The sequence below is a fragment of the Engystomops pustulosus genome, chromosome 2, assembly GCF_040894005.1.
Source record: "Engystomops pustulosus chromosome 2, aEngPut4.maternal, whole genome shotgun sequence".
Lineage (NCBI taxonomy): Eukaryota > Metazoa > Chordata > Amphibia > Anura > Leptodactylidae > Engystomops > Engystomops pustulosus.
The window spans coordinates 153339353-153411441 of NC_092412.1; the positions used below are offsets into that span (position 1 = coordinate 153339353).

The following is a 72089-nucleotide window of genomic DNA, read 5'->3' on the forward strand; positions in this document are numbered from 1 at the left end:
CTGGGGTGGTATTTATTACTGTACTGTTGCATGTATAATTGCTGGGTTAGCATTTTGTGCTGTACTGTGGTTGTTGGTGCATCTGGTGTACTGGTTACTAATGCATCTCCTTGAGCGGTATGACAATATGGTCCTTGGACCAATAAATGTTGGTCTATTAATCCAATGTGAAGTCTTTCATTAAATATATAAAAGCATACAAGAATATCAAAACCCTTTAGAAAGTAGCTTTATTATTGACAAATTACAGTGCAACCAAAATGGAATACAGATGGCAGTTCTACTAGGCTTGACAGGTATATACACAATCCACTTGATAACTTCCCAATTTAAACTAGCATCTTGTAGAAGTCTGAAGAGGCAAGGCTGTAACCTTAATCTCAGAAGATGATGATGCCGACATAAATTGTAAATAAAATTCATGTCAGCATAATGCTGTATAGCACATGACCAGTCTAATGCTCCAGGTTTCAGTGGTAAAGGTGGCCATGGTTGTCGTTAAAAAAAAGAAAATTCATTATTGCTTCAATGTGCTGCCAGAAAAAGTTTTTTTTCCTTTTAGGAACTGGATGCTGCATTATTGGACACACTGTAGCATCATGACAAGGTAAAGGACTATGAGCAATACTGGAAAACACAGAGGCTGTGAGCACACAAGGATCCTGTGCAGAAAACAAAAACAAATGATCCAATATGATGATGTATACGAAGTCGAAAAAAGATTTGACCACTTTTCCTCGACACCAAATGGACAAGCAATATCACCTGCTGAGAAGAGAAGAAGAATTAGCGTTCCCAGCATAAACACAAAAATGTGAATAGTCTCTAGGACAAACACAAGGTCCATATTTAGCCATCAACTCATTATATGTGTCCCTTAGGTTTCCAACCAAGACCCTTGAGAAAGAATGTTACTACCAAAAGGGTTATTTGTAAGATAGGTGGGTGTTTGCTGCATATTGCACCGCCATCTTGGGTCTGATTTGCATAATTTTTAAAGCCTTTTTCCTTAAAAACAAGGTCACAGGAAGCTTAAAGAAAAGCGAATCCTGCCAGAGGGAGCACACACCAGCATATGCTGCTTGGCTTTTAATCCTTCATCCTGGTGGCAGATGTCCTTTAAGAACAGTTTCAGTGCCGATGCTGCTTTCAGGCCAACAGACGGAGTCCTTGCATCAGATTTCTGTATCCTCGACTCCAGGAAATGGAAGGTAATAAGCATGCTGCCATTGGGAGGCTGGTATGTACTCTGTCTTCCCTACTTTATTATGTCAGCATTGGGCAGAATGGATACTGGGTGGTCATGTATTAGAAAGGTCCAAACAAGTTTGCCTAAACTGCAATACTTATTCAACACTCTCACCCCTCCCCCCCAATCCCGGATCCTAAACTTTTTTTTTTTTTTTTCCACCTCCATGCAATCAGCCCTCACTAAATATGTTTGGACTAACAACCCATTTGAACAAATCTACCCTGTACAAACATAAAATGACAGGTCAAATAGAACTCCCTAACATTTTCCATTACCATCTGGCGACTAGCATTACTCAGTTGGCTCACTGGTTCCAGGATTCTGTGTATAATCCATTGAGAAATATAGAAACTTACAGGACCTTTCCACTGACACCTATATCCCTAGCGAAACCCTATCCAGGTGACATCTCCCCACTGACCAAAGTGGGCGCCCAGCCCACACATTAGCTGGCACGGCATACTTTTCAGATACAGAAACACTACATTTGGATATAGTGGAAAGGTGATCTGGGAGAAAAAGGGCCTTTACAATTTTAACCCCTTGGTGTCGAAGCCATTTTATAGCTTAAGGAACCAAGCACAATCTTTACATTTGTTACGTCTCACTATTTGCAGTTATAAATTTATGGTTTAACATTCCCAGGTGATTTTGAGATTTTTTTTTTTTTGTCACATGTTGTACCTCACGTTAGTGGTATATTTCGGTTGACATGTTTTGCATTTATTTATTAAAAAGTGAAAAAAATAGCAATTTCTTGATTTCTAAATGTTATTTATGTTGGCATTGTTTCTTTCAATGTTATAATATTTTATTTGGACATTGGGTGACTTTCTAATTGAACAGCAATTTTTCTAATTTTCAAGAACATGTAAGATTCAATTATTTTAGAGGCCATTTCATATTGAAAAGGGTTGTACAATTTATATATTGTGGAACTCCCCAAAAATCATCCCATTTTTAAAACTGCACCCCTCAAACTGTTCAGAAAAGCCTTTGATAAGTTTGTTAACCCTTTAAGTGTCTCATATAAGTTAAAACAAGATGGAGGTTCCATTTGGTATTTTCATATTTTGACAAAGTTATTATTTAGCCCTCAAATACATATGTTCATGCAGGATAAAAGGTAAAAACCTCTCGGATTTTGTTTGTTGCAGTTTCTTCTTACTATGGCAATAATCCCCATGTGGATGTCAACCACTTTATAAGCCCACAACAGGGTAAAGAATAAAAGGAGCGCCATTGAGCTTTTGGAGAGCAGATTAGGTGAAATTATTTTTCAGGTCCCAGCACACATTTCAAAAGTTCCTGAGGTTTCCGGAAGGGTGAAAACTTCCAGAAGTTACACCATTTTTAAAAACTTCACCCCTGAAAGAATTTATTTATGGTTATGATCAGCCTTTAAAGGCTTTGGTTCTTTTAACCATTTTTTTTGTTGAAATGTAGTGTGAAAAATAAAATTGGGAAATTTTTCACAAATTCATCATTTATGGGACAGATTTCTCAGATGCAAAGCATGAAAGTGAAGCAAATGGGCTTAATTTTTATAGTGTTGTTTCTCCTGAGTTCAGAAATACCCCCAAAGTGGCATAAATATGTCCATTGGAAGTGAAGCAGCAACCTTAAGGCGTTCAAAGACCAATATTTGAATGATTGAACATTACTTGGGGGTGGTGAATCAAAAAGCCCAGTGGAGCCCAAATCCCCCAGAAATGACACCATCTTTGAAACTACAACCCGGAAAGTATTTATACATGGTTATGGCTTTTTTTTTTTTTTTTTTTAACTTTTTTTATGTAGCATGGAAAATTTTTTGGACATTTTTCAAAAAATTTTCATTTATAGGACATATTTCTCAGTTCAGAAATACCCCCAAAATGACATGAATAGGTTTACTGGACATATGGCAAGGCCTGAAAGTAATAGGACAAGCTTTTAAGACTTTCCATATGTTTTGCAGATCCCAGTTTGATTTACATTGGCCCTTATAGCCAGAAGTACCTCCGTTTTATAAAAGACCACACTAAATTCATCTAGGGGTATCATGGGAGTTATTGAGGTGGAGGAGATGAGGAGTTTTTTAATAAAAAAAAAAAATTATAAATATATATATAAATCCAGGGGATGTGTGGTAAATACGGAAAAAGTTTTTTATACAAAGACAATGGTGGGAGGGACATGTGTTACACGGATATGTTTTATCTTTGTGTTAGTCATTTTTGAAGCATTTTGTAAATCATTTTGCCATATCTGGCAACTTTACTCTCCCATTGAAATGCACCAGGAACTCATCCACCACAATCTCTCTTTTTGGGGTGAATAAGGAAGAGAAGAATTTTTGGCTTAAAAATTTAATCAGGAGCCAAATCTTATAAAGTCTGTCAAAACTGGGGTCATTTTGGGAGGGGGGGGGGGGGGGGGGTTGGGGGCACTGGGAATTGTCAGCAAAATGGAGACATTTTTCGGATGGCCTCAAAGCGAGCCCTGGTCATTGTTGAGCCATACAAGGGGTATGATGTGACAGGTCCCTTACAGGAGTTTTTGTTTGATAAAAAAAAAAAAAAAAATTGAAATGGCTAATTTCAGATAACACTTGGGCTCCTGTAGCAGCGTTAAAGTCAAGTACTTGGGGACGTTGGAGGCTGTAGGAAACAAGTTACTTTCAGGTGAAGGTAAAACTGGATTTGTGGACCTCCTAACCCTGCAAGGAGGTTCTTCACCATCAGATGAGGAAGAGGACAGAACAAATTCTGAGCCTCCCTCGCTCGCCGATTCTGTGTCAGGCTAACATAGCATACGCTTCTTCAGCACTATAAGTGTCATTTTGTCTAATGCACTTTATTTGCAGCTGTAATAAATACATTTTGTGCAAGAGGAGTCAAGTTTCAAGGCCGCAGGCGGTGTCATTTCGAACACCTCCCATCTTTGGTTCTATAGTACCTAGATGGATGCCATATTAAAATAATAAGGCGTATGAAAGATAACAGTGCTCATCTTACAGACTGCAAAATGGTTGTGGTGGGGTGTGCTACAGAACTGGAGATACAGGTATCTTAAAACAAAATTGGAAATATAAGCTGTGGATAGAAATGCAATTTCTGCATACTTATTCAGCCGTCTATAGATCTGGTACTGGAGCTCACAGAAACCTAGGCTTGATGTGATGTGAAAGAGGAGGAGATTCTTATCTTTGCTACCTATGACATTAAAAGTATGTTTCTAATAACTAGAGATAAAAATCTATTGGCAAATGATATATGTGAACCGATCCTTTAATGTGTCATGATGTTAAATGTTAAACCTGGCTCGGTGTCTACACTTCTACATGCCAGAACTATGCACAGGCACATTGTTTTGGAATGGCCACAATTATAAGGCGGTATGTTTTTAAAGTACCTGGGAACTGTATAGAATGCATTCTTAGGTCACAAGCCTAAGAACCACACTCCCTTTTTTGCAGCCCACATGTCAAGTGAGGTCCGCTCATGCACAGCTGATGGAAAAGACTTTGAAGGTAAAATGTGGCCCCCTGCGACTATGAGCAGTTTTTAAGATTCAACGGATACTACAATGAAAAGGGAGTTGTGCAGCTATTTGTGTCTGATTACTAAAACTAGACATTTTGTTAAAATTGAAAAAAAAAATTGATTGGACTAAAGGTTGGCGGTCCCATCACTATGGATAGAGGTTAACTTAAAGGTCACTAAAGAACCCATTTAAAAAGGGTTTTTGTATATGTAAATGTGGGGGCCAGGATATTAGGCAATTTACCAATATACATATATTAATAGTTCTGCTCTGCTTTCTTGATATGTAAAGTAAAACCTCATCAGCCAGATATTCCTAATCATAAAATGGCGCAGAATTAGGGTCATGAGATCTTTTCTGTCCATGAGGAATCTCCCTGCCAGGACCCTCCATCTGTGGCCACTTTATGGACAGTAATCTCTGGCTGAGGTGGTAAAGTGGCCAACCCCATAAATCTGTGTTGTGGCTTTGCTTCATAATAACAGATGTGAACACAGCCTGATGGACCAAATGAAAACAAAACAACAATAATCTAGAAGAAGGTTCTTGAGACTGCTCCTTCTTTCCTTTGTGTCTGCTTAATGGTTTTACCTAAGCAGCAGACAGTCAAATATATAATCTAAGTTGTCATTACCTTGCATCAGTCATGATTTATCATTGATAATTTGAGTTCTGCAATTTCTGTGTCCGGGGAACTGCTCCCACTTCTGTCACTGTATGTATCTCTGAAAGGCAAATATTAATCAGATTAATACAGAGTTCCCAGTATATATGTTCTGATGCTGACATTACGAGAGATATTACTTAATAAAGCTTATTGCTACATCATAAGGAAATATCTGAAGGGTTTGTTGAAGATAACTTTTGAATTTTTTTTTTAACCACCAGGAGATGGATTGTAAACCAGCACACCGCCATAATGGTGTGTGCACCACACTAATAATCTGCTCTTTTAGCTTCTTATGCCAAGGTTTTTTTTTTTAACAAAAAAAGGGTTTTTACAATTATCCAAATGAAGCTGAGGAATAATTTGCATGATTTTAAAAATCTTTTTTTTTTCTCAAAAACCAGGGCACAAGAAGCTCAACGAAGAGCAGATCACACCAGAGGGGCAGTGTGCCCTGTTTACAATCCTCCTTTCTGGTGGTAGATGTTCTTTAATAACCAGGTCATTTTCAGTTTTTGTGTTACCATTTTTCACTTTGATTGCATTAATGTACTTGGAATTTGTTTTGTGATCTTTGGCCACTTGCCTTTCTACTTTGGCTGCTTTTAGTTCCTCACAGATTTTGGTAAGTGTTTTGTAATTATTGAAAGCCTCAGGTGACCCGTCAGATTTATATTTTTTGAATGCCCCTTTTTATCATTTATTGCCCTTTTGTACAATTTCCGCATTGTTAGAAATCACCAGATCCAACAATGCATCACCTTTTGTGGGATCTTCTACAAGCTGCACCATAAAATTATCCTGCAGAAAGTTGATAAAATGTCTCCTCTTCACAGATGAAGACGAGCCCTGACCCCAATTTATATTTGGAAAGTTAAATTCTCCCATTATCACTACTGTCCCCTCCTGTGCAGCCCGCTCCATCTGTTTATATACTGTAGGTGACACAGTATATAGGTGTCTATATATTACATCAACAATAATTTTCTCAAAGCTCTCCATTATTTGCATATATTCACAGCTCAGGAGGGAGAATCTGCCCACAGTAAATCTATTAGCCTGCATAAAAAGCGGTTTGGGAGTTATTTCTTGGAAAGTAGCAACACATTTTCCCAGTAAACAAGGCGAAACATGTGTTGCTACTTACCAAATAGATGTGTTTTGGTTTAAATGTATACGTGATCAGGACAGAGTAGCTTCCGATTGCAATTTAAGTGCATTGTGTAAACATGGCCTTAGCTGTGTACTCCTCAATCTGTCAAGCCATAAAGCAAGCCATAAATATTCATCTTTGCAGTTTATAGGGCTGAAGCAAGCATAAACTGCGGAGGAAACATGCAGCAAGTAATTTTGCAGTGGGTTATAGGAAACCATTAACAATGATACAAAATGTAAAAATGCATCACAGCAGATACCAGTATGTGCCTCCTGTGAAAATATTTGTGAATCTCACCTAGGGGATAGCCGGCATCCTCTATCAATATACTGAGGTAATCTTCCTGCAGAAGCCAGCAGAAGACCAAAGTATGGAGGAGAAGGTTTTATAGGTCGTGATGTGAACTCTGGGTGATACTGAACTCCAACAAAATATGGATGATCTACAATACAAAAGATAAATACAATACATTTAAAAACTATATTAAATAAATCAGAATTATATTAAACACCTACACTACACAATGGTAAAGTCAAGATTTTATTATACAAACATACATAAAATGTAACTGGTAAGTAGTATAGAGTGCTTTTCTAGCAGCCTAAACTGCAAGATTCCCAAAAGGCCTTCAGTAACATCCAGAAGATCCTGTGCAATAACATTTATATTTCTTTGGATTACTTTTAGTTGTCTTTTTTTCTAAACTGAATAACCCCAAGTTTAAAAAATGTATCTTTGTATTCTAGTCCCCCCCCCCCATTCCCCAAATAATCTTTGTTGCTTTCCTCTGCACATATACCAGTTCTACTATGTCCTCTTTATACTCTGGTGCCCAAAACTGTACACAATACTCCATGTGTGTCCTAACCAAAACTATGTCCTTATCATGAGAATCTATTCCTCTCTCGTTACATCCCATAATTTTATTGGCTTTAGAAGCCTTTTTCTCCTTCAGTTTTACCAAGATATTTAACATTTAAAACATAATTATATTTCTTCATTTCCATGAAGTGCATTAATGAAGATTTACCATATCTACAATAAACCCATTAGCCATTTGTCAGCCCTCCCGTTTCCACAAACCTTCCGTTATATTATACTATCCTCCTCTGTATTAATTACTTTACCGAGCTTAATATCTGCAAACCATTTGTAAATATTGAAACGCTACTGTGTAAACCCTATATGAGGTCATTAATAAAAATATTAAAAAGAAAAGTCAACAATATTGGAAAAAAAATTGAAGGAGTTCAGGCACTGGACTAAAGAAAATCTTCAATGTTTTGTTGGGTTACATTAAAAAGAGTGACTACATATACATGCCTGTAAGCTGACGCGTTTTAGGCGGAATAAAACCCTTACTCATAGCATGCTAGAGTGACTACATACATACTAGCATGCAATGACTAAGGTTTTTTTTTCCTGCCCAAAACAGCTTGTATGCCTGTCACTTTTAATGTAACCCAATAAAACATTAAAGATTTTTTTTAGTCCAGTGCCTGAACTCCTTCAATTTCTCTCCCGTGTTTGTTCTGTTGGTGTCAGGACAAATTGTGAAATGTGATCCATAGACCCACAGCTACAAGCATCTCTAGGGGTGAGCTGTATTGGACTTTCTTTTCAATACATTTGCCGGCCCCAATACTGACCCCTGTGGCAACACACTTTTTATGTATGTTATATAAATTATGTATTATGTGAAGGCATCTTTTCTCCCCAGAATCAAACACACAGGTTAAAAGGCTTGGTTGAGAGGAGAAAAAAAAGAAGTCTATGTAATGACCTGGTGCACAGTGTAGCACCAGGTCATATATTAAAAATAGTAATAAATCATAAACATGACAAAATGACAAGCACTTAGATAGCCAAAAATATAGTATGTATTCACCTTCTAACTCCACAACCTCCATTCTTTCCCCTTCTGTATCCTGACCAACAAAGGTCAGTCCTCGAGCCTCTAGCTGATGTCTGAGCTCTGGATTGACCTATTAAAAGAAATATAAAACTAAAGATTTGCTTTGATGTGACAGTCACAAAGCAAATACAAAAATGACTAATTTCACATAATTTTAATACATTGAGAAGTGTATCTGATAAATTGAAGAAAATAAAAACATGGGAAAATAACAACTACAAGTAAAACCCCAGCCCTTGAGTTTAAAAAGTGTAAGGTGCTTGTGAGGAGTCTCTTTGCTTGTATTTAAAAGGGTTGGCCACTTTACCTCATGTTTTTGTAATGTATTTGTAATATAAATCTATTTATAGTTCTGCACTGCTTTCTTGTATGTAAAGAAAAGTCTCCAGTCTTTTACCTCATTGGCCAGACATTCTTGTCCGTAAAATGACTGCAAAAGGAGGGTCATGTGATCTCTAACTGGCGATTCTTCATGCACAGTTAGAGATCACATGACCTTCCATCTGCAGCCAATTTATGGACAGGAATGTCTGGCTACTGAGGTAAGACAGGAAGCTTCACTTTACATATAAAGAAAGCAGTGTGGAACCATTAATAGATGTATATTGGTATATTACCTAGTATTCCGCCTCCCACACATTACAAAAACCGTGAGGTAAAGTGGCAGACCCCTCAAAATACTGCTTTAATAGCTGACAGTAATGAATTATTAGAGTAATATAATGATGGTGCAACAAGAGGTCCTTATACTGTTCCTAGATAGAGGCCATATGCTGTATGTTAGGTGAATGAATGCTAAATCTAGTACCTCATATCTGTGCCGATGTCTTTCTTCTACAAACTCCTGATTACCATACAGTTTCCCTGCAATGAAGAAAAGATACAGTTAAACATTACTGAAATAGACCATTATACATTAATGACAGATATCTTTAGCTTATCATTAGTAATATTTAATTCCTAATATGCTTTTCATGGTTCAATGGAAATACAAGCGCTACTCAAAAAATTAGAATATCAGCAGAACAATTTTTTTCTTCGGTACTTCAAAAAGAGGAACTCATATATTGTGTAAAACCATTACAAACCAAGTAAACTTCTTCAAGTATTTATGTTGAAGTTGATTATGGCTTACAGCCAAAGAAAAACACAAAAGTCATTATTTCAGAAGATAAGATTACAAACTGTATAAACTATTTTGAACACAGAAATGTTAATGCTAATGAAACAGTAAATGCACTCAATACTTGGTCGCATGTATGACTTCATCTATGCAGTGTGGCATAGAGGTGATCAGCTGATGGTACTGGTGTTATAGAAGCCCAGGTTGTGTGATAACAGCCTTCAGCTTGCCTGCATTGTTGTGTCTGGTGCCTCTCAGCTTCCTCTTGACAATTCCCTAAAGATGGAGATATGGTCATGAAGGTTTGCTGGCCAATCAAGCACAATGATACTGTGGTTATAAAACCAGGTATTGGTACTTTAAGCAGTGTAGACAGGTGCCAAGTCCTGCTGGAAAACAAAAATGTCATCTATGAAAAGCTTGTCGGCTGAGGGAAGCATGAAGTGCTCTAAAATTTCTTGGTAGACGGCTGTGCTGACTTTGATCTTGATAAAACACAGTGTAAACACTGATTCACATTAGACCACAAGCAACTTGGATTGTGCCTCTTCACTCTTCCTTCAGACTCTGGTACCTTGATTTCCAAATGAAATCAACATTTACTTTCATCTGAAAACAACTTGGACCACTGAGCAGCAGTTCAGCTTTTTTTCTGACGTTATGATCTTTTGTGGCTTACCCTCCCTGTGGAGTAAATAAACAACTGCCTCCTGGACATCTGTCAAAACAGCAGCCTTCTCCATCATTGTGTCGCCTACTGAACCAGACTTGGGGTGATGCCACACGTGGTGTTTTTGGCCAGTTTTAAACCATGCGTTTTTAAAATGCATACTATTTTTGACCGTTTACCATGTGTTTGGCTGCTAAGAAGGGACCTTTTAAAATGCTTAGGAAGCCTTTGCATGTGTTTTGGGTTAATTATTCTAATTATAGCTTACAACCAAGGAAAATGAATTAACATAAATAAACACTTAAAATGTTCACTCAGTTTGTAATGACTATATAATAATATATGAGGTTTCACCTATTGGATTGAACTACTGAAAAAAAAAATTTTTTGGTTATATTTACTATAGCTGCTGCCAGAATCCTGGTGCAAGTTATAGCATAAATTTACATCAGGAAGGACCTGGCATAGCAATCTAGGTTGTGGAGCCTATTGCGAGTCCTGCAGCGGCGGGTGGAATGCAAGACTGGTGCTCAATGCACCCAATCTGAATAAATTCCCCTCAGAGTATGAATCAGGTATGAACCAAATGAGCACCAATACACATACGCAGGATAGAATTCTGAGAGTGGAAGATCGTTCTCCTCTTTCCCAGTCTCATGGTTCCTCCCATCTGTCCTGGGTTGTGTTCGGGCATGTCAATCACCTGCAAAGGTGGATTCCAAGTTCATTACAACAGATAAAAACGGATTGAGAACAAAAGCATATTTTGCATCAGAAATTTACACAGAACATAGGTTTTATGTTGATTCGGTGTCAAAATCAAATAAACAGAAGCAGCTTGCCTATGATCATATTGCAAACTTCTGAACCTAATGGCTTAACCTGCAGGCCGTAAGAATGTTATATTTCCTTACAAGATTAAGCAGTAGATTTGGAGCTCTGTATAAGTAAATGATCTGTACAAATATATTAACATAATGCAGCACAGAATCTATGATCTACAATAGATAAAAACAAATAATATATAAATAATTGAAGGGCCTTGTACTTACTACTGGATGGCTTGTTTGGGAATTAAACTCTGTAGAATTGGCATCTGTTTAAGAAAATGCATGCAATATTACTGGATGAAATGGACTATAAGGTCTTATAACGCACCTTCACTCCACAAGATAAAGAATTAAACATACCTTTCCAGCCAAGTACTTCTCTGGCAAATTCAACAACCGCTAACTGCATCCCCAGACACACTCCTGTAAGATATGATTGTACCATAACACCAACGATAATTACTGTGTCTACGTGAAGGTATTTATAGAATATCGCTCACCCAAAAATGGTTTCTTCTGCTTGCGTGCCCAGGATATAGCCTGGATTTTCCCTTCTGTCCCTCGTACACCAAATCCTCCAGGAACCAAAACACCACTAAAAAGAAGAAGAGAGTCAAGGTATGTACAAACAAGGAGAATATGGAGCAGAACTGTCCACTGCTAGAACACTGGTTGCATGACTAGTTTTAAGGCCGAAATTCTCTGCTGCTTCCACCTGCATTGCAATGGTTGAAATCCAAAGCAATAATGGACAAACTGCTCTCTACTAGAATTTGTCCTTCAAGTATTTTTTGTATAAGATTTTTTTTTTTAAATTCTATATCAACTTTAAAGTAACTGCAAATAACTGCATGTTTGTCACCGTAGATTCCATACTCTCACTGCATGTACAAAAAGATTTGTGATTTTTGCATATATATTTTTGCTTTTATAAGTCTCTTTTTTAGTTGATCGCGGCATGTCAAGATTAGCGGGAGATCAGCTGACATACATAAAGTACAGCTGACACCAGATCGGCTTGTGAGTCAGTGCCAGAAGCTGGAAGTAATACTAATGCACAGGTTGAAAGTTACCTCGGCCTGTGCAGTACTATTACTTTGTCGGGAAGGAGTTAAGGTCTGAACAGTTCCTTCTACATTCAAGGAGACTCTGTTACACAGAGGAGCAACAAAAATGGAGAAGAGAGTTAGGCTAGAGAAAGCGCCGGACGGCACGAAACGGCTGTCGCCTTGCTTGACCCTCTGCTCCCACCTCTGCCCCACTTTGGCTGAACCATGTCGGACTGATTTTACTTTGAAATCGAAATAAAGAAACTTCCAACGGGTGAGTGCCGCGATTGTCTTTTTCTGCATTGTTCCATGAAAAATGGAGAAGAGTCACACTGGTTTGAACACTTCTAAATTGATGTTCTATAGGACAAGTACATCATCATAAGCTACATCTCACAGTTCCCAGACGGATATAGAAATAAAAGCTCAAGCAAAGCGAGGACAGTTAAAACCGTAATTGTCAATTTCTTGCAATAGCCAGAACCAATGTCTACATTTTCCTTACTCTGAGCTGCAGAGTTTCTGCCAGGCCTCATGATACCGCACAGGATCCTGCTGCAGCGTACTAGGCTCCAAATCAGCTGAGTCTATATACTGCAAAAAACATTACAGCAGGAATAAGCGCAAAGACTAGACAGTAAAAGTCTATGTACACTAGCAAGCTTTACACCACAATCATGCAAAATGATATCAAAAGAACGTTCTAGGTACTATAGCACCAAAGATAACGGTGCCTGAAGCGATGCATCCACTTCAGGCAAAAAAGGTCATTTGCAAATGTTTCTGCTCATTTGCAGAGGACTTTAGAGGTTAATTAACGTAGCTAGAGGGAATTCTAGAATGTATATTTCATACCCTACCAGAGGGTGCTGGTTGTTTAGTGGCGTAAAACATGGTGACAGGTTACATAATGTTCTGTACACTTGCCCAATGTTCTACAACTGCCTATTCAGATCACAAAGACATTTGCCAAAATCACATATTATGTTATGCTTTGTGCTAAACAAGTCAAATACAGAATTGTACTCTACAAAGATAAGCGTTTACCTTGATCTCCAGGCGGTGGTTTATAGCTAGGGCAGAATGTTCAAGGGCTTTGATCACAGATGCGTAAGAATCTGAAAATTTTGTGTACTTTCCCACCAAAGCAATGCTGCAGGACTCCAGCAGACGGTCATACCTGCATCAATATAAATAAGATAGAGGGATGTGGGTTATTTACAAAAAAAAAAAATATATATATATATGAAAAACAAAAAACACAAATAAGATGGTGGAGGTTAGACTGGGGACAGGAGGTGGATGAGTGATGATTCGCCTGTCATGAAGTAAATTAGCTCATTTGACAAAATTGAGGAAAAGGTGTAAAGTAAAAAGTCTCAACAATAAGAAATGTGATTTACACCAAAGAAGCAGCTGATCAAATTCCTAGGCACAACATCACAATGGGGAAATAGGACACCTTTCCGTATTAACAGCCCAGTGCTCCTACCTATCTGCCATTTCTTTCCACTTCATGAGTAATTTGCGAGGCTGGCGCCCAATGGGAAGATCCAATCTTTTACGAAAATATTCCACCACCCCTTGTTCTTCCAGCAAAAGTGGAACTCTGTATATAGAAGACACATCATGCACGCAAATCACCTAGAAGATTAATAGATTTATTACACAATGTAAGATTAGTTTGTATGAGAACCATTAACCATAAATAGGTCCAATTTATAATATATATCTATATATCTATATATATATCTCTATCTATATATATATCTCTATCTATATATATCTCTATCTATATATCTATATCTATATATACACACACACACACACACACACACACACACACACACACACACACACACAAAGACACACACGTTTACCCAAGTTTACCACAAAAAACTGGAAAACCTATTGTATCAAATATAAGCCTAGGGTTGGAAATGGATTGCTGCCAGCCAATGTCCCCCAGTATATAGCTAGCATGCTTCCTGCCCCCCCCCCCCCCCCCAGTATATAGCCGGCCAGCTTGTGCCTAAAGTATATAGTCTGCCTCCTGCTCCCTAGTATATTGCCAGCCAATGCCACCAGTATAAAGCAAGCAGCCTCATAGTATATAGCCAGCCAGTGCCCTCTAGTATATAGCCAGGTCATTGCCTCAACCTTGTCCCGCAATAAATAACCATCCAGCGAGCCCCCAGTATACAGCCTTCCTTCTGCAGCACATTTTTTATATTGAAAAACTGTTTATATGGTATATTATATATAAATTAAAAAATATCTATCTCTATTCACACACATACACATATATACATACATACATATATACACACACCACACCACTATTGTATTTATAGTACATAGACTTATTTGCCACTAGGAATCATCAGCTTTTCTGGCGCTCGCAGCTGTGAAAGGAATGGTAAGTGATGACTCCGGCCATAAACTGCGCTATTGCACTTCTCAGCAATTGGAATGAAGAAACTCCCTTCATGTTGTGAATGTTTTACAGGGGACTCTACATAATATGGGTGGTGGACAGTATTTAGGCAGCATGCAGGCAGCATGTTATAGAGCAGGAGGAGCTGAGCAGGTAGCACATAGTGTCCTATCTGCAGGCAGCATGTTATAGAGCAGGAGGAGGTGAGCAGGTTGTATAGTGTCCTATTTGCAGGAAGCATGTTATAGAGCAGGAGGAGGCTATGAGTTATGTATACGTATTACCGAAATTTTCATACTCCTCCTCGGCTAAAAATACTCAAAAATAGTACGAGGAGTATTATTACCCTTCAGGAAAAATGTTAGTGCGACCTCTGGTTGGGATAAAATAGACCGACTCCATAAATATATAATAAATTGTTACAATTAGTTCACTGCAGTATGTGCTGAATATTTTGCGGAAAATGATGGAATAGTTGAGATGAATGTAAAAAATTTTTTGCTCATGCTCAGTAGTGAAGCTCCTCACATACGGAGTAGAGATGAATGAATATCTGCACTTATTTTAGAACTGCTAGATTGATCAGGAAAACTGGATTAAGGCAGGGTTGTTTCAGTGTATGTTCTTTGTATACGATTTTAAGTTTGCATTTCCCCTTAGTTCATGTTTGTGGAAGTTACATATTCTATTTATATTGTATAGATAAATTCTATGAGGAAAAAAAAAAATCATTTTTCTAGCATCTCAAATTCAGAAACACGCACACATAGCCTTATCTAGTACTGCTAGACTGTGCAACGTTATGATGTGAAACACTTAGTGAGCTGTTCCCGGGGAAAAGCCTGACATTAAAAGTTCAACTGTTCACCTAAACTGACAGTTCATGAGGCAATTCCTCTATATCCAGAAATTTAAAGATGAGACCCATGTGGTTACTGCATAGCCACCAACCCAAGTCAGTGTAGAGGCTAGATTTAAACCCTTTACCGATGAGTGACGCAATAGTACGTCACATGTGAGCTACAGGGGTATGGAGAGGGCTCATGGGCTGAGCCCTCTCCATACAAGGTGGGCGTTTGCTGCATATTGGAGCAAACACCCACCGGTAACACCATCGGTCACAGGGGTTAACCCGTCACATTAAAAAGCCGATCTCACATGGGCACCGCCATATTGGCTTAAATAGTCGCTCCCTGTGATGTCATCGGGGAGCAGTGACCTGTTGCTTTGACATCCTCGGGTCATACAAAAACCAGAGGCTGCCTCGTTTTAAAAAACATTCAATACGATGTGTGATTTGCCCATTGTAATAAATGATGTGGTAAATCCCCATGTAAAAGGGAACCTGTCATCCAGAGTAACTCTTAGCTGGTGACAGGTTCCAAAAGCTTGTGCTATACTGATTTTAAAAATGCCTTTGTCAGAACTAAAATCATTTTAGTAGTTTAAATAAGTATAATTCATATTACCTGGCTTTCTGTCAGCGGCGTGTGGCAAGTCCCAGTGGAGGGGTAGCTGCAGCCTGTCTCTTCATGCATTCTTCCTCTCCTCCATACCAAGTGTGGATAAGTGTGGAGGAAACAAACCCAGGGCTACAGTTGCCCCCCAGGACTCACCACATGCTGCTAGCAGGGGGCCAGTTAATGAGAATTAAACTTATATAAAGTACGGAAAACATTCAGGAAAGTGACTAAAGAATTTTTATAATCAGCATAGCCTAAGCCGGTGTTGGCAAACCATTTAGAGCCTGAGTGCCCAAACTTCAACCAAAAGCCACTTAATTATTGTGGGGAGTCAGACGATTGGCTTACTGACTACAAAGCCCTTGCAGACACTACATTCAAAACATGTGCCCCACCCCGGTCTTAGAGATGGTATAAGCTCACGTGGCAGGGATCTCAGTGATAACCTATAATACTGATAAACATGGCAGATTCTCACGGGAACAAAGAAACAAAACTAACAAAAACAAAACAAACACACACATATTGCTACTGGCAAATTGGAGCATATACTGCCGTACACAATAAAATGAAAAGCAAATATTCATTAGGGATCTTAAAGTGTAACCGTCATTCTGAGCAAAAAAAAAGAAAAAAACCCCCTAAAAAACAAATAATTCCAAGTATTTTGCCTCTCGTCCTCATTTAGTATATTTTTTGGTCCATAGCAACCAGCAAGATGGAGATGCCTCCTGTCACCACATCGCAAGTATACACTGCTGACAAATGAAACCATATCTCTCTCTCTCATATCCATCTAATATCCTATCTATGTATTTCCTATTTATCGCTCTCTATGTTTGTACCTACCTATACCTTCAGCACAGCACAGGAGGGAATGGCTTGAAGACTTGGAGAGTCTCTCCTGCCATTTACTAGTGTGTAGTGTGAGGTGAAGGGGGGATTGTGATGCATTTGCATCTTGTGTCTGTGTGGATTATTTGTTTATATACAGATGTAGGGAAAGATGAGGGATAGACAAGTCTAGTTGTTTTGTTATTACATTAGTTAGGGCTCCTGTCAGCACATGAGTGCTGGAGCACTGAGCTGTTCAGAAGAATCAGCTGAAAGCAGGGAGAGAGGGGGGGGGTGTCATTCTCCCTACATAGTCAGCTCTTCAATGAATTCAATGAAGAGGGAATGTGCCTAACAACAGCGATCTAAGGAGTCACAAACAACAGGGGGAAGGCTGCAGAATACAAGAGGAAGGAGCAAGATTCGGGTAACTAATCCAAATGCAAAAGGGCTTAAAATGACCTGCCCTACAACATATCAAAAGTTTTTTTTAAATGACAGTTACACTCTAATAGCGAAACTGGATTGATCTTTTTTCCACAGATCAATCTTACCTGCTCAGGTTCAACATGACAAAACATAGAAATCTTCTCCTTTACTGAAGTGTCCAAAGGCGTTGTGCACCTACAGACAATCTGTTATTAGAAAAAAAAAAAAAGATTCAGACATGAATTGGTGTCGCCCACATGGAATTCACAAATGATACATTTGCTATTATAAGCATGTTTTAAATCAGAGGAACTTACAAGATCTGGAGAGAGGCCCAGTCCTCGTAACTCCCGTACACTGTTCTGCGTGGGCTTCGTTTTCTGTTCACCAGTAGCACTTGGCTGCAAGAATTAGATAACTACATTAAAAATGTATTAAATATATTTAATAAAATGTAAAAAATAAAGGGGTTACAAACCATTTTAGATAAGTTGCCCGTGTACATTTACTGCCTTTATAATAATCCCTAAATGATCATCATGTGATTCAGCATTCCTGCTATTTACTTCAGTGCTATCTGCAAATTCTATGGATCTTTGTTTACATGTCTGAGTACTGATGAAAAGTAGGGGCCTACAGCAGCATGAATATGACTCATCCTGCTCTCCCCCTTCCTGTGCCTGTCAGTTAAACAGACTGTTAGAGAAAGAGGCACAGTGGGAGATATCATACGAACAGAGTGAAGGAGAAATAGGAAATATAGGGGGCAGAATGGTAAGAACAGGGAAAGACAGAAGGCAAAAACGCAAGAACATACACATGGAGAGACAACAGATTTATTGCAAAGTGGTCATTCACTTTAAATGACATCTATCATCAAGAGAAAGGATTGTAAACCAAGCACACTTACAAGCTGGTGTGTGCCCCCGTTGACAGGAACCACTCTTCTTTTAGCTTCTTAGGTTTTGTTTTTTTTTTTTTTACAAAATATGGCTTTTAAAATTATACAACTGAACCTCTAGGCTCCATAGGTGTTAATGGACCCTGGAGTCCCTCAGGAGCATTTGCATAATTTGTACAGTAAATACTTTTTTCTTAAAAACAAGGGCAAAGGAAGTGGCACACACCTGTATGACAGTGTGGTTGGTTTACAATCCTTGATCCTTTGGTAGATTTCCTTTAAAAATCAAACTAAGAGGAACACCTCCATAAGAATAGATACAGTTTAGTGATCCCAAATCTAGGTCATTGGCATTTCAGTGCTAATATGAAAATCAGAGCAACACATTGGAGATGAGTTCATTATAGGATGGAAATATACACCAGCTGATTTTCTACCAGTTATCGTATAGTATGGTACTACATCTATTTACTAGCCACTCAACAGGAATTTCCTTAGTTAACCAGTATCCTAGACTTGCTTTAGTTACATTAGTGCCATGCTAGGTTAAGCTTTCGGGATAGATGTTCCAGCCAGCACAGGATGCATTTTTCAGTTTTCTACATCACACTTGCTAGTGTATAAGGGGTTCTTAACACAAAGAAAATATCAACAGAAAAACTAAACACAACCTGCTGTTCCATCTTACCTGAGGTACAAGACTGACATGAATATTACAAAAGTTCTCTCTTCGCACTTTGAATTGGAACTGTCGAAAAGCTTCAATAAAAGGCATACTTTCAATGTCACCCACAGTTCCTCCTAACTGGATGGGAAACCAATATAAACAGGTCAAATTCACAGGTTGTAAGTATCATCATATATTAAGTACATTATAGTAAATGGCTGAAAATGCATGTATAAGCCTGGAAAGACTCCGTCTGAGTGGGGTGGGGGGGTGTTTTTGCAATAATAAAAAAAAAACAAATGTAACAAGTAAGATCCACTAATTATAAAGGTTTTGTAAAGGGAAGACACAGCAGAGGTCACAGATAAGCAAGTGTTCATGGCTTTCAGATCAACTGTTTAACAATTCATTGTTACTCAATAGCTGATCTAAGAGTCTTGTTCAGCCCTGAATGTTACTATCTATTGGGCTGTTACCTCAGAGATGGGGAGCCAAAACTGATGAAATTGTGTGTACCTCAATTACACAGACTTCTGGTTCCACTCCATCCTCATCTACAGGAATCAATGCCTGTCGCATCACCCACTCCTGGATAGCATCTGTGATGTGGGGGACCACTACAAGTAAAACACAAAATGTCACAAATAATGTCATTTACAAAGGGAGGCCCATAGTCTCTGGATGGAATATGTCAGCAGTGAAGTCCTGGAAGCAATAGGAAATCATTTATATTGACTGCACAAGACTACAAAGCAATAAACAATGTACAGATCTGCCCAATTACTTTACCTTGCACTGTTTTCCCTAGATAATCCCCTTTTCTTTCCTTGTTAATGACAGACTGATAAATCTTTCCAGTTGTTAAATTGTTATCTTTTGTTAGTCGGATGTCCAGGAAACGCTCATAATTTCCAAGGTCCAAGTCAACTTCACCTCCGTCATCAAGTACAAACACCTCCCCTATATCAAAGTAAAAGACAAGAAAATACATTTCTGTTGCTAGCATTACAACGTCAGACAAATACTGATGTACTTGTGGTGCAGTGAAAAGGCATCAGGGTAATGCTTATTTTCTTACAGGAGCTTCTAAATAGTATCAATGTCATCCTGCACAGTTAGTTTACAACATATTTATTTTCGGTAGATTGATTCAACTGCCCTCGAACTAGGGAGAGAGGCTGCAGCAAAAAGATAGTAAAACAAACAAAAGAGTAAATAAAAATTTTAAATGAAAAGAAAAAACACACCTGGTCACCTGGACCGGATCCCAGGTGAAGATAGGGCCGGGTGGACAGGGGAGGGCGAGGACTCCTCACTTTTCCTCCTCTCTACTGAAAGTCGAGCGGACCTCAATGGGGGCCATGATCTGGCACCAAATTGTGTGGCCAGATCACAGGCCCGCCATTAGGATTAGCTGAAGGAGGCCTAAGAGCTTATGCGGATGGCTATTCTTTGACTGCATTTTCTGCTTTGACCAAAGCTTGGCTTAACTGAAATGACTGCATCATTGTAATAAATAAAGTTAACCCCTTTCTGACATTAGACAAATGGACGGTGCAAGAAGCGGTGGGTGTATATTACAACCCACACCCGGCTCTAACAACCGCTATCGGAGTGCAAAAAAAAAAAAAACACAAAATCACATCCGCCCCCCGACACACATATTTTTCCATGATCTGTACAATAAATCAGTAACATTATTGGACCTGCTGGGTCAACAACGTAAAAACAAAGCCCAAAGAACTTGCAAAAAATTTTACATTTTTCATAAAATCCCTTTACAAAAAATGTTCCAAAAATGAGCAAAAAAAGTTGTGCGCCAAAATGGTACCACTGAAAAAGAAAACTCAACACTAAAAAATAAGCACTAAACCAGCTCTGTCAACCAAGACATATTAAAGTTAAGTCTTCGAAAAGATACAAAAATAAAAGACATTTTCTCTATATCAGTTTTTCATCAGTAAAATTGTAAAAATATATTTTAAAAAAACTATATAAATGAGGTATAAACGTAATCGTAGTGATCCATAGAATAAAGAAAATATAATATTTTTATGGTACGGTGTACAGCCCCAAAATAACACAAAAAGAAAGGAAACCAAAATTGACGATTTTTTTTTTCATCCATACATTTAAGAGTTAACAAAATCTCATCAGCTAATGACCTACTAAAATGAAGTATTTGTAAAGTGCATCTAATGTCACAGTAAATAAGCCCTTATATGTCCAAATTGCCAAAAAAATAAAAAATAAAGATTGCATAGCCATTAAAAAGTCACAATGGCGCAGATTCCCTTGCGCATGATTTTGTTTTATCCCCTGTAAAACAATTAAAGGTTTAACAAACTCATAAAACCCCATTAAATGAGAGGATATATGAAAAAAACCATGTCCATATAAAGTAGACATTCGGTAAATATTAGTTATCAAGTATTTTTGCTGTTATGACACGAAAAATCACGTGTCGAAAAAATAGTTCATTTGGAATTTCAAAAATCGAGAATTTGTCCCCAAATACCTTGTTTTTTCATAAATAAATGCAAAACAATCCACCAAATTTTTTCAAGTAACATGAAGTACAAAGCGTCCCATGGAAATATTTTCAAAATCACTTGGATGTGATAAAGCATTCCAAAGTTATAACCACTTATAGCGACACATGTCAGATTTAAAAAAGTAGGCTGTGTCAGGAAGGTGAAAAGTGGCTCCGGCATTTTTGGTCTGTTTTCAAACCACATCCATTTTTGACTGTTTTTCCCAATTATCTTAACCCCTAAGGGACTCAGCCTCTTTTGGCCTTAAGGACGCGGCCCCATTCTTCAAATCTGACCTGTGTCACTATAAGTGGTTATAGTTTTGGAACGCTATGAGATATCCAGGGGATTTTGAGATTGTTTTCTCGTGACGCATTGTACTTCAAATTAGTTTAAAAATTTGGATGAAATCTTTTGTGTTTAGTTATGAAAAAAAACAAAATTTGGCAAAAATTTGGAAAAATTCTTTATTTTCAACGTTCTAAATTCTCTACTTTTGATGCAGATAGTCATAGCTCCCAAATAAATTCATAACTTACATTTCCCAAATGTCTGCTTTATGTTGGCATGGTTTTTTAAGATTCCACATATTTTACTAGAATGTTATGAGGCTCAGAATTTAGGTATCATTTTTCACATTTTTTGTAAAATCACCAAAACCCGTATTTAGAGGGACCTGCTCAACTTCTAATTGACACTGAGAGGCCTAAATAATAGTGAGACTCGTAAATTACCCCATTGTGGAAACTACACACCTCAACGTATGAAAAACCACTTTTAAGAAGTTTGTTAACGCTTTACGTGTTTTATAGGGGTTAAAACAAAATGGAGGTGCAGTCTGCAAATTGTAATATTTTTTCACAATACACTCATTTTGGGTGGAAAATTTAACATTTACAATGGATTAAATGAATAAAGGCTCCACAAAGTTTGTTACCCAATTTCTCCCGAGTACACGGATACTCTATATGTGGTGGTAACCTGCTGTATGGGCGCACGGCCGGGCATAGAAGGGAAGGAGGCGCCATCCAGATCAGATTTGCTATGTCACATTGTATAGGCTATAATTTTTTTCTTTTTTTTAATGTGGACCTATAGGGGCTTATTTCTTTTGTACACATGAGATGCACTTTTCTGGTACGTAATTTGGGGGAATCTATAGGCTAATTGGTGAGATTTTATTAACTCTTTGTTGGTGGAGGAAATGAAAATCATCACTTTTCAGGAAGATTTTTATGGGTTTTTTTTTTTGGCTGTTTACCATACCATAAAAATAGTATATTATTTTTATTCTATGGGTCGCCACGATTACAAAAAGACCTCATTTATATAGATTTTTTATTTTTTTCCCATTTTTACTGCATAAAAAGAAATTTGGCAAAAATGTTGTTAATTTTAGCATCACCGTCTTTCATATGCATAACTTTTTTATTTTTCGCCTCACAAATCTGTTTAAGGGCTTATTTTTTGCGAGAAGGATTGTTCTTTCTAGTGGTCTTATTTTAGAGTGCATAACATTTTTTAAATCTCTTTTTAGAGCATTTTTATAGGGTATTAATTGAAAATGATCTTTTTTCTGGAGCTTTTTTTTTGTTTTGTTTTTTACGGGGTTCACTTTGCGGATCTAATAATGATTCTGTTTTATTATGCAGATTGTTACGGGCGCAGGGATACCAAATATGTGGAGGTTTTGTGTATTTTATTCAATTGTACTGAATAAAAACCAATTTGGAGAAAATCTTGTTCATTTTAGCATCACCAGCTTTTCATATGCAGAACTTTTTTATTTTTCGGCTGACAAATCTGGTTAGGGGCTTATTTTTTGCGAGAAGAGTTGTTCTTTTTAGTGGGCTTATTTTGGAGTGCATAACATTTTTTAAATTACTTTTTAGAGCATTTTTTTTTGTTTTTGCGTTTTTTTTCCTACGGCGTGTACCGTGCGGGTCCAGTAACGATTCCTTTTTATTATACAGTAATACCAAATATGCGGGGTTTTTTGTGTTTTTTATACTTTATTAAGTGTTTTTATGGGAAAGTGACATTTTAGGGGCTTATATTTTTAAGTATTTATTTTTTATTTATTATAATGTGTAGTGTTAAGTGTTTTTGCATATTTTTACTTATACATACTTGAACTTGAACCAGTGATGCTCTGATCACTGGTTTAAGTTCAATACACTGCTCTACAATACTATTTTATTGTAGAGCAGTGTAAATTGTCTGAGCAAGCTTGCGCATGCTCAGACAGTTTACAGTCAGACCCGAAAGGGGTCTGACTGCCATGGAGACCGGGCAGCTCCGGGGCACATGCCAGTCCTCGGAGCTGCCCAGAAGTGGATCGGATCCCCCGGTAAGCGGCACAGGGTATCCGATCCACAGCGCAAACACCCTTACACGCCGCGGTCATGTTTGACCGCGGCGTGTAAGGGGTTAACACCCGCGATCGGAGCCGGCTCCGATCGCGGGTGTTAGTGCAGGCTGTACTAGACAGCTGACAGCCGCTGCTTCTGGTACCGGCTCCGTTCGTGAGCCGGTGCCAGAAGCAGGACGTTATAGAATCTAGCATCTAGCCCCGGGGACGTACTATAACGTCCTGGTGCGCCTAGGGGTTAATAGATAAACAAGTTGTAATCAGCCAATCTTTCAAAAACAGTAAATAACGGATGCATTTTTAAACAGACTGAAAACGCATGAGTGTGGATCAAAAACGCCACGTGTGGCATCACCCTAAGGGGTTGTCAACTTTCAGCAAATATTCGATATTGTTTGTGTAATGAAAAGCTATACAATTGCTTACTGTTTTCTAGATCTCTGCTTGCTGTCCTATAGGAAGCTGTTTACTCCAGTGGATAGAAATATGTCCATGGTGATGTGATGGACATGCAGATGCACAAGCCATTATTATCCCGCAGCTCCTATTTCTCTCTGCTATAATAACAGCTCCTGCACCTGTATGTCCATCACATCACCATGGGCAGATTTCTATTCAATGAAGTAAATAGAAGCTTCCTATAGCAGAACATCAAGCAGAGATCTAGAAAACTGCAAGGAATTACACAAACAATATCAAATATTTCCTGAATGTGGATAAACCCTTTAAAGGTTGCTGCCGGTTTTTGGCTTTACTACAGTGTAAGGTTCTGACAAGACCCTATCTGAATGCAGTTGGATTAAAAATATGGTTCACGTGGGTTCACAGTTCCAAGTACCATGTTCATAAGGAGAAAACGTTCCAGCATCAATGTTAATGTATGGATCAATCTTGATAGAAGTGACATGTAGGGAGCTGGATTTCAGGATCGTCCCTACGCTGCTTGCAATGATGCCCTTTCCAATACCAGATATCACACCACCCGTCACAAGTATATACTTCATGGTGTCAAATGAGGATGCCCAACTATCTAGAGAGAAAAAAAAAGTAACATTATTGCAGAGGAAAGACTACTTGCATTACCAGTTATGGGCGATGCCACACGTCCCGTTTTTAAGCATGCGTTTTCATTCCGCTTAAAAACGTTTTTTTTTTTTTTTACTGTTTACCATGCGTTTGGCTCCTTTGAACAGGGTTATCTATAAAGATAAATAGGTTCTAATCAGCAAAACGCATGGAAACCGGTCAAAAACGCATGTTTTTTTTAAACAGACTGAAAACGCATGCATTAAAACAGACTGAAAACGGGTTGTGCAGCATCACCGTCAACCTTACAAACCAAGTAGTAAGAAGTCTCACTACATTAAAATATATATATGCAAGTGTAGCATAGAACATTACAGGAAGGGACATTAACTATTTGGGGTCCCATTCTGCATTTTTATTGTTTTATACATTCATCGTATGTGCTAGGAAATAGGGGCCCCCATATTAAGAGAGAATTTAAGTACTTTAAAAAATGCTTATAGGCAAGTGTTAGTACAGTTATTACCAGGAGGCGTGACCAATGAAGAGGATCTGCAGGTGAACTCATTTGATCAAATGATGTTTGAGGAAGCTGAGAGTTGGGCCAACTGATCTGTTACTGATGCCTCATCCATATGGAGCTGACTGATGGCTAAAGACTGGCATGCCTGCCATACGTATGGAGCTGACTGATGGCTAAAGACTGGCATGCCTGCCATACGTAAGGAGCTGACTGATGGCTAAAGACTGGCATGCCTGCCATACGTACGGAGCAGACTGATGGCTAGAGACTGGCATGCCTGTCATACGTATGGAGCAGACTGATGGCTAGAGACTGGCATGCCTGCCATACGTATGGAGCAGACTGATGGCTAGAGACTGGCATGCCTGCCATACGTATGGAGCAGACTGATGGCTAGAGACTGGCATGCCTGTCATACGTATGGAGCAGACTGATGGCTAGAGACTGGCATGCCTGCCATACGTATGGAGCAGACTGATGGCTAGAGACTGGCATGCCTGTCATACGTATGGAGCAGACTGATGGCTAGAGACTGGCATGCCTGCCATACGTATGGAGCAGACTGATGGCTAGAGACTGGCATGCCTGCCATACGTATGGAGCTGACTGATGGCTAAAGACTGGCATGCCTGTCATATGTATGGAGCAGACTGATGGCTAGAGACTGGCATGCCTGCTATACGTATGGAGCAGACTGATGGCTAGAGACTGGCATGCCTGTCATACGTATGGAGCAGACTGATGGCTAGAGACTTGTATGTATGTAGTCACAGATACTGAACACTATAAGGAAACTGCTGAAAATACATAACAAAAAAGTTGGAAATTCCAATACTGGTTGCTGTGGTTGTTATGGGACAAAAGAGGTGATAGAAATTCGAGCAGGGTGACCTGGTGACCCACATGTGGAGCTCCTATTTACCCAGCAAAAACAAGATCTCCACCATACACTGCACTAAGTGCATGAATACAAGGGTAGATAATCAGAACAATCAGCAAGATGTATTCTCATAAGACAGGGCGTAAACACTCTGTACACAGCACATGTATGCTCTAAACACCGACATATTTATCACAGCTCTCAGGCTAGTCATTGCCGTGCAATGTAATAATATAAACTATGAGACCCCCCCGATCAGTTATTGCTCGGAGCGATGTACGTCAGGTAATACGCAGGTGCCCCCTCACGCCATGCCCCTGACTACGGCCCCAGCTACTGGTGTCACACAAAGATGGCATCTCACCAGGCAGACACGATGCTCAGGAAGCGGCGGATGATTGTGCCGGTCCCACGTGCTGGGGGTGACTAGATACCAAGGAGGAGCAGAGCGCCACCTCTCTCACATCCGGGGTAGTGCAGGTCCCTAATGTTACTGTATTGTACGGGGTTACATATTATAACACAGCGGATAATTCACACACGTTACATAGCACTTGAGGACGGGGTCTATGAGCGCAGCGGTCCCCCAGCTACCTGGGACAGATGCCGCCATCATGTTTTTACACTTCTCTGAAAAAAATATTCTGATCACGTGTCACGTTGTGGGCGATGCCTTCGCCGGCTTCGCGCTTCCTCCCGAGTCGCCCTGAGTTTTACGTCAGAGGGGCGCGCTGCACGTGTCTAACAGCTGCTTAAAGGAGTCAGGCGCGGCAAAGCGGTATAAGGGAAAGCAGCCGGTGGCCGGAGAGTGCGGGCTGACAGGTGAGCGGGCCCAGGCCGAGGAGGGGCAGCGGGAGAGCGGCTCTACCAGGCTAGAAGGTTACCTGTGCCTCTCGGGTGTGGGGTGAAGGACATGACTCATTCTTTCCAGGCCGTGATAACCCGTGCACTCCACTACAGCCAGTGGTGTGGCCAGGTCTATGCGCAGCTTCCTGCCCAAGGGGGGAGAGTTATCAGAATTGTTCTAGTTGGTCATCGCAACCAATCAGAGCTGAGTTGTCATTTTAGAATCAGCTGTAAAAAAACTGACAGGTCAACTCTGATTTGGTTGCTGTGAGCAATGACAACAATTCTGCTCTCAGACACCATTGATACATTTTCCATATAAAATCCCTGGGGTCATGGCACAGCTCATGGTCCTGGCATTAGGTCCTAGTTTCTCTTCCTCCTGGCAGTTGACTCAAGCCCTGGTCCCTTTTGTAGTTTGAGTTTCCTGGTAGTGATGAGCCACTTGGTATGCTGGTTACCTTTGCCACAATGGGGCAGGCATGTACTGTGCCATCACCGAGCCCTGAGGAGCTCTAGGGCATGTGCATCGCTGGCTTGCATATTGCACCCGCCGGCTATGCAAGAAGACTGCCGAAGTCTCGCTGCTGGATTGCAGGGTGGATGCATGTACTATTAACGGAAGTCTAGTGCTCAATAAAATATGCAACATTTAGGCTTGTGTCAAAAGTAGCATTTTTAGTGTAGGTTTTCCCAGTTTTTTAATCTGTCTTGCTTGGTTTTGTTTACATATAAATCTTCCACTATGGAGCTTCTATATAGGCAGCTGATGCTGGCCGGTCAGGGCTAGCGGCTGTTTGCCATAAGTGGCAATCTGGCAGTCTTTGCCCATTGCTTTAAATAGGATAGTGGAAGACCTCATTCCGCTAAGTCTCTTTTTATCTCTTTGGGATTTTTTGTGATTACTTATATTTTGCTACATCACTATTATAATGTGGTTCTCAAATGTATGCACCTGAGGTAAGCCAAGAGAGTAAGTGTCAATCTGTAGTTCATATTATGAGGGCCTTCCATGATGTACATTGCAAGTAGCTCCATTGTAGTTCTTCCTCGTAACAATATTTACGTGTATTAAAGTGAACATGGCACAGGGATTCCCTGTTTCTGCGGTCTCGTGATCAATTTTGACTTGCAGCATGCATCATATCACAACACATGAAGACTTGTGGTCACGTCATTAAACAATGCCACATCTCAAGTCAATTTTAAATAGGTTCTACAATAAATTATTATAATTTCCTATGTATGTTGTGGAATTGAGTTGTTTGTATTCACTTAGGAAAACGCAAACTTTATTTTCTTCTAGAGTCAATAATATTTACCATGAAAGGAAAGAAAAACTTGAAAAGGAGCTCTCCTGTTGAAGAAAGCAATGGTACAACAGAGATCAAGAAGCCAAAGTGTAAGTAGGCAATTTACTAAACATGTTGTCTTGCACATGTGTACAAAGGGCCATGCGTTTTATCGAAACTCTCTCCTCTCCCCGCTCCCTTGTTTCCAATCCATGCTGTTTGGCCCAGTCTGGAGACTTCCCCATTTAAGCGAAGGTTCTTCAGTTAACAAAAGGCTCTTGAATAAGGAGTGCTTGTGCATCCAAAACAGCTATTTCCTACTGGAATTTCCTACCGTAAATTCCAAAGGAGAGAGAATTAAAATACAAGAATTTCCAGATGTATTTATTTTGTGAAGTTCCAAATTTTTTTATACTGTCCAGACCTCTGCTTGTGCATGTCTAAGCCTTAGAAACCTAATTTGCAGCTAGTTCTTTTTATGGTAATTGATTTTTAATTTTTTTATATTTAAGTAGTTACTCACAGTTCCCACAAGTCGGTCGGTGGTATTGTGCTGACCCTTGGACAAGGTGACGTAGGTCAGCTGGGTTTAGGAGAAGATGTCATGGAACGAAAGAAGCCAGCATTGGTATCTCTTCCGGAGCCAATAGTGCAAGCGGAAGCAGGAGGCATGCACACAGTGTGCCTAGGAGCATCCGGCAGTGTGAGTTTACTTTAAAACCTTATAGTTTTCAGAAAGCCGTGATTGTTTGTTTAGTTCAACCTCCTTATATTTCCATACCCAAATAGATTTATTCTTTTGGCTGCAATGATGAAGGTGCACTGGGCCGGGACACCACGGAAGAAGGATCAGAGACTCAACCAGCAAAGATCGATTTGCCTGAAAAAGTTGTTCAGGTGTCAGCTGGAGACAGTCATACAGCCGCTTTGACAGCCGATGGGCGTGTGTTTCTCTTTGGATCTTTCAGGGTAATTTTTGTGAAAACGGTCTCTTACCATTTAATGTTCACTAATCACAGAGCAGATTCATATATCTGACTGTAAAGATTGCAATCCCACGTTGTTTAGTAACGGTTTTTCGTTGTTGTCCTCAGACTTAACTTTCTGAAAGTTGGACTGAAGGTTCTAGCTTTATGTTCATTTTTATAAGCTAATTAAAACTGCACCTCTTGCAATCTCTATTAAATGGGTTTTTCCATATTGGCCTCTTATATTGTGGTGGTAGCAACTTCATAAAAAGCTGGACATGGCCATTCCACTCCATAACTTACATAGAAATAGGAGTTAAGAGAGTGATTAGTGTTTTATGTAAAGTTACAAAAATGGTGTTGCTTGCTTTCTTTAAAAGAGTTGTCCACTTTCAGCAAATAATTGTGTAATGATGGCAATCATCTTTATATAGCACACACAGATTGCGCTGCACAGTGCTTGTCAAATCAATCCCTGTCCTCAATGGGGCTCAATGTAATCAACCTACCAGTATGTTTTGGAGTTTGGGAGGAAACCCACGCAAACGCTGAGAACAAACAAACTCTTTGCAGATGTTGACCCCTGGGACTTGAACCCAGGTCCCCAGCACTGCAAAGCTTTAATGCTCAATATACTTTCGGTATCAGTTCCTCTTGTTTTTTAGGTCACAATTTGCTGTCATGGAAGCTTCATTGTTTACTTCCCGTGGATATAAATCTGGCCAAGCTCCTGCCATGTCACCTGTTCTTTCCATAGGAAGTAAACAATGAAGCTTTCTATAGAATGACAGCAAGCGGAGATCTAGAAAATGAGGAATTAATAAAGTATATATGAAAAATTGTAGAACTTTTCACAACCTAAACAATATTAATTTTGGTAAACAATTTTTTATGCTAAAGCTTGGCATGTTGCTTTCATCAGTGTAGTGGATCCTTTCACTGCTTATTTGCTGAATATAAATTTTATTTTTATCACATAGGATAACAATGGAGTCATTGGTTTACTAGAGCCAATGAAGAAAAGTATGGTGCCTGTTCAAGTGCCTATCAATATACCAGTTATTAAAATAGCCTCAGGTAAGTGAGATTCAGACAGTCAATCCTTTTATGCAGTCGACGAAAACCTATAAACGTGTGCTTTGTTGACTTCTGACTTTCAGCATGCCTCACTAAGCAAAACTTGATGTCCTCCATTCTGCTGATGTGGTTTCACCAGTTTAAGCCTGTGTTCATACATTTTATTCTCTATACTATAGCCGACAAATATTCTTTACAAAATTTTATTCATATAAAATGATAATATTTCATACAATTTCCACACAAATAACAGTTAATGCCAGTCACAATAAGTTGCTTGTAGTTTTAAAACTGTTAATTGTAGGAAAGCAGCTGTTTCTCGAATCCTGAACAATCCTGCGAAGGCCAGTAACACACTATTATAGAATATCTCCAGGAAACATTCCATGATTCTTTCCATTGCAAAATAGTAACTGAAAACGTATGAGTGCCTTCTCATGTAGGACTTCGATTCTTTGGTAGTGGTACTGTACAGCCCTAGTAAGGTTACAAGTTGCCCATGTAAATTGAAATCAACATTTGTACGTTTAGTCCAGCTGATGAAATAGTTTTCTATTCAAACTTGGCCTTTTTCGTTATTTTAGGTAATGATCATCTTGTGATGCTCACCTCAGATGGAGATCTCTATACATCTGGCTGTGGAGAGCAGGGTCAACTTGGCAGGGTACCTGAGAGATTTACCAATCGTGGAGGACGGAAAGGACTAGGTGAGCCATTTATGTTCTATAACCATGACAGCCCTTCAAATGTGGCATATATTGTCCTAGCGGTAGAGGCTGTGAAGCAGTGGCAGGGCTTATTGCAGGGAAGGCTTCTTGGAGTTGGGCCATCTATGTACATCTGTGGAAACAGACCTGTGTGCTGGTCCAAACCCATGGACTGAGCACAGTACTGAGGATGGGCGTCCTTTAATAGCAGAAAAATGATGCAAGGACACCCTTTCTACCGGCCAGAAGGGACTTTAAAGGAAATATACCATCAAGGTAAACCAAGGACACAAATTCATAGATCCAGGCACTGACTTTGGTAATCTTCTTATATTTGTTACCCATGGCCTACTTCCTTCTAAAAATCACCTTTTAAATTCTGCTAAAGAGCCAGAAGTGCGATATACGTGTTACAAAAAATGCCTTAATTCACGAGCATTTCCCCTTTCACTATGTGCTGAAACTTCCTCTGCAGCAGTTACAATACATCGAGCAGAGGGAGGGGTGAAGTGCTTAAGGAGCAGTGGGGGAGGGTTAAACATGCTCCAGCACAGTGTCACAGCCTGGAGGAGCTCTGGCACCCATAATCCTTCTGGTTCAGTGGCATAATTTTATAATAGATTTTTAAGCATGGAGGCCTTATATAAGAAATAGAAGATTACCAGTCATGGTACCTGGATCTATAAGTGCCCCTGGTTTATCATGCTTGAGTTTGATGGTAGATTTCCTGCTCAATACCAACCTAATATTCTGATTCATATTATTATTTTTGGTTTGTGCTCAATGCAAATATATAAAACTTCATCATGCTTAAAGCTTGGGACTAATTACGGAATTGCAGTAATTCTTAAAACTGCCTTTACCCATGGGTATCAACTAACAATTTCACTGCTGAGCATGTATATAAAGTTCAGCATGCATTCATCTCAAATAAAGGTCAAGATCAGTGATGGCGAACCTTTTTATAGACAAAGTACTCAAACTGCAACCCAAAACCCACTTATTTATCGCAAAGTGCCAACATAACAGAAATTTATAGTACACTTCATAATTTTCCCAAATTACAGTAACATTAATTTATTATAATAGAATGTACTGAGCATTTTGTCCATTTCCTTTCTTACCACCAGAGAGCGATCTTCCCTCTTTGAGCAGCTGACTTCTCCCCTCCTACTTCAGATCTTTCCTGTCCTTGGATAGGAGACTGTTTTGGAACCTCTGTTGGGGTTCCTGAAGCTGATGCTAGTCAATGTGAAGGGGAAATGTCGAGGCAGAGCTCTAAACTGCCAACGGGCAAGCTCCAACCATGCAGCAGCCTGTGGAGGGAAACTGACAGGGAGTTTTGCCAAGAATGGCATGGGTGGTCTGTGTAACTGCTTTCCTGCCCCACTCACTGTGGTCACAGCAGGGGAGGCGGGAGATGGACAGTGGAGCCTTGACACAGCTAGTTGCTATGTTTTCAGCTATTCTACAGCCATCCTTTATCTCTGGAAAGTACTTATTAGTACTTAAAGGGAACCTATAATCAGAAATTGGTCTAATAAAACAGTGTTGCTGAGCACATTCTAAATTGTTTCTTTCATGGCCTGGTATGGTGACCTCCAGCAAATGCCCTTTGACGTTGACTGTAAATTGGTTTTATGAATCAGGACTGTAATTGATGGTCCTGCATTCAGGGATATGACTGAGATCTCCTGAAGTCCAACTGAACATCTCACATGTGATTGACAATATCAGAGGCAGGGAAAGCATAACTTCAATGTTAAACTCTCCACCTCCCTGACTTTATACATCTAACTTTAAACTTGAGTGATACCACCAAGCTGGGTTGTGAAAGAAACATGATCTACAAGTTGTTCAACTGCTTGACAGCATGAAGGTAGTGGCTTATTAGACCAATTTCTGATGACTGGTTGCCTTTCCGGGCATCCCTTTTGCAAAAAGAGTACAAAAAACTGGATAGAGCCCTTTAGATGTATTCAGGTTTTGTAAACCCTTATCTCTGCCCTGGTTTTCTACTTTAATGCCACATTTTTAATGTAGGGAGACTGATCATGTATATAACTTCTCCTTCTCCTCCCTGCAGAGAGGCTTTTGGTTCCTCAGTGCATCCACTTGAAGGCTAAGGGATGTGGGCGTGTAGTCTTTCAGGATGTTTTCTGTGGTGCATACTTCACATTTGCTATCTCGCAAGAGGGCCATGTTTATGGATTTGGCCTCTCTAACTACCATCAGTTAGGTAAGTGGTATTGTCTTTCCTCTACACTTCTTTTTTAGTTGGTGTCTTCCATAACCTGCTGTTTACTGTTTGGAATGCTCGGGTCCAAAGTCATAAACTTGATGGTATAGTAGAGAACTATAGCTGAAAGATGTTTACGGGAGCTGTATGGTATTTTAATGCCATTTCACTTACTTGCTACAGGGACAAAGAATACTAATGCTTGCTATGCACCTCAGAACTTGACATCATTCAAAAACTCCACAAAGTCTTGGGTGGGCTTTTCAGGAGGCCAGCATCATACTGTTTGTGTGGACTCTGAAGGTTCGTACACATTTTACATGTCTTGCTAAGGTTTGTCTATGTATGTGTTAAATGAGTAATGTTTAATTTCTTTGTATAATTATAGGAAATGCATATAGTCTTGGTCGTGCTGAATATGGCAGACTTGGCCTTGGGGAAAATGCAGAAGAGAAAAATGAGCCTACCCCCATTCCTGATCTACCCAAGGTTTCTTCTGTGGCCTGTGGTGCTTCAGTTAGCTATGCTGTAACCAGAGATGGTAAGTTGTGTACTGCTGCGTACAGTTTTATAAGGCCTGATTTTACATCAGTGGCTTGTATGTTATTGTGGGCTAAAACCAGGTGCAGCTGAATACAGGCGGTCCCCTACTTAAGAACACTCGACTTACATACGAGCCCTAGTTACAAACGGACCACTGGATATTGGTAATTTACTGTACTTTAGTCCTAGGCTAAAATAAACAGCTGTAACAGTTATCAAAGGTGTCTGTAATGAAGCTTTATTGTTAATCCTGGTTCTTATGACAACCCAACATTTTTAAAATCCAATTGTCACAGAGACCAAAAAAGTTCTGGCTGGGATTACAATGATAAAATATACAGTTCCAACTTGCATACAAATTCAACTTAAGAACCAACCTACAGACCCTATCTTGTATGTAACCCGGGGACTGCCTGTACAAGGAACAGGTCAATTATACAAGTCCATTATACCATAACCACCTGTTGCCTTGCCTGGTTTTGGCTCAATAACCTTTGTAAATGACTGAAGACTTAGTAGGTGTGACCTAGCCCTTAAAAGATGCAAATGATTTTTTTTTTCTCCTCTTGGTGTTCATGTACTAAATAACATGTACTTCTCTTTACTAGGTCGTGTTTTCTCTTGGGGAATGGGCACTAACCAACAACTTGGTACGGGTGAAGAAGATGATGTTTGGAGCCCATATGAAATGACTGGAAAGCAGCTGGAGAATAGAGAAGTTTTGTCTGTGTCCAGTGGGGGTCAACACACTGTTCTTTTAGTAAAGGAGCGTTGCTAACCTCCTGTATTGCGGGACACTCAATACCTTTGGCTGCATGGAGACATCTCAGCTGCCTCAATTTACCTCGTTGCCACTTCTGTACTTTTAATTGGTCCCTTAATTGTAATTATCAGAGACTTTGCCAGGAGGTCTGTGGCTTCAGCTTCCACTGTTTTCCTGTATTTTCTCTCGTCTGTATTGCCCAGAAATTCATAAAAATGATCTGCTTGTAGCCATTGTTCCCTCAGTATTTTAACACTTAAATCCCCCATTTTCAGCCTGTCTCTGTGGCACTATTACAAGATTACAATCTTCTTTGCTACATTGTTATTTAGAATTATACTTGTTAAAAAATTTTATTTTTTAATACCCAAAGTCATACAAAGCAAATTGCTTTATTTTTATAAGTGTGTGGTATGGGTGTGCATGACTGTAGGATATTTCTATCCCTTTTGCCATTGTTTGAATCAATTTTACCTGACAAGGATGTGCAACTTCTTTTAAAGAATCTTCTTTTGGAATAAATATTTTTCAGAAATTTGGTTATTCTTCTGTTGCAGTTCCAGAAATGACTAAACAAGTTTGTTAAAAGCTATAAAATTATACTTGCTGTGAGAATATAGAAGAAGAGCATCAGGGGAGCTGATAATGCCATATGCTTACATTTATTTAGTGGGTGATTAGTTTAAAGGGAACCTGTCACCACATTTTCACCTATACACACAGTGACAGGTTCCTATAGAGCCCTATTTAACTCGCACCATTCTTTTAGCTAATAATTGTTTCCCTTACATCCACATAAATCAACTTTTTATCTTATATTTCCTGACATAAGGTTTGTCCTGCTCATCTGATTCCTCCTTATGCTTCCTTGATATTCAGCAGTTCCTGTCATGTGACCAGGGTGATAACATCATCTCTGGTCCTTTAGCCTCTTAACAATAGCAAACTGTACCCCATGTATGTATCTGACCACACGAAAACCCAGCATCCTCCATGGCCTTCTACTCCTCTCCATCCTCCATGGAGTTTCAAAAATGGTACAAGCTTAACTTTTATCACTTTATTCAATTTTTTATATTGCTAGATGGGGTGACAAGGGATAAAGGAATTCCCACATCTGAATAAATGCTAACCGATATCACATCAAAGGCAGAAGAAGGCAGATGTAAAGGGGATTAAATCTTTAAGTACATCAATGGACTATTAAAAACCCTCAGAAGGGGTACACATTAAACAAAATCCACCCAAAAAACGGTTATACATGTCCAAGGCATAACATCACACATGAATAAGTAGGTACATACAACAGTTATAGGAGGTGCAGAGACTAGCAATCATAGGCAAGTGCCCACTGTATCAGCCCGATAGTGATTATCAGATTCGAAACCTACATGTGTGAGAAAATAACATATAGCAAACAATAACATTTCCCGAATGATGATCCAAAGAGGGGGGAGTAAAATTACCCCACGCATATTGCCCATCAACTGGGCTTCATCAGGGGATACCAGCATATAGATCACGCTGTTCTTAAATACCCTCCAGCACTGTGATGGAGCTCAGCCAAGCAAGTGCAACAACACCCCCAACGGAGAACTACTTCCGGTGTGTAAAACTGGAAGCGATACAACCCGATAGCGTTCCAGGAAGTGAAGGCGGGGCCTCCAGGCGTCCCACTGACGTAAAGAAGATAATTTGATGCATCGTTAGGGTAAGAAAAGGCAAGGAGCGATCTTTCTGATAAAACTTCGGAATTTCATACAAGTTATTAAAACGCTAGGGGGCCCATGGCCTCCCATAAAACAAACAAGTAGTCCCAAAAAGTGCCAAGTGCAAATAACGTGCAATAATGCATGTAAACAACCAATAAGTGTAGTACTAAGTATTAACCTTGACAATGAACGTTGCAGTAATATATCATATATCGACTTGCTGTATTACTATATCATTAGATTTTTATAGTGATGTGTCCTGCGCCACAAATATACCAGTATGGCTTTACTACCGATGTATATCTCCAGCACCTCATAGCAATCATGTTAGAGGGCAACAGCAGGGTCCACATAAGGACAAAAAAGAGCAATAATTTACTTTTTATTCAAGAATAGTTTAGGGACAGGAAGCATTCCATTCAAGCAGTCTTCTGGTCCGAATTTTTATCAGAAAGATCGCTCCTTGCCTTTTCTTACCCCAACGATACATCAAATTATCTTCTTTACGTCAGTGGGACGCATGGAGGCCCCGCCTTCACTTCCTGGAACGCTATCGGGTTGTAGCGCTTCCGGTTTTGCACACCGGAAGTAGTCCTCCGTTGGGAGTGTTGTTGCGCTTGCTTGGCTGAGCTCCGTCACAGTGCTGGAGGGTATTTAAGGACCGCGTGATCTATATGCTGGTATCCCCCGATGAAGCCCAGTTGATGGGCGATACGCGTGGGGTAATTTTACTCCCCCCTCTTTGGATCATCATTCGGGTAATGTTATTGTTTGCTATATGTTAATCTTTTCTCACACATGTAGGTTTTGAATCTGATATTCACTATCAGGCTGATACAGTGGGCACTTGCCTATGATTGCTAGTCTCTGCACCTTCTATAACTGCTGTAAGCAGGGGGGGGGGGTTGTTTAGTGTGTACCTCTTCTGAGGGTTTTTAATTGCTTTTAATAGTCCATTGATGTACTTAATAAAGATTTAATTCCCTTTACATCTGCCTTCTTCTTTTGTTGTGATATTTATTCAATTTTTGTGGCAGTTTGGACACTTTTTAACCCCCCTCCTTACAGTGAAGTATGAAAATGACAACAGAATTATTGTTTTTCTATCCTTTAAAAGATGTGGAACATAATAAAACCTATACAAATTTGGCAACTACTTGATGGTACTGAAACGGCTCTTTCACATTGGTGTTGATGTTTAGCTTCGGTTGTGCATCAATTTTTCATTTGTGGTATTTTTTTTTTCTTTTCTGTTTCTGTGATGCATAATACCTGGGGGGGGGGGGGGGGGGGGGGGTTCAGCCTCAACAGTGAAAAAAACATTTTTTTGGCACCCATAGACTTCTATTGCCTTCTGTGATCCGCATTGATGAAAAAATGTTTCATAACTTTTTCCACGGACAGTGAAAATACAAGCCAATGTGAAAACATCCATTTAAAACAATGGCATTGTGAGGCATCCGTGGAATTCACTGAACCAAGGAAGTGAATAACTCCTCCAATGTGAGAGAGCCCTAAAGGATTGCACTGTGACAGAAATAAAATGAAATCCATAAGAAAGTGGTATGACTGTTTTTTTTTTGTCTTTTTAGTTCTGTTAGGAAGCTGGAAAAACTAAATTCAAATACTTTCCGAATAGTGTTAAATACTGACACAAGAATGATATTTTCCTATTGGGTTAAATGGCATTTTCTTTGCATTATTAGCAACCCTCCCTTTTTATATTAAAAAGAACTTTATTCAAAGATTATAAATGCCATTGGGGAAACTGAATTTTTTTCCTCCTAGGTGCTTGGGATCAGGGAAAACTTCTTTCCCAATAGAAACTCTAGTCGGCAGTTTGTTTCAGTTGATCCCTGGTTCTTTCTATATTTGACTAGTTGCACTTGAATTCTTGAAGAACCTGTGACTGTGACACACTGCAGCAGACAAAAACATTTGCCTTGTCATTACATCTGACAGGAGGAAGTAATATTCTAGCTCTTCGGAGAGCTCATTTATGACCACCAGGGGGCAGCAGATTATTTGTTTATAGTTTAACTGAGGGACCATTCATAAGGCAAGAATGCCTGTCTCTTCATGCTATAGAGCAGTGGTGGGGAACCTATGGCACGGGTGCCAGAGGTGGCACTCAGAGCCCTCTCTATGGGCACCTGAGCCATCACCCCAACGCAGGGTTTGCGAGACAGAACTCAAGGCCTCTTGCAGATCCAGGAACCCCAGGACCCTGGAAGTAAACTACAATGATAACCCAAATGCCTTCTCCTTCATTCTACTGTATTGGAGTCCTCAGGTGCCTATACAATTTAAACCTGTGACAGAGCAGGGTTTAATAAGTTACTGCTTAAATTGTCGCATCGGCACTTTGAGAAAAATATGTGGGTTTTTGTTGTAGTTTGGGCACTCAGTGTCTAAAAGGTTTGCCATCACTGCTATAGAGGCATTCTCACTTTTTTTTTTTGTAGATTACTTCTTATGTTTTATAAACTGTTGTAATTTTTTAACCCCTAGGCGCACCAGGACGTTATAGTACGTCCCCGGGGCTAGATGCTTAGCGCACGGGGACGTTCTATAACGTCCTGCTTCTGGCACCGGCTCACGAACGGAGCCGGTACCAGAAGCAGCGGCTGTCAGCTGTCTAGTACAGCTGACAGCCTGCGCTAACACCCGCGATCGGAGCCGGCTCCGATCGCGGGTGTTAACCCCTTACACACCGCGGTCAAACATGACCGCGGCGTGTAAGGGTGTTTGCGCTGTGGATCGGATCCCCCGTGCCGCTTACCGGGGGATCCGATCCACTTCTGGGCAGCTCCGAGGACTGGCATGTGCCCCGGAGCTGCCCGGTCTCCATGGCAGCCAGACCCCTTCCGGGTCTGGCTGTAAACTGTCTGAGCATGCGCAAGCTTGCTCAGACAGTTTACACTGCTCTACAATAAAATAGTATTGTAGAGCAGTGTATTGAACTTAAACCAGTGATCAGAGCATCACTGGTTTAAGTTCAAGTATGTATAAGTAAAAATATGCAAAGACACTTAACACTACACATTATAATAAATAAAAAATAAATACATAAAAATATAAGCCCCTAAAATGTCACTTTCCCATAAAAAAACTTAATAAAGTATAAAAAACATAAAAACACAAAAAACCCCGCATATTTGGTATTGCCGCGTCCGTAACAATCTGCATAATAAAACAGAATTGTTACTGGACCCGCACGGTAAACGCCGGAGGAAAAAAACGCAAAAAACTTTCCGAAAAAAGATAATTTTTAATTAATACCCTATAAAAAATGCTCTAAAAAGTGATTTAAAAAATGTTATGCACTCCAAAATAAGCCCACTAAAAAGAACAACTGTTCTCGCAAAAAATAAGCCCCTAACAAGATTTATCTGCCAAAAAATAAAAAAGTTATGCATATAAAAAGATGGTGATGCTAAAATGAATAAGATTTTCTCCAAATTAGTTTTTATTCAGTACAATTGAATAAAATACACAAAACCCCCACATATTTGGTATCCCTGCGTCCGTAACAATCTGTATAATAAAACAGAATCGTTATTAGATCCGCAAAGTGAACCCCGTAAAAAACAACCTAAAAAAACTCTCTCTGATAAAGATGATTTTTTATTAATGCCCTTTAAAAATGCTCTAAAAAAGTGATTTTAAAAAGTTACGCAATCTAAAATAAGACCACTAAAAAGAGCTATCATTCTTGCAAAAAATAAGCCCTTAAACAGATTTGTGAGGTGAAAAATTAAAAAAGTTATGCATATGAAAGACGGTGATGCTAAAATTAACAACAATTTTGCCAAATTACTTTTTATTCAGTAAAAATGGGAAAAAATAAAAAAATATATATAAATGAAGTATTTTCATAAACGTGGCGACCCATAGAATAAAAATAATATACTATTTTCATGGTATGGTTAACGGCCAAAAAAAAAAAAAACACATAAAAATTTTCCTAAAAATTGATGATTTTCATTTCCTCCACCAACAAAGAGTTAATTAAATCTCACCAATTAGCTATAGATGCCCCAAAATTATGTATTAGAAAAGTGCATCTCATGTGGCAAAAGAAATAAGCCCCTACAGGTCCTCAATAAAAAAAAAGAAAAAAATTATAGCCTGTACAATGTGACATAGCAAATCTGATCTGCATGGTGCCTCCTTCCCTTCTCTGCCCGGCCGTGCGCCCATACAGCAGGTTACCAGCACATATGGGGTATCTGTGTACTCGGGAGAAATTGCGTATCAAACTTTGTGGAGCCTTTTTTCATTTTATCCATTACAAATGTTTAATTTTCCACCCAAAATGAGTGTATTGTGAAAAAATATTACAATTTGCAGACTCCACCTCCATTTTGTTTTAACCCCTATAAAACACGTAAAGGGTTAACAAACTTCTTAAAAGTGGTTTTTCATACGTTGAGGGGTGTAGTTTCCACAATGGGGTAATTTACGAGTCTCGCTATTATTTAGGCCTCTCAGTGTCAATTAGAAGTTGAGCAGGTCCATCTAAATACAGGTTTTGGCGATTTTACAAAAAATGTGAAAAATGGCACCCAAATTCTGAGCCTCATAACATTCTAGTAAAATATGTGGAATCTGAAAAAAACATGCCAACATAAAGCAGACATTTGGGAAATGTAAGTTATGAATTTATTTGGGTGCTATGACTTTCTGAATCAAAAGTAGAGAATTTAGAACGTTGAAAATAAAGAATTTTTCAAAATTTTTGCCAAATTTTGTTTTTTTTCATAACTAAACGCAAAAGATTTCATCCAAATTTTTAAACTATTTTGAAGTACAATGTGTCACGAGAAAACAATCTCAAAATCCCCTGAATATCTCACAGCGTTCCCACGCTATAACCACTTATAGTGACACAGGCCAGATTTGAAAAATGGGGCCGCGTCCTTTAGGCCAAAAGATGCTGTGTCCCGTAGGGGTTAAAAGGTGTGCTTACATTACCAACTGTTCAAGTCCAAACTTTATTGCCACGTATCCCTTTTCTTCTGAATTTTACTTTTTTGCTTCAGAAATATTAACCAATTGGGGCATATTTATTACACAGCTCCTTGGGACCGTTCTAAGACTCTTTGGTGCACCACTTCCTTGTCATATTTATTCACCAATTAATTACCGAAGTGTTTAACGCTCTGAGCTGGATGGAGCGTCATTGCAACGGAACGTCCACTTTGCATTCTTGCAGCTATTTAACCCCTTAACGCTCTGCGCCGTAGCTCTACGGCACAGAGGTATAAGGAGTGTATGAAGAGGGCTCACGGGCTGAGTCCTCTTCATACAATGGTGGGGATTTTTTGCATATTGCAAAATATGCATATTTTTTTGCATATTCCTCCGAGGCGGGAAATGTCGCCCAAATGTCCGAAATGCGACTTTTACACCTTTTTACATCACATAAAAAATGAAATAAAAAATTATCAAAATGTCGCACAGACCTCAGAATGGTAGCAATGAAAACGTCGGCTCATTTCACAAAAAATGACACCTCACACAGCTCCGTGCGCCAAAGTATGAAAAAGTTATTAGCTTCAGAAGATGGCAAAATTTTTTTTTTCTTTTTTGTACACATTCGTTTAATTTTTGAAAATGTATTAAAACACAATAAAACCTGTATAAATTTGGTATCACCGCGATCGCACCGAACCAAAGAATAAAGCTGAGGTGTTATTTTGAGTGCACAGTCACAGTCGAAAAAACTGAGCCCACAAGAACGTTTTTTTTAAAAAAAAATTCCACATTTGGAATTCGCAGTACACGGCATGTTAAAATAAATAACATTACGGGAAAGTAAAATTTGTTACGCACAAAATTATCCCTCACACAGGTCTGTACACGTAAAAATGAAAAAGTTATGGATTTTTGAAGTTGGAGAGCGAGAAATGAGCGGAAAAACCCTGCGTCCTTAAGGGGTTAAACCCAGAGTTTCTATACACTGGTTGCTATGGTATAGTCAATTTCTTCAGCTTTCTCAGCATGGGTTCTGAAACGTGTGACATCCCTGAAACACCCAGGACTCTGGCACCAGTAACTTTGTTGTATGATGGTAAGTTTGAAGCAGTTTTCCACTGTTTGGGTAAGCTCATTGGGTATTGTTTTTTATGATTATAGGGGGAAGATATCCTATAAGACTCATCATAAAGAGTGGAGAATATGTGGCTATAAATTGCCTTCAAACTACGAGAAAGCATCTTGTGTGACTTGCATTAGAAAAATTGTGACTGAAGAGAGACTGTTTGGATTGAATCCTTATGTAATGTAGTAGGGGAGGAAGTGCAAAAGTCTAAAGATACTTCAGCCCCGAGGGTTTTCATTAGCTTCTGAGCATCCTGGTACTTCAGCTACTGTGTATGTTTGTGATAGATCAGGATCATAAGAAGGTGTTGTTAGTAATGAGGGTACTTCAGACTCCCAGACAGACTTTAGCACTAACATCCACAAAGGTGCTGCTTTTCTGGCTGATGCCTCCATAGATGCCCTCAGAATGCCGGCCCCGGCGGCTGCCCTATCCAATTCCACTAGGAGGGCTCTCTTGCTTAAAGGGCATCTATGAACAGGATGAAGGGATGTATGCAAATGAGCCTGGGGGGCTCCATAGGTGTTAAATGAGCCTAGAGCCCCCCAGGCTTATTTGCATAGAGTCTTCCATCCTGGTGTAAATGTCTTTTAAGAACTGACCTGGATTTTGGATCAAGGAATAGACTGTGAGGTATTCACTGGTGGACATGTATCACTTTCTTTTGCTTTCTTTTTCTTTGTTTTGTGAGACTTACTGTGCCACATTTTGCAGTTTGCGACAATTTAGGTGCAGAATCAAGCAGCGTACCAAAGTTAGTTGCCTCAAGGATTTAATGCAGTGTGCTGTATTTGTCTTTGTATCACAGGTGTTTGTTCAGCTTGTGCAAATTTTGGGCTTGGAATTGTCCCATTCTTGTGTCTAATAAGTTGCAAAACGGAGCATGCTAGGCCCACATTTTTGGGACCATAAAGTCGCAAAAGTGAGACCACACAGGCAACTCATCATATGTATCAAAAAGGGAAAAAAACGTAAGATACATTGCAATGAATAAGTAGACCAACTTCAGGAAACTTGAAAAAGTGGTAGCCAAAAAACTAGGTTACATGTGCCCCACTGTGTTGGAAATTTTATTGTTTGGGCCAGTTCTGGATGACCTGTTAAAAAGGCAGGGGATAACAAGAGGTCCTTCCTCCCTGCTGTCAGGCACTGTTAGGCCTTCTTGCTCCTTTCGTAGGTCAAGATCCCCAAAAAAGGGGCCAAGATAAAAGTCAAATCTCTAAGCCGTTTCAAAAGGGTAATGGATTCCTGTTCAACCAGTCCAGCGATCAGTCAAAGCATCAGGATCCTTTTATGAATCCAGGGCCTCTGTGGGGAGAAGATTAACTCACTTCTTCAAGGCTTGGTCCCAGATTTCGGGAAGCGAATGGGTTCTAGACATCATTCAGAGGGGCGCTGGGTTTTGTCTCACCTCCTCCCACAAGGTTCAAGATTACCAATCCAGCATTAGGGGACATCCAGAGGCCAATGATATCATAAGTCGCAATCCTCATCAAAAAGAAGGCACAAGGTCAAGGGTTTTATTCAACTGTTTTCTGGGTAAAAAAACCAAATGGTTCTCTAAGAACTATCCCAAATCAAAAACCTCTGACCTAATACCTTCATGCTCCAAGGTTCAAGATGGAGACCCTGAAGTCCACCGTAAATCTCCCTTTTCCCTGTTGCTTCATGGCCTACATCGACCTTACGGATGCTTACTTCCACATACCCATCTATCCAGATCAGGTGGTTCTTGGGCCTTTAGAAATCTGTCTATTGCGTATCCTTCCAGAATCGAAGGATCTTCTGTCCCAAGGCCCCATCTTCCACCGAGAAGTGAAAAATCTCCATTTGACAGCCTAGGTTGCCTAATTTACAAAAAGTAGGTAACTGGTCACCTATAGAATTTATTCCTGGGTTTGGAATACCTTTCTTTCTTTTATAGGTGCCAGCCCAATATAAGTATGATTTTGGAGTTTCTTCAAAGGGGGTCGATAAAGGGCTAAATCCCTTAAGGTTCTGGTGCAGGCCATCACAGGATAGCTAGGTTCATTAGAGCAGCAGACCTACAATTAAGAGCAAGTTCCCTCCTTGGGATCTTTCCTTTGTCCTTAATGTGTTGTCAGGACCCCCCTTTGAGCCTCTGAATGAGATCTCCATTAAGTTACTTACAAGATGGTTTTTCTCACAGCCATCACATCCTCTGGGAGGGTAGAAGAGTTAGCTGCTCTATCATGCAGGACACCATATTGTAAAAAGGTATTCAAGTAGGGATAATTGTTTTCACCCTTGTATGTGTTCTTGGAAAAAAAATTATCTTGCCAGAAGTTCCCAGGCTTCTGCCTTTTCCAGCGATGCCCTATGTGTGCTTCTTACAATTAGTTTTGGCTTAGCACAAGACATGAAATGACATAAACCTATTATGGATTTTAGAAGCTTTTCACATTACTGGTTTTGTGGCACAACACTGCCATTACACACGTTGCACTGCATTAAAACATTACAAACACTTTCAAAGTCACAACTCTTGAAAGAGTTGATAACCAAACCTGTTCATTTTGGTTAGAGTGATATCCGACTATTTGTTCTTGTAGTTGATGTGTCTATAGAGTTGTGTTTGTGCATCAGTAGGTTGAAATCGGAGGATGTTTTTCTTTCCTCCCCATGTACTCCAAAGTGTTGATGAATACTAACTATAAAAAGTAGTAGTGGGTATAATATATGTAATCTAACTATAACTACAAGTAACTTAATTATTAGGAAAATAGTGATGTACATTAGAGATGTACAGTTTCCTAAATGTCAAGGTCATTGTGTAGCTCCTAGTGCTCTTTTTACAAGTGACAGGTCCTCTTTAAATATATATAATTGCATTGTGTTTTTGTAACACTACTAATTTATTTTAGCCATTGCCACACAAATGTATTTAGTTCTATGCAATGTTGTGCACTGCAACTGTTGCTCAATATTTCAAAATCAATGAGTAGCTGTAGCCTAAAGCACCATTCCGACAGTATTTTCATAAACATGGAAGAGCAAAATTTTCCATTATGCTTCTGTCTGGAGGATCTATTCCTACTTCTCGCATACCAATATTGATGGGAAATACTATTATTTATCAGACTATTAGCATGCACCCTTAAGTTGGGACTTCATAAATCCGTTTGCATTTTATATAATATTCTACATATGTTCATACATTCCAGCCATTATTTAGTACCCACACTTAAAATGTTATTGAACAGATTTGTACATATATACTCACCATTACAAAAACACTACAGTGTTTTTAGATATAACATATATTGGGAAAGAAGTCATGGGATGAGTGATGGGGCACTTCCCCGCTACCCTAATTTCCCTAATTGAAAGGTCTCTACCTACCAACAATATATAAAAGGAGATTGCGTCTGTAATGCCGAGCTGGGCAGACACTTCCCATGCCCAGATTTCTTCATACTGTTATTCAATTTTTCTTTGTCAGTGTTTCAATCATTGCCACTATCAGGGTGGTACTGCCACGAGGGATCCAGTCACAACAATATTGGTCCTGTTTTCCTTAGGACTATGACTTATTGCTTGAGTGCTCAAGATTATAAGAGGAAGGTAATTTTACTGCTGGTATCATGAATATGTTATGAGTAGGGGGGGGGTATGAAAAATTTTCACAGGGGTCAGCAGGACTGAGTGAGTGGTGGTGAATTGTATATTATGTATTGAAGGATACTAGATTAAGTGTTTAGTGTATATGTGTAGGTGGGTCTGACCTAAACATTATATGGTGATATAGATTGACTCAGGGACTCATTTAGGCCATATAGACATAACATGTTCAGCCTAAAAAAATCCAATAGTTCTCCCTGCGAGCAAGCTCTCCTAGTCTATGGAAAAGTGAAATTAATCCCTATAGAACATATCCCCAAAAAACATCTACAAAGTCCTAATCACCCTCAGTTGAGGACTGTGTCAGTGTGTGCTCCATTTCTTTACACATTCTCTATGTTTTATGCAAGATACAAGAATAAAGTCCACACATGTTAACTGAATCAATTCTCCAAGTGACGAATAAGGGAAATAAGGGTGATCTTGAGAACAAAATTATTCAGGTCCACAAATAAATCAAATTATTTGGACTTTGTGAAGGGGCAAAAGTCAAAGCCCTTACTGAGCAGGCGGGTCTCTTCTATGGACAGAGCATATACGGATAAATTGAAGATCTTCACTGGCTTTGAGGATTCCATTGTTGTGGGTTCTTCTTTTTTCCTATTTGAATTTGTACTTCAAATTAGTTATAAAATTTGGATGATATCTTTTGTGTTTAGTTTAAAAAAAAAAAGAAATTTGGCAAAATTTTTTAAAAATTCTTTATTTTCAAAGTTCTAAATTCTCTACTTTTGATACAGATAGCCATAGCACCCAAATAAATTCATAACTTACATTTCCCAAATTTCTAAAATGTTGTGAGGCTCAGAATTTAGGTGCCATTTTTCAAAATTTTTGGAAAATCCCCAAAACCTGTATTTAGATGGACCTGCTCAACTACTAATTGAATGTGAGAGGCCTAAATAGTAGCTAGACTCGTAAACTACCCCATTATGGAAACTATACCCCTCAACGTATGAAAAACCACTTTTAAGAAGTGGGTTAAAACAAAATGGAGGTGCAGTCTACAAATTGTAATATTTTTTCACAATGCACTCATTTTGGCTAAAAAATTTTTCTTTTTGGACCGTTTTTTTTTTCCCAAGGTTCACTTTGCAGATCTAATAATGATTCTGGTTTATTATGCAGATTGTTACAGACGCAGGGATAGCAAATATGTGGGGTTTTTGTGTGTTTTATTACATTTTACTGAACAACAACTAATAACTTTTTTATTTTTTGGCTGACAAATCTGGTTAGGGGCTTTTTTTTTGCGAGAAGAGTTGTTCTTTTTAGTGGGCTTATTATTTTTTATCACTTTTTAGAGCATTTTTTTAAGGTATTTATTTAAAAGTGATCTTTTTTCGGAACGTTTTTTGCATTTTTTTCTCCAGTGTTTACCATGCGGGTCCAGTAACAATTCTGTTTTATTACACAGATTGTTGCGGACGCGGCAATACCAAACATGTGGGGTGTTTATGTGTTTTTTATACTTTATTAAGTGTTTTTATGGGAAAGTGACATTTTAGAGGCTTATATTTTTATGTATTTATTTTTTATTTATTCTATTGTGTAAACTTTAGTGTTTTTACCTTTTTTTACTTTTCCATACTTGAACTTGAACCAGCGATGCTCTACAATACTAATTCATTGTAGAGCAGTGTAAACTGTCTGAGCATGCAGACGCATGCACAGACAGTTTACTGTCAGAACCGGAAGGGGTCTGACTGTCAGTAACATCGGGCAACCTCGAAGCACTAGGCAGACTTCGGGGCTGCCCAGAAGGGGATTGGGTCACGCCACAGCCCCATTGCATATGCGTTTGTGTGGAAATGCATGTGATCGTTAACCAGCATGTGATGCCTTGTATTGTTTAAATGCAAAACACCAGGTGCTGGTCACATGCATTTCCATAGAAACGCATAAATATGCAATCGGTTGTGACCTGCCCCTGTGTACCTTATTTCTGTTTCTAAATGGAGTCAAAACGGTATGTGTGACTGCACCCTTAGCCTGCTATATACTATCAGATGAACTTATCATGTATGCTTACCATAATGGGTAATAGAATATAATAATACTAATGGATAATGTACTGGCCTATGTCATGAGTTAATTACACCTCCCAACTTTCGGGCTACAGAAAGAGGGACAAAAAGTCCTTCCCATTTCCCTAAACCATGCCCATGTCCCACCCCTGGCCCCACCCCCAAACATAGTATATTATCAACCTTAACCTCTTCAAGACGCAGAGCTCAACGGTGAGCTCTAGTCATACAGAAGTGAGGTTTGCTGCATATTTAGAGTATTAACTCTTTGATTGCTGCTGTCTGCTTTTAAAAGAAGGTGGTGCGTAAGACCCGAGGCTGTATCGCATCTGCAGATTCGTTACAATGTGCCTTTGGCAGATTGTAATGAATCCTATCTAGAAATGCCATATACTGCAATACAGTAGTAATGCAGTATATGGTAGGAATAATCAGACCATCTTGGGTTAAAGTACGGCCGGGCAGGCAAATGTTTGTTGCCATGCCATGGAGAGGAGGAGGGGTGACCCCTCCCCTCTCCGTAGGGATGCACAACATATGGATCGTACACACAGGGAAAGATAGGACATGTCCTATAAATACAGTTATTCCAGGCGGTGCACCCTGTAATAAAATATAGCGCCCAAATGTCTGAAATGCCACTTTTACACCATTTTACATCACATAAAAAATGTAATAAAAATGATCAAAAGGCTTTACATTCCTCAAAATGGTGGCAATGTAAACGTCAGCTCATTATGCAAAATATTATGTCTTATACAAAGTATGTAAAAGTTATTAGCATCAGAAGATGGCAAAACTATTTTTTTTTTCTAACACATTAGGAGCATGAAGCAGTATTGAGCACAACTGCAGAAAATACAGCGGTTTGCATGGAGGGTACGAGGTATACAGAGAATAGCATGTCTAGTACAGAAGATAGCACGAACTGGGGGGAGGAATACAGCCATTATAGACTCCAAATGGTGAGAGGCCCATGAGCAGCAGATAATCAGGTCTCAGACAGAAAGGGCAAATACCTGTACAGCCTAAGGGGACACATCCCCTCCTTTTTGGCGTCACAAACAGGATCAATGCCATGCTGTGTGGAGAAACCCCAAGAATTGGATTTTGATCCCAGTGGAGGTGTTGTGCCGTGGAATGCCCTGCTCTGGACTCTTCAGCATTATCTGACCAGACATGTGCTACCATACTGGACAGTGCCGTGGGAGAGCTGCTCTGGCGTGGAACGATTTAAACCCTGTGAAGATCTACTGTAAATAACTACGCAGCAAAAATTTAGAGCCCGCCAAAAGTCCACTGGCGCAAAGAGCCGACCAGGGACTCCACCCCTCAATTGACTCAAAGCCGCAGGAAAGATGAAACCTTGCGATCTGAACCACGTGCATCCAGCATGGCATGGAAGGAAGAACGTGAGCTGACGGATGAAGAGATAAACCCCTCTCTCCTTTGTGTAGGGAACTTGCTGATATCCTCCCAGTCTTGTGGCGATTCCCAGTGCTGAGACCCCCAGAGAGCGGGCCGTATGCCAGTGTGCCCCGAGCGCCACCATTGCCGCCTTCACCCACGTGGGCCAGCTGCGGATCAGGGTATCAGTTCCTAGGCCTCAGTAGCTTTTATGGCCTGTGGCAAACTGAGTCGGTTGTTTGGCTTTAATGCCCAGTGGTTCAGCAACCACAGAGAATCAGGGATACAGTGATGCTAGAAGCCACTCCCGACAGGACTCGTGGATGCCTACCCGCTGGAAGGGATATTACATCCAGGTAAAGGACGCAGGAACCATGTGATGTGCTATTGTGGAGCAAGGATAACCTATACTACAGTATACAATTGCTGAGTTCTATGTGAGGTTGAACCCATCCACTTTGTAATTGGAAATTGAACAAAATGTAAAATTATAACTTATGTGAATGTGTAAAAGTCATACAAGGATGTACTCCATTTTAAGTCCAGGGGAATGTGCAAAATGTCGGGCCCTACAGCAATGGCAATGTACTGTGTATATACCTTTAATTGTTATATGTTTAATAAAGAAAGCGGCCAGCCTACCAAGGTGAGAGAGTAGTAGAGGATGATGGGAAGAAGAAGGGAGGAGTTAAGAGTCAGTAACAGTTAGTCTGAGTCAGGAAGAAGGAGTGAACAATCAGAGAAGTGAAGCATATCTTAGAGGAGACAGGCAGGAGGGCTTGAGTCTCAGAGAAGCTCAGAGGAGCTAAGCAGCATAGCAAGAAGAGGTTGTGCCTGTACTAAGCGGAGTTCAGTGCAGCTGAGGAACAAGCAAGGAACATATTGAGGAGCACATGGAGAATCATATTGGGGAGGATAGCTCATCCCTACCGTTCAAGTTAAGTCAAAGTGTACAAGTGTTTATTTGGCGCCGCCATCATCGCAAGGCAAGTGTTATACACCTCCTCCTCTATCCACCCCCTGGGAGCCAGTCCTATTCATGAAGGGTTCAGAACATCACGCCGACCCACAAAACCTATCTCCCAGGGCTGAGGTAAGCAACCATTATCCCGACTGGCGTCACAAACATTTCCCTACACGTCCTTTCCTTCCCCCCTTTTCAAGGAGTCCAGTGTCGGCCCCTGGTTCCCCGTCAGTACCCTCGGCCTAGGGAATGGGGGCGACACACAGCCACATGAGGAGACAGCTCAAGGCTTTCAATGGCCGCTGTGCCTCTGCTAGAAATAGTTGCTGCTCTGTGGTACTGTCACGTGGCAGCAATGCTACAGTCACAAGACACTGAGTTGTATGCTTGGGAATGGAGAGTATAAAGGTATGAAGAATGCGAACGGTAATCCAGCAGCCAGGCAGGTATGAAGACAAAATTGTGAATAAAAAAGTTGAAGTTTATTTCATCCAAAATATTAAAACGGTACCATGGTGAAAAAAACGGACACGTTTCGAACTAAATATAGTTCTTAATCATAGTCTGACCTTCACCGTGTGAGTCTGGGCTTTATGTGAATACAAGAGGAAGTGGGCGGCAGGAGAGTCCCTAATTACATCACAGGTGAGAAACAGAGAAAAAGAAAAAAAACACAGAAAATTCATTATATAAATCAAAACAGAAAAAGTTAGAAAATAACACACTTAATATATATACATTAGGTCGTATCTTGAATTCAGGCCATGAGGGGCTCTGGTATTCATTGTCATGATCCAGAATGCCTCTCTGTTGCGGAGGGCTTTGACCCAGTCCCCGCCTCTTTTGGGACGTGTGACTCGTTCAATAGGTGTGACTGTAAGTTGCGAAGTTTCTCCCTCATGTGAGTCCCTACAATGTTTAGACACAGAAGATGTTGCGGGTGTATGTGTGTGTACAGGAGGATTGTGTGCGGGCTCCAGATAAATGTTCTGCAATTCTTTGTTTCAAAGTGCGCTTAGTGCTTCCTATATATTGGACAGAACATGTAGTGCAGGTGATAGAGTACACTACATACGTGGTGTTGCAGTTTATAAATGAGTGTATTTTATAGTGTTTATTATTGTATATAGAAAAGGCAACTTTTGTCTTCACTATGTATTTACATAAACCGCAACGAGATTGGGCGCACTTGTAGCTACCTGCACTCTTTAACCAAGATTGATCATTGTGGATAGATACGTATAAATTTGGGGATAACATATCCCCCAAAGTAGCAGAGTTTCTCGCCGAGAAACGACATCCCGATGCAAGGATCTTGTGTAGAGTAGGATCCTGATACAATATTGGTATATGTTTTTTAATTATTTGGGTAACCTGGTTGTATTGACATGTGTACTCTGTAGAAAAAGTGATAGAATTATTATTATTTTTTTCTTTGGTCTTGGATCAAAGTCTTTGGTCTTTGATCCGGATATAACATTTGTGTCCTAGATTTATCTTCTAGACTCTCTCTGGTACGTGTAACATGTGTTTTGTTATAGCCTCTTTCATGCAAACGCTTGGTGATTTCAGTTGCAGTTTGTACATAATGTTCCTCTTGTGTGCATATACGTTTAGCCCTAATGAATTCTCCCTTGGGCAGATTTTTAATTACATGGGGCGGATGACAACTGCTGGCGTGCAAGAGGGTATTGCCTGCAGAGGGTTTACGATATAAGTCACATATGACTTTGTGGTTAGATGGATTTCCTGTTAAACGTAAGTCCAGAAAAGAAATAGAAGTGGGGGAAGAAGAATATGTGAATTGAATATTGTAGTTATTGCTGTTGAGATAAGTAATAAAAGTTTTGATTTGTTCTTCAGCCCCCGTCCAAACCATAAGACAATCATCTATGAAACGACCATAGTATTTGATGTTACTGAGAAATGGATTGTCTAAAGTAAAAATTAATTCCTCCTCAAACCAAGTAAAATAAATAAATTGGCTAGTGAAGGTGAGAATCTGGATCCCATTGGTAACATCAAATACTACGGTCGTTTCATAGATGATTGTCTTATGGTTTGGACGGGGGCTGAAGAACAAATCAAAACTTTTATTACTTATCTCAACAGCAATAACTACAATATTCAATTCACATATTCTTCTTCCCCCACTTCTATTTCTTTTCTGGACTTACGTTTAACAGGAAATCCATCTAACCACAAAGTCATATGTGACTTATATCGTAAACCCTCTGCAGGCAATACCCTCTTGCACGCCAGCAGTTGTCATCCGCCCCATGTAATTAAAAATCTGCCCAAGGGAGAATTCATTAGGGCTAAACGTATATGCACACAAGAGGAACATTATGTACAAACTGCAACTGAAATCACCAAGCGTTTGCATGAAAGAGGCTATAACAAAACACATGTTACACGTACCAGAGAGAGTCTAGAAGATAAATCTAGGACACAAATGTTATATCCGGATCAAAGACCAAAGACTTTGATCCAAGACCAAAGAAAAAAATAATAATAATTCTATCACTTTTTCTACAGAGTACACATGTCAATACAACCAGGTTACCCAAATAATTAAAAAACATATACCAATATTGTATCAGGATCCTACTCTACACAAGATCCTTGCATCGGGATGTCGTTTCTCGGCGAGAAACTCTGCTACTTTGGGGGATATGTTATCCCCAAATTTATACGTATCTATCCACAATGATCAATCTTGGTTAAAGAGTGCAGGTAGCTACAAGTGCGCCCAATCTCGTTGCGGTTTATGTAAATACATAGTGAAGACAAAAGTTGCCTTTTCTATATACAATAATAAACACTATAAAATACACTCATTTATAAACTGCAACACCACGTATGTAGTGTACTCTATCACCTGCACTACATGTTCTGTCCAATATATAGGAAGCACTAAGCGCACTTTGAAACAAAGAATTGCAGAACATTTATCTGGAGCCCGCACACAATCCTCCTGTACACACACATACACCCGCAACATCTTCTGTGTCTAAACATTGTAGGGACTCACATGAGGGAGAAACTTCGCAACTTACAGTCACACCTATTGAACGAGTCACACGTCCCAAAAGAGGCGGGGACTGGGTCAAAGCCCTCCGCAACAGAGAGGCATTCTGGATCATGACAATGAATACCAGAGCCCCTCATGGCCTGAATTCAAGATACGACCTAATGTATGATTTCTCACCTGTGATGTAATTAGGGACTCTCCTGCCGCCCACTTCCTCTTGTATTCACATAAAGCCCAGACTCATACGGTGAAGGTCAGACTATGATTAAGAACTATATTTAGTTCGAAACGTGTCAGTTTTTTTCACCATGGTACCGTTTTAATATTTTTAAAGGATGAAATAAACTTCAACTTTTTTATTCACAATTTTGTCTTCATACCTGCCTGGCTGCTGGATTACCGTTCGCATTCTTCCTACAAGCACTGATCCGGCTCAGTTTCATCCGTGCACCGGCGATCTACATATGACTGCACACAGTGGGTGAGCTGAAAAAACCTCCCTTTTTCTTTTCTTAGTATAAAGGTATACTGAGCGGAGTTTACATGACTGTACTGACTGTGACATTTGTAAAGGGGATTGGCTGAAGCTGAGGAGGAAGCGGCAATGAGGGTTTGGTGAGGGTGTGGACGGTACTGAGAGTGAAGATGGTGAGAATTTGGGCGCTGTATTTGTAGTGAGTGATGGTGAAGTGTTCATGCTCTGGGTAGAGGGGAGATGTCCCAGGCCATACCTCCAAAATTGTCCCGCTGGATCCAGAATGGTTTTGAGGTATGCGTTAAACACCTTGTAGTGTCCAAGAGTCACACCTCTGCCACTGTACTGGATCCTAAGGTTGAGTGGTAGAAAGTTCTTATTTAAGTTAATATGGTTCTGGTTGTACTAGCCCTTCTCTTGAGAGTTCTGTCCAAAAACATCCCTCTTTTAGGTAAATTTAGCAGGTTCCGGTCTAATCCAGAATAGTAGGCCCAGGGCCAAAACTTGAAGGGGCGCATAAGGTGCAGTCGTAAAAATTATCAGGGGCCGGGCACAGACTGCACTTGTACCCATCAGCTTCAAGTTACTCCACTGATTAGGCCTCAACTACACTCACCGGCCACTTTATTAGGTACACCTGTCCAACTGCTCGTTAACACTTAATTTCTAATCAGCCAATCACATGGCGGCAACTCAATGCATTTAGGCATGTAGACATGGTCAAGACAATCTCCTGCAGTTCAAACCGAGCATCAGTATGGGGAAGAAAGGTGATTTGAGTGCCTTTGAACGTGGCATGGTTCTTGGTGCCAGAAGGGATGGTCTGAGTATTTCAGAAACTGCTGATCCACTGGGATTTTCACGCACAACCATCTCTAGGGTTTACAGAGAATGGTCCGAAAAAGAAAAAACATCCAGTGAGCGGCAGTTCTATGGGCGGAAATGCCTTGTTGATGCCAGAGGTCAGAGGAGAATGGGCAGACTGGTTCGAGCTGATAGAAAGGCAACAGTGACTCAAATTGCCACCCCTTACAACCAAGGTAGGCAGAAGAGCATCTCTGAACGCACAGTACGTCGAACTTTAAAGCGGATGGGCTACAGCAGCAGAAGACCACACCGGGTGCCACTCCTTTCAGCTAAGAACAGGAAACTGAGGCTACAATTTGCACTAGCTCATCGAAATTGGACAGTAGAAGATTGGAAAAACGTTGCCTGGTCTGATGAGTCTCGATTTCTGCTGCGACATTCGGATGGTAGGGTCAGAATTTGGCGTCAACAACATGAAAGCATGGATCCATCCTGCCTTGTATCAACGGTTCAGGCTGTTGGTGGTGGTGTCATGGTGTGGGGAATATTTTCTTGGCACTCTTTGGGCCCCTTGGTACCAATTAAGCATCGTTGCAACGCCACAGCCTACCTAAGTATTGTTGCTGACCATGTCCATCCCTTTATGACCACAATGTACCCAACATCTGATGGCTACTTTCAGCAGGATAATGCGCCATGTCATAAAGCTGGAATCATCTCGGACTGGTTTCTTGAACATGACAATGAGTTCACTGTACTCAAATGGCCCCCACAGTCACCAGATCTCAATCCAATAGAGCATCTTTGGGATGTGGTGGAATGGGAGATTCGCATCATGGATGTGCAGCCGACAAATCTGCGGCAACTGTGTGATGCCGTCATGTCAATATGGACCATAATCTCTGAGGAATGCTTCCAGCACCTTGTTGAATCTATGCCACGAAGAATTGAGGCAGTTCTGAAGGAAAAAGGGGGTCCAACCCGTTACTAGCATGGTGTACCTAATAAAGTGGCCGGTGAGTGTAGGTCTCAGTCTAAAATGGTTTAAGTGTACTTTGCTACCATCTAGTGGTCAAAAGCTGTACTTGTTCCTGCCTTGTAATCATGTGAATTGAGTTAGCTGGGTGTTCCTGGGCTGATCTGAGTCAGGGCTCATTCACACTGCCGTCTGCGGGGCCGTACATGCGGCCGCAAATTTGCGGCCGCATGTACGTCCCATAGACGGCAATAGCGGCACGGCTGGGATCCGGTGCCACACATGTGTGGCACCAATCCGGGCCGCACACCGCAAAAAGATAGAGCAAGCTCTATCTTTCGGCGGATGTGCGGCCGTGTGCCGCTATTTCCTATGGAGGGAGGAGGGGCATACCGCGTGTGAATGTACCCTCAGACTGCAACATCCCCTGCACGCCTCCTGCAAATACTTCCTGCTAAGCTTTAGTACATGAATGAAATGTGCAGGAGGCGTGTTTACAAAAGAGGAAAGGGTCATTGCAACCTGACTCAGATTAGCTCAGGAAAAGCAAACTCAATTCACAAGATTACAATGCAGAATGGGAGGTGGGGGGGGGAGCCGTCTCTAATTCTCTATATTCATAATCTGAGATTGTAGGTTATGTACACATTACATACCTGGGAGAGAGGCAACTGTACTATAGACTCACAGATAATCACATAGGGGGGAATTTATCAGTGCTTCTATTCCATGTCATAGAACTAAAATAATCGCAATTTCTAGTACACAGCAAGAAATTGTGATTACGCTGTGTATGCCCTGAGGATGAGCTTGTAGTTAACTCCTTAAGGACATGTTTTTTAATTCATTTTTCACTCTCCACCTTCACAAATCTATAACTTTTTAATTTTTTCATGTACAGTGCTGTGTATTTTCTGCTTAACAAATTTTACTTTTCAGTGATGTTATTTATAATTCCATACCATGCACTGTTAAGTTGGAAAGAAATTCCAAATGTGGTGATATTGGTGAAAAAACACAATTAAAAAAAACAACATTAGAGAACATATTAGGGATATCAAGAACAACAAGGACACCCCAATCTCCAAACACTTCTAGGAAAAACATAATGGTAACTACAAATCAGTGCGGTTTCAGGTGATAAAGTGGGTGAGATCTCCCAGAAGGGGAGTTGACTGGGACAACCTGATTTTATGGAAAGATGCCCAATGGATATTTAAGTTGGACTGTGTGTCACCTAAAGGCCTCAATGATTTGTTGTCCTTCACCAGTTTCATTGATAGTTGACCTTGGATACATCTGTACTATTTTAATCTAAAATTAATGACGTGCCTCTTACCAATTCCATCGATAGACGACCTTGGACACATCTGTATATTTTATCTCATTCTGTATGTTTTTTTTATCAATGTGCTCAGGATCTGACACTGACTCAGTGACGTCACAAGGGGGTTTAAGCATTATGTATCCGGCGTTCCCCGCGGGCAATCGCCGCTGATATCTATGTGGGGACACGCTATCTATACGTGTCATACCAGCAATGTGGTTAACTATATAATCGTACTTACAGTATCTGGACGAATATGTGAATCACAATATTAACTATCAGATCCCTGATGAATGGTATCAGGAAATGCGTCGGATCGCAACAATATCTAGAGGAGTGCTAGCTTTAGGTAGAGACATTATCATACTAGCCTAGTGGTTAGTGTTTGGTGTAGCGACCTATGCTCTGTCAGGCTACTGTCTCTACCTCACAGTATTACTGTTAAGCCTCCCAATACTGTACTCCAGATCCCAGCAGTTGTCGACGCCAATCAGTCTGTAGTTGGGGTCGGACTTTGATCTTTTTAACACAAATATAGTTTAGGTTTTCTATCTCTTTTTATCTTTATATGCTTCAATAAAGGTTATGTTTAACCACTATAGATACTCTCGTATTCCCCACAGTGAATGACTTCTACTTTAGAGAAGTGAACAAATTAATATCCCAATTCAGTGAACAACAGGATCTGACACTGCCTCTTATTTTTGCCCATTGAAAAATGTGAGGGCCTATATAGATTTATCTTGACACATGGATACCTGCAGGAAACCATGGACAATTCCCCTTTTTCCCTGAAACGGTTACTAGTCTAGAGTTTCTCTAGACCTCTAGACCTCTATATCTGCCATATCATTTGTCCTCTCCCCAATCTTTGTTCCTCACATCCCGAGGTCCTCCCTTTACTCCTTCTCTGGCTTCCCTGGGCACTTCAATGTAACACAGTGGTGACCCCGGACTGATCATCGGCCACTTTATTGTGGCGATTTTTTTGTCCCTTATTGTCATCTGAGTACCCAGGCATCTGGACCTCGTATACTCACCCCTCTCCTTCCTTGGAGACACTCACCTCTTGGAGTGCGGGTTCAGGGGCTGGCTGTGGGTTCTTCCTATTGCCACAGCTCCGCCTGCCACCTTACATGCCCCCCCAAATGATGCTGGGTGGTTCTCCACAGCGCGATGGTCCCCACAGCCTGGTCACTCTGCCAATGCTCTTGTTGGGAGCTTCTGCATAGTCCCTGGAGGTGTTTCCATGGTGAAGTGACGCTTGGCTCCGGTCGGATCATGAGAGCCCACGTCACTCTGTCTAATATATCTTAGTGTATCAAATTGATAATCATGTTTACTCCTGATGATAGGAGCACTAAAAACACATAGGGGGTCATTTACAAAGGGCCTGATTCGCGTTTCCGATTCCCGAATATTTCCGATTTGCGATTTGCCTCAGGATCTTGGCGCACGCAATCGGATTTTGGTGCATCGGCGCTGGCATGCACGCGACGAAAATCGGGGGTGTGGCCGAACAAAAACCCGACGGATTCGGAAAAACCGCCGCATTAAAAAAAAAATTTGTTGCTCGCCACGCGCTTACCTTCACTCAACCGGCTCGGTGTACTCCAGTGCATTCCGATGCTCTTCAGCGCAGCAGCGCCACCTGGTGGACGTCGGAGGAACTACCTCAATGAATCCCGGCCGGACCCAAATCCACCGCAGAGAACGCACTGCTGGATTGCGAATGGGCCGGGTAAGTAAATCTGCCCCATAGGGTCAGAGAATATCTGTTGGTGTTGATATGAGGGCAGGGACTTTTGGCATAACTCCAGCTAGCTGCTAGCCCTCTCTCGTGGCTCTGATGTTGTTGGGATAGAATCGGCTCCTTGTCATATCGTTCCCCCTGAATGACTAGTTGTTGCTGCTCCTGTGGAACTACGGCAGCTTCCTCCGGGCAAGACCTATGTCCGACCAGCCCTTCGGAAGAGGATACTGACTTGGGGACATTGCTCTTGTGTGCTTGGCACCCTGGGGTGCAGAGATCTGTTGCTCTCATATTTTGCTATCACTGATGGCCACATCTGGTCAAGGACGTTCAATATTTTGTGGGTTCCTGCACTTCCTGTGCCCAAAATAAGCCATCTCATCTCAAACCTGCTGGTCTTCTTCAACCGTTGCCAATACCCAGCTGCCCGTGATCTCACATGGCTATGGACTTTATCACGGACCTTCCGCCTAATACTGTCATCTGAGTGGTAACTGACCGGTTTTCTAAAATGTCCCATTTAGTTCATCTGCCAGGTCTGCAGTCTGCTCCACGTCTTGCCAGTCTGTTCTTCCTTTACATCTTCTGGCTCCATGGACTTCCCCTGCACATAGTTTCTGTCCGGGGGGTTCAGTTTGTTTCTAAATTCTGGTGATCCCTATGCAGCCAGCTTCAGGTGAATTTGGACTTCTCTTCTGCTTATCACCAGCAGTCCAAGTGGAAAGAGTTAACCAGACGCTGGGGTGCTATCTCCGCCATTTTGTTTCTACACAGAAGTGCATCCTCCTGTGGCCTATAATCTGCGCATTCCTTCTACCATGCGCATCCTGAACTCCTTCCACGTATATCTACTCAAGCCAGTTATCCTGAACAGCTTCTCCTGGCAAGTTCATGCTCCTTCGAGGTAAAGGAGGTTCTGGACATGAATACGGTGATAGGTAAGCGGTTCTTCTTGGTTGACTGGAAGCGGTTTGGGTCTGAGGAGAGATCTTTGGAGCCCGATGACAATATCTTGGACGGTGGTCTCCTGCAGTGATTCCTCCAGACCAAGAAGAGGGGGAGGCTGATGGGAGGGGTTGTACTGTCATGGGTGCTCCCATGACCCAAATCTCTGGTTGCGGACTCACCTGTGCCCCTGTCTGTGCTCCGCAGCACCTGTCCACCTGATCCTGCTCCTGATCCAGTCAGGCCCCATGCGTCCCTGCCTCCTAGGAGGTTCAAAGGGCCAGCGCACCATTGATTGGTGCAGGCTATTCCCAGGATTCCTCATAAGCCAGCCTCTTCCCGCACACCCAATCGGATCTTTGTTCCTTATAGCCATTGAGAAAGCTTTGTTGCAGATTCTCTGTGCTCTTGTTCCTGTTGTGATCCTGACTATGCTCCTTTGCTGCCTGCCCTGACCAGATTCTGCACCTTGCCTTAGCCGCCACCGCGGACAAAGTCATGTTTGGTGGAATGACTTGGTGGTACCACGCCACAACAAGTCCAACCCGCTTTGCGACGGCCTCTGTATATTGCAGTATAGGGTAGGAACGATCAGACTATCTAGGGTTAAAAAACCCTATATGGTCCAAAAAAAAAATGTTAAAAATAAACTGATATAAAACTAAATAAACAGTAGAAATCAAAAACATGCTAGGTAGAATGAGAAAAAAAAAAAACATGCTAGGTATTGTCAGGTCCCAAAATGGCCGCTCTATCAAAATATAAAAATGGTTATACCAAGCGGTGAACCCCATAATGGAAAATAGCGCCCAAATGTCCAAAATGCCACTTTTATAACATTTTAAATCACAAATATAATGAGTGATCAAAAGGTTGCACAGTCCTCTAATCGGTAGCAATCATGGTCGGCGATCATAATCCGCGATCATGGTGACAGACACCAGCCAATATATCCATAAAGGAGTTCACACTCCACCAGCACAAATTCCTGAATCCTCCTATAGGAATATACCGCTATTCAGACAAACACTCCTGTGTTACTCCTGTGACCTTCTCCGTTTGCACCATATGTTGCGGTGGATCGCTGGAAGAAATTCACCTGTAGTACAGTTTAACACTCAGGATGTATTAAGATTAAAAAGATACCCTAAAGAGCAATAAAAATGCGCATGTAAAACTTCAACTTGGGACGCCAGCTACATGTTCTCACCCGACCCTGGGTTTCGCCCTGTACGGCTTCTTCCGGAGTGTTGCTCAGCAGTATATACCTATCGGAGGATTCAGGATTTTGTGCTGGTGGAATGTGAACTCACTATATTTTGTGAGTGACATATTGGAAGAAGAAGGACACAGGGAAGCAAGAGAATCGGGAGCTCCAGTCAGAACTTATTTTCTATGTTATACAATTTGGGTTTACTGGATCAACCCTTGACTGTTTGTAGCTCCGCTGTTATTGCTGTATTTTTTTATATCCATAAAGCCTAGGACAATTAGGTGATTCTGAAGTATATATTGTTGGGGTAGAATTTAAGATATCCTATTTTAGTGTGCGTTGGTTGTGTTTCAAATTATTAAATTACTGCATGTGTGCACGGTTACAAGTAAATGAATCAGACCAACGCTAATGCAAAACAAGCTCATGCCATTGTCCGGGGTTTCACAAAACTATATAGAACAACAAGAGAGAAACAGAAGGGGGAGGAGAATACAAATAAAAACAACTCATGATTCCCAGCTTGTGAAGTCTCTTGATTGGAGAACTTCCCTGTTGTCGCACATTGATGTCATATTGACATTCCTTAGTTTCAAAACTTTTCTGTCTCAGCGCCATTTTGAGTTCATTGTTTCTATTACAGAACTTTTTAGGAAAATAAGACAAGTAGAAATGACAGCTAGGTTTACCTTAACAATATAAAAAGTCCACATGACCCTGAATTTGATATACAGGCGGTCCCCTACTTAAGAACACCCAACTTACAGACGACCCCTAGTTACAGATGGACCTCTGGATGTTGGCAATTTAATATACTTTAGCCCCTGGCTACAATAAACAGCTATAACAGTTTATCAAAGGTGTCAGCAATTAAGCTTTATTATTAATCCTGGTTCTTATGACAATCCAATATTTAAAAAATACAGTTGTAATGAAGACCCAAAAAAATTTGGGTGGGGCTACAATTATAAAATATACAGTTTCGACTTACATACAAATTCAACTTAAGAACAAACCTACAGAGCCTATCTTGTACGTAACCTGGGGACTGCCTGTATTTGAAAAAATTTAAATCTTAATAGACAGTGGGGCACATACTTACCCGGTCCTGTCGTGATCCCCGATCCGTACTGTCCGACGAGGATGAAGTCCGGCGCGATTCACTAAGATCATGCGCCCAATATCCTGCATGTGTCGCTTTCCCACTGAGGTCCACCAGAGTTTGCTTTCTTCTTCCTGGTGTATGTGAGTGCATGTCTTGTGACACAATTTAAATTTTAAATCCCGTGCTTAGTCTGAATCAGTCGGGTTGTCCGATGGCTACAACCCCCGATTTGTGTCGCATCCGATAGCGTGTGCCAAAAACACCTGTTAAATGTGGAGCAAATCGGAAATAGTCGAGAAACCCGATGGAAATGCGGTGTGCGGACCCTTAGTAAATGTGCCCCAATGTGTTTGCAATAGATATGTCAGGATCAGTGGTAGTGGAACCTCTGTAACACCGTGGATGATGACGTAAGCTGACACCTGGGAATAGAGTCTAAGTGGTACCTTGTTTTCACCAGAGCCCGCCGCAAAGCGGATTGGACTTGTTGCGGTGTGGTACCAACAGGTCGTTCCACAGGCGTGACTTTGTCCGCGGTGGCAGCCAAGGAGAAGTGCAGAAACTCACATATGGGTCGCGGGAGCACCCATGCCAGAACCCCCCTTCAGCCTCCCCCTCTTCTTAGGCTGGAGAAATCTCTGCAGAAGATCATGGTCCAGGATATTGTCCTCAGGCTTCCAGGACCTCTTCTCCGGACCAAACCCCTTCCAGTCGACAAGAAAGAACTGCTTTCCTCTGACCAACTTCCTATCCAGGACCTCCTTTACCTCGTAGATTAACCCTCTCAACTTGTCCATTGGACAGTGGATGGTATGCAGATGAGAAGTCCAGCTTCACTTGAAGTTGACCGCACAGGGTTCGCCAGAAAGCGAACTGGACCCCATGGTCCGAGGCAATGTACAGGGGAAGTCCATGAAGCCAGAAGATGTGCAGGAAGAACAGACTGGCAAGGTGTGGAGCTGATGGCAGGCCTGCCGAGGAGCCGGTGCTTTCCCAATAATCTCTGAGGCACTGAGAGAGCGTCAGCCTTGTGTAGCACTCCAATTTGCAGGAACAGAGGCTTGGTGGACTGGATCAGAGAGGATTTGGCCACTGACAGAGGAGATGGTCAGGGGCTTCTCGAGACGGACCACAGGGAAATGATGCTGGGAGACCACAGCAGCATCCATAAAGTTTCCTGCAGAGCTGGAATCCAAGAAAGCAAAAATATGGAACTGGCTACTTGTCTCAGAGCTGAGAAGGACATAAATATTCAGAAGTGGAGAAGCTTTGCTCTCACCTAGGGACGCTTCTCCCAAGAACCCTAGGCGCTTGTGTTTCTCGGACGCTGAGGATGGACTGGATAAGTCTCATGAAAAAGTGCTCTGGGCTGGCACAATAAAGACAGAAGTTCTCCTGTCTTCATATGGAATGCTCTTGGGTAGTAAGACGAGCTCTATCCACAGTCATCAGTTCCTCTGCAGCAGACACTGAAGGTGGCAGACACGGTCTTTGGAAGACAGGAGCCAGGCAGGGCAAATGTTGGTCCTGACTTGCAGTTGTTCCAGATGCTGCTCCTCAGAATGCTCAGCAAAACAGATGTCAATCTGAGTGGCCAGAGAGATGAGACCACTCAGCGTAGACGGCAGGTTACATTCAGCCAGTGCATCGTTAATCGGCCTAGAAAGTCCCTTTTTAAATTTTGAGACCAAAGCTGCTTGATTCCAGGTTAGTTCAGAAGCATGAGTATGGAACTGAATAGTATAATCACCAATAGAGGAGTCCCCTTGACGCAGGTTCAGCAGTCTGGTCTCAGCAGGTTCCTCAAAGAAGGACCAGAATTCAGCAAAGAAGGAGAATATGTTAGCTGTGACTGGGTCTTTCCTGTCCCAGAGGGGAGCCCATGCCAGAGCCTTTCCCGAAAAGAATGCCACCTTAGACCAGGAAGAGGCTTGCTTATGAGGAATCCCGGGAATAGCCAGCACCAATCAATTGTACACTGGCCCTTTAAACCTTCAGGAGACGGCGCGCACCCTAGGAAGCAGGGTCGCACGCACCTGACCAGACCAGACCGGGAACAGGAGTGTGGACAGGTGAGTTGGAGCTGTGGGGCGCTGGAGCACAGAGAGGGGCAATGGCAAGAATCTCCAGAAGCCATACAGCTGCGGGTCTGATGAAGATCCAAGGCTGTCATGGCAACCGTTCGGCATTCCTAGAGGATGTCACAGGGAGTGGCGATCTCAACAAATATGGCGGCGTCCAGCACCAATCACAGGTTTTAGCTTTTGGTCCATGACAAACCAGAAAATACTATCGCCATACTATTACCAAATTATGATACCACAATACTGTCACGGAATAATGACACCACAATGCCATTACCAAGAAATACTACCATCAGACCAATATTCCAAAAAATAGCGCTACAATTTCCAAATGATCCATTCAAACAAAAACACAGCATTATCACAACATAAAGAAAATACCAACATCCTGATAATGAACAGAAGGCTCTATACACAGATCAGTATTACCAATAACTTTCCCACTATAAACTCCATTTATTGATGATCTTTACCGCCATATTGTTATTATACAAACATCACCGAGCAAAGGACAATATCACTAATGACACAAGGCCAAATAATAACATTACATCATGATTATTACCAATACATAATGACTGAATAATACTGCAATACTAATTGATAACTTATACATACAGACCAGTATCTACCACCATATAGTGACCATATAGTAGTAGATACCAGTCCTGCACATAGGCTGCAGTGTGATCCAATGACTTACAGGTGAAGTATCTTCCCTTCTGTCTGATCTTCCAAGCGACTACTTGCAGTCATGACTCATCTCTGCAGGTTTAGAAAACAGGTTGACATCATCCTATATAGACCTCACACCTCACCTGACCACACCGTGTACCTACATATATCATATATAGCTTTTACACCACAACTGACCACACTGTGCCAGCCACATATATCATATATATTCTCACACCACACCTGACCACACTGTGCCTCCACTCATATCACATATAAGCCCCCTAACATATATAATCCTTGCACCACAACTGACCACATTGTGCAGGGTCCCCCATACTACTTCATTAGGTAGGTCTCTGCCTTAGCATTTTATTAGGCAGAGCTCTAGTTTAATAAATCATTAGGTAGCCCCCCCCCCCACTAGGAATTTATAAGATACAGAGATTTTTGATGTCACAGCAAAGGGGGTTAATACACACATATGCACACAATGATAGTACAGGGGCTTAATACACACACAGTGATGTAACAGCACAGAGGGCTGATAAACCCACAGTAAGGTCCCAGCACAGGGGGCTAATACACACACACACAGTAATGTCACAGCACAGGGAGTTAATATACACAGTGATGTCCCAGGACAGGTGGTTAATACACACACAGTGATGTCACAGCACAGGGGGTTAATACACACACAGTGATGTCACAGCATGGGGGGTTAACAAACAGTGATTTCACAGCACAGGGGTTCATACAGACAGTGAAGTCACAAAACCAGGGTTATCAATAAGAACATTCTGAAAACCATAACAATAACTGATGACAATAACCCCACACCACAATGCTGGCTCACTATAGACACTATGAATCAACAGTACATGTACAGTATAAGCTGAGAGCTGTCTCACACTAGAAGGTAATCTGTGAGTACAATACTGATCCGACACAGGCAGAAATGGCATCTAGTACCTAACAGGTGACTTGTCTTCTCCTTCAGAGCCGGAATCGACGTAACTTATGGCTGAAGAATTTTCCACCAGATGTCTTCTGCTCCTGGCAGCACATGCCCCAACTAAAAATACCACAGTTACTCACAGTATAATGTAACCTGGATAACAGAAGTATGCCCCCCCCCCCAAATATACCCCATAATAAAACCTGTGGCCCCTGTATATAACAAAGAATACATTGTGACCAAGTAATTTATTACTTTATTACTGCTCCTGAATAAATAATATTGTATTTATATATGTTGCCCCCCAATTAATTACACAATATATAGTCCCCCATGACTTAATTTATATATGGCCCCTTTTAATTAATTAATTTACCAATTTATTGCCCTTTCTAATATACTGGGGGGCCCTATGAATTTTAGATGCTGGCCCCCCTCAAGTAATTATTTAATGTACTGCCCCCATCAATGAATTACTGAATATACTGCCCCCCGCCCTGTGAACTATTTTATATACTGGGCCTCTCCCCAATAAATTATTTAATATACTGGGCCCCTCTGTAAATTATTTTATACACTGCTCCCCCCCCACCCACTGAATTTTGTATACGCACTTTGGTCATTATCTTGTTGTCTCAATTTTTACGGCTTTTAATGTGCACTCGAAATAACACTTCACTCTTTGGTTCAGTACGATCATACTTCATTCATTCATTCACACGTTTTCATACTTCGGTGTACAGAGCTTTGTGAGGTGTAATTTTTTGCAGGATGAGCTGACGTTTTCTTTTCTACTATTTTTAGGACATACGACCTTTTGATCACTTTATGTTGCAAAATAGCGAAAAAGTGGCGTTCCAGACATTTGGCCGCTATTTTCCCATGCAGGGTTCAACATCGTGAATAACTGTTATCATATTTTGATAGACTAGACATTTGGGATGCGTTGATACCCAACATGTTTATGGTTTTACTTGTTATTTTTATATCAGTTCTAGGAAAAGGGGGTAATTTGAACTTTTAGGTTTTATTATTTTTTTTTTTTTAAATTTCAGTTTTTTAATATATTCTTTGACTATTTTTCAGACCCTCTAGTGTACTTTAACTTACAGTTTGTTAGTATATGGTTATTTTCTATATCATCTATTGCAATGTGCAACTTGCACATTGTAATAGATCAGCAGGAATGAAACAGCCTGCAGGCTGTTACGATGATGGATTGCTGCTCCCCGATGATGTCATGGGGAGCGATGATAGAAAAAAAGATGGCAGCACCCATCTTTTATACAATAAGCCCCCACCCATCTATTTACTGCTGTTTGATTACACAGTACCATTAGTGCAGGAGGCCTCGGCGTGATCTCATTAGCGTTTCCATTGAAACTCATGTGATTACTCACTGCAAATGCAAATGTGTTCACTGTGAGGCCCCGGCGCCAGGGGTACATGTGATCGCATCTTTAATATACTTGTTCCTCCTCCATTAATAATTTATTATACTGACCCCACAATGAATTATTACATATTCTGTCCCCACACAATGAATTATTACATATTCTGTCCCCCCCCCCCCCACACAATGAATTAGTTCATATTCTGCCTCCACTAATGAATAATTACGTATTCTGCCCCCCACAATAAATTATTATGTATTCTGCCCCCCCTACAAAATTATTACATATTCTACCGTGCCGTGATTCACTAGGAACGTGCGCCCGATATCCTGCATGTGTCGCTTCCCCGCAAAGGTCCGATGGAGTTCACCTTCTTCTTCCAAGTGCATTTAAGTGCTTGATCTTGTAACAAAATTTGAATGTTAAATCCCATGCTCAGTTCTAGTCATGTCGGATCGTCCGATGGCACGCGCCAACCTGCAGCTGCACCAAAATCCGATTGCACGGAACACAATCCCTTGTTAAATACCACAGCTGTGTAATCCCCAAAAAACGTCTGAAAAACTGACGATAGTGTGGCCCGAGGAACCTTAGTAAATAACCCCCTATGTGTTAATAGGGATTTGGGGCATTTTTATTAATTTATTTTTTATTTTAGCACATGCATAGGCTGACACTGTGCCTTTAAGATCTTACGGGATCTTACATGCATTGCCTTTGAATAGCCCTGGGGTCCTGATCGGACCTGAGGGCAGCCATAGAAACAATCAGCGCCCCCGTAGACGGCACGTAGGGAGTTGATCGTGGGAGAGAGACCCCTGGCAGGCAAGTTAAATGCCGAAGCTGTGCTGGCCGCAGCATTTAACAGGTTACACACCTGCGATTGGAGCTCATTCCGAACGTGGTTGTTACACTGGGGTGTCAGCTGTTATTTACAACTGACACCCCATTTATGATGCCAGCTAAGCTCTGATTACAAGCTGAACTGGCATCAGCTCTGCGTTCAATGTAGTGGACACTGAGCGTTAAAGCCCAGCACTCAGTGTCCGATATATCCCATGCAGAGCGCAAATGTAAGCACAATGCAAAATGCAATAATGGAAAACACCTGCAGTGGAGACAAAATGGAGGTAAATAAGCGCTACATACCTTTACTGCCAGAGGAGACTACTACCCAGCAGTGAAGCCAAGGTTTTGGCATGCAAACCTTCTAACTGCACTTACCAATGCCTCATACATGCAGTGGTGAACTTCTGATGCACCAATGAGTAGGCCTCCACAGGGAATTGTGCATCCAATACTTCCGTTGTTGTTTGACTTCAGTGCTGAAGAACAGGGATCCACGCCTGCATACAGCCAGGGCATTTTTTAGGTAATTTACTCTACAGGGCAAATCTCAAGAAGGCACCCGCCAACGTGAATAAAATATATAAAATCCCCCCACCCCCACAAATTAATTCTACCGATTATAGCATATCAGTCCTAAAATTAGAAATATTTTATACAGTGCTCCAATAAAGAGCGTTAAATACTCACTTCTCCCATGGTCCCCTTACTCTTCCTTCTGCTGTCCGGCTCCTGGTTTCTGCTGATGACATTATCACATTGCACCACATGGACATTGCACCACATGGGAGCTCAGAGATGGAGCCCTGTGAAGAGCACCCATTATCAACAGCATCAAGATGCAGATGCTATTGATTCTTGTGCAAATTGGAGAAGGTAGAGGACAGAGATAGACGCCACTTATCTGCTCTACATGGTCGGAGCCCCTGGTGGTCACACATCCCACCCGGTGGTAAAAATGGCCTTGTACACAGCCGGTTACAGCATATGGCAGGTTGCTTTATAACACAAGTGAAGGAAACGTCTGAGCGAGCAAACCACGTACTAAGAAATTGCACGCTCCTTGCTTCCTTCTTAGTGCAACTATGTTACTGAGGGACAGAGACCACTCCTTGTATACAGCCCAGTATATTGGAGGTCGCATGACCAAAACTTGATGTGATAATGAAGAGACAAAATCAGGAGCGTAACTAGTAGAAGCAGGGCCCGATAGCAGACTTTTGAATGGGGCCCCCCTTCCTGCTTTCAAATATGCATATTACCCTCACATATATACACATGCATATATACATTTATATACATAAACATACAGTTCTTCACTCATTCACACACATTTATACATTCCTTTACCCACACATATAGAGCATATGCACACATACATGATATATACACACACATATACACTCACTGGCCACTTTATTAGGTACACCATGCTAGTAACGGGTTGGACCCCCTTTTGCCTTCAGAACTGCCTCAATTCTTCGTGGCATAGATTCAACAAGGTGCTGGAAGCATTCCTCAGAGATTTTGGTCCATATTGACATGATGGCATCACACAGTTGCCGCAGATTTGTCGGCTGCACATCCATGATGCGAATCTCCCGTTCCACCACATCCCAAAGATGCTCTATTGGATTGAGATCTGGTGACTGTGAAGGCCATTTGAGTACAGTGAACTCATTGTCATGTTCAAGAAACCAGTCGGAGATGATTCCAGCTTTATGACATGGCACATTATCCTGCTGAAAGTAGCCATCAGATGTTGGGTACATTGTGGTCATAAAGGGATGGACATGGTCAGCAACAATACTCAGGTAGGCTGTGGCGTTGCAACGATGCTCAATTGGTACCAATTGGCCCAAAGAGTGCCAAGAAAATATTCCCCACACCATGATTCCACCACCACCAGCCTGAACCGTTGATACAAGGCAGGATGGATCCATGCTTTCATGTTGTTGATGCCAAATTCTGACCCTACCATCTGAATGTCGCAGCAGAAAGCGAGACTCATCAGACCAGGCAACGTTTTTCCAATCTTCTACTGTCCAATTTCGATGAGCTTGTGCAAATTGCAGCCTCAGTTTCCTGTTCTTAGCTGAAAGGAGTGGCACCCGGTGTGGTCTTCTGCTGCTGTAGCCCATCCGCCTCAAAGTTCGACGTACTGTGCGTTCAGAGATGCTCTTCTGCCTACCTTGGTTGTAACGGGTGGCGATTTGAGTCACTGTTGCCTTTCTATCAGCTCGAACCAGTCTGCCCATTCTCCTCTGACCTCTGGCATCAACAAGGCATTTCCGCCCACAGAACTGCCGCTCACTGGATGTTTTTTCTTTTTCGGACCATTCTGTGTAAACCCTAGAGATGGTTGTGCGTGAAAATCCCAGTAGATCAGCAGTTTCTGAAATACTCAGACCAGCCCTTCTGGCACCAACAACCATGCCACATTCAAAGGCACTCAAATCACCTTTCTTCCCCATACTGATTCTCGGTTGGAACTGCAGGAGATTGTCTTGACCATGTCTACATGCCTAAATGCACTGAGTTGCTGCCATGTGATTGGCTGATTAGAAATTAAGTGTTAACGAGCAGTTGGACAGGTGTACCTAATAAAGTGGCCGGTGAGTGTGTGTGTGTATATATATATATATATATATAAATATATATCACATAAATGTTATATACAATGTGTATATATATATATGTATATATATATGATGGTTCACATCCTCCATTCTTTATTATCAGGTCAGATGCCGGGGCCCCCTGACACTGTGGGCCCCCTGTGGCTGCTATGGCTGCTACCACTGTAGCTATGCCCCTGGACAAAATACAGGGATCATGTGATCTGCTCAACGGGGATTGATTTTATTGATTCTGGGGCATTAACCCATGTGTGTTTGTTTTGACTGTTCTAGAAGAGTATTGCGTGAATGTCATACGGTCAGATAAAACCAAGGTAGAGCTGTTTGGTAGAAATATAACTTGTCGGGTTTGGAGGATAGTGAATTCTGAATTGCATCCAAAGAGGCAGGAGGGTGGCAAAAGCATGCTATGGGGCTTTTTCTCTGTAAAGGGACCAGAACGACTGATCAGTCTCCAGATCTCAACCCCATAGAAAACCTTTGGAGGGAGTTGAAAGTCTATGATGCCTAGCGACAGCCCCAAAACATCACTGCTCTAGAGGAGACCTGCATGGAGGAATGGGCCACCATACCAGCAACAATGTGTGCCAACTTTGTGAAGGCTGTGAAGAGATGAACTTTTGCTATTGACCAAATAGTTATGTTCCACCATAATTTACAAATAAATTCTTTACAAGTCAGACAATGGGGCAGATTTATCAAGTGTCTGAAAGTCAGAATATTTCTAGTTGCCCCTGGCAACCAATCACAGCTCCCCTTTAAAATATTCATAAGCACTGGTAAAATGAAAGCTGAGCTGTGATTGGTTGCCATGGGCAACTGGAAATATTCTGACTTTCAGACAGCTTGATAAATCTGCCCCAATGTGATTTTCACTTGCACAATTGGTGACTGACAAAATACTTTTTTGTGTTCCCTCTGTAAATGGCACAAATGCGATTTTTCACCAATTTCACGGTATTTGAATTTTTTTTAACAATCCAACCCTGTTAATACATTTATGTGCAAAGTCTTTTTATCTACATCTGCCCCCACACAGACCCCTCCTCCTTAATCAGTCATCCCCCATGATTTTCACCTACTGTTTCAGTCATGTTTTCCGACCGCCTCATTCATTTAACCCTACCTCAGATCCTATCCCCACTCTTCTTCAGTTATCCCCCATCAGGTTCTCCCCCTCTTCATGTTTTCCTCATTTAGAATGGAACCCTCCCAGTTTGGCAGTCATTACGGGGCCCCCTCCCACAGCAACATACTGGGGCAGATTTACTTACCCGGTGCTGTCGCGATCCAGTGACGCGTTCTCCGTC

General features: G+C 40.9%; 2 protein-coding genes across 11 annotated transcripts; one reads left to right on the top strand and one right to left on the bottom strand.

Moving 5' to 3' along the window:
* Positions 1–212: 212 nt before the first annotated feature.
* On the bottom strand, positions 213–27275 carry CTPS1 (CTP synthase 1). 7 transcript variants are annotated; one of them, XM_072136961.1, is made up of 19 exons: positions 27140–27275; positions 24665–24856; positions 19711–19881; positions 19438–19538; positions 18943–19059; positions 17671–17754; positions 17479–17559; positions 13683–13834; positions 13238–13370; positions 12696–12784; positions 11642–11736; positions 11502–11564; positions 11364–11407; positions 10918–11014; positions 9327–9382; positions 8492–8588; positions 6901–7045; positions 5415–5505; positions 213–768 (listed from the first exon to the last, which is right to left on the bottom strand). In XM_072136961.1, exons 1-18 carry the CDS (start codon positions 27168–27170, stop codon positions 5421–5423), a joined length of 1833 nt encoding a protein of 610 aa, XP_071993062.1. In that variant the 5' UTR covers positions 27171–27275; the 3' UTR covers positions 213–768; positions 5415–5420. The 7 variants fall into 7 exon arrangements, with proteins under 7 accessions (XP_071993062.1, XP_071993063.1, XP_071993065.1 ...); XM_072136962.1 differs by lacking the exon at positions 27140–27275 and adding an exon at positions 26850–26991; XM_072136964.1 differs by lacking the exon at positions 27140–27275 and adding an exon at positions 26620–26840 and having other exon boundaries at positions 24665–24852.
* RCC1 (regulator of chromosome condensation 1) lies at positions 26923–35225 on the top strand. 4 transcript variants are annotated; one of them, XM_072136969.1, is made up of 10 exons: positions 26923–27077; positions 28408–28503; positions 28909–29096; positions 29183–29362; positions 30342–30438; positions 31023–31145; positions 33232–33384; positions 33568–33687; positions 33773–33925; positions 34536–35225. In XM_072136969.1, exons 2-10 carry the CDS (start codon positions 28425–28427, stop codon positions 34703–34705), a joined length of 1263 nt encoding a protein of 420 aa, XP_071993070.1. In that variant the 5' UTR covers positions 26923–27077; positions 28408–28424; the 3' UTR covers positions 34706–35225. The 4 variants fall into 4 exon arrangements, with proteins under 4 accessions (XP_071993070.1, XP_071993068.1, XP_071993071.1 ...); XM_072136967.1 differs by having other exon boundaries at positions 26937–27077; positions 28406–28503; positions 28906–29096; XM_072136970.1 differs by having other exon boundaries at positions 26949–27134.
* The last annotated feature ends 36864 nt before the right edge of the window (positions 35226–72089 follow it).

What these genes read in the sequence shown, in the direction of transcription:
- CTPS1 (XM_072136961.1), bottom strand. Translation starts at nt 27,170, where the DNA reads ATGTCCTTCACCCCACACCCGAGAGGCACAG. An exon ending in GTTTTCTCCTTATGAACATG is followed by an intron (nt 19,882 to 24,664) that starts GTACTTGGAACT and finishes ACTTTGATATAG; the next exon opens with GGGAGGTGTTTGTACTTGAT. An exon ending in TGGGCCTCTCTCCAGATCTT is followed by an intron (nt 17,560 to 17,670) that starts GTAAGTTCCTCT and finishes TTCTAATAACAG; the next exon opens with ATTGTCTGTAGGTGCACAAC.
- RCC1 (XM_072136967.1), top strand. Translation starts at nt 28,425, where the DNA reads ATGAAAGGAAAGAAAAACTTGAAAAGGAGCTCTCCTGTTGAAGAAAGC. An exon ending in CTCTAACTACCATCAGTTAG is followed by an intron (nt 33,385 to 33,567) that starts GTAAGTGGTATT and finishes TACTTGCTACAG; the next exon opens with GGACAAAGAATACTAATGCT. An exon ending in TGTTTGTGTGGACTCTGAAG is followed by an intron (nt 33,688 to 33,772) that starts GTTCGTACACAT and finishes GTATAATTATAG; the next exon opens with GAAATGCATATAGTCTTGGT.